The sequence below is a fragment of the Plasmodium brasilianum genome, chromosome 2, assembly GCF_023973825.1.
Source record: "Plasmodium brasilianum strain Bolivian I chromosome 2, whole genome shotgun sequence".
Classification (NCBI taxonomy): Eukaryota; Apicomplexa; class Aconoidasida; order Haemosporida; family Plasmodiidae; genus Plasmodium; species Plasmodium brasilianum.
Window position 1 is genome coordinate 1 of NC_090115.1, and position 72089 is coordinate 72089.

The 72089-nt window shown below is 18.8% G+C and overlaps 10 protein-coding genes across 10 annotated transcripts; 2 read left to right on the forward strand and 8 right to left on the reverse strand.

Moving 5' to 3' along the window:
- Positions 1-6592: 6592 nt before the first annotated feature.
- MKS88_000615 (uncharacterized protein) lies at positions 6593-9225 on the forward strand (the record flags this gene model as incomplete). The annotated part of the gene is made up of 4 exons (XM_067217339.1): positions 6593-6613; positions 6743-7823; positions 7904-7989; positions 8077-9225. The coding sequence occupies 4 exons, from the start codon at positions 6593-6595 to the stop codon at positions 9223-9225; spliced, it is 2337 nt and encodes a 778-aa protein (XP_067075401.1).
- An 11250-nt stretch (positions 9226-20475) lies between these two features.
- On the reverse strand, positions 20476-21273 carry MKS88_000616 (uncharacterized protein; the record flags this gene model as incomplete). The annotated part of the gene is made up of 2 exons (XM_067217350.1): positions 20476-21057; positions 21190-21273. The coding sequence occupies 2 exons, from the start codon at positions 21271-21273 to the stop codon at positions 20476-20478; spliced, it is 666 nt and encodes a 221-aa protein (XP_067075402.1).
- A 3834-nt stretch (positions 21274-25107) lies between these two features.
- On the reverse strand, positions 25108-27670 carry MKS88_000617 (uncharacterized protein; the record flags this gene model as incomplete). Its single annotated transcript, XM_067217360.1, has 3 exons — positions 25108-26198; positions 26463-27522; positions 27650-27670. 3 exons carry the CDS (start codon positions 27668-27670, stop codon positions 25108-25110), a joined length of 2172 nt encoding a protein of 723 aa, XP_067075403.1.
- Positions 27671-38898: 11228 nt separating this feature from the next.
- MKS88_000618 (uncharacterized protein) lies at positions 38899-39863 on the forward strand (the record flags this gene model as incomplete). The annotated part of the gene is made up of 2 exons (XM_067217371.1): positions 38899-38976; positions 39102-39863. 2 exons carry the CDS (start codon positions 38899-38901, stop codon positions 39861-39863), a joined length of 840 nt encoding a protein of 279 aa, XP_067075404.1.
- A 2620-nt stretch (positions 39864-42483) lies between these two features.
- Positions 42484-43475, reverse strand: MKS88_000619 (uncharacterized protein; the record flags this gene model as incomplete). Its single annotated transcript, XM_067217382.1, has 2 exons — positions 42484-43260; positions 43389-43475. The coding sequence occupies 2 exons, from the start codon at positions 43473-43475 to the stop codon at positions 42484-42486; spliced, it is 864 nt and encodes a 287-aa protein (XP_067075405.1).
- A 2530-nt stretch (positions 43476-46005) lies between these two features.
- On the reverse strand, positions 46006-46993 carry MKS88_000620 (uncharacterized protein; the record flags this gene model as incomplete). The annotated part of the gene is made up of 2 exons (XM_067217393.1): positions 46006-46779; positions 46907-46993. 2 exons carry the CDS (start codon positions 46991-46993, stop codon positions 46006-46008), a joined length of 861 nt encoding a protein of 286 aa, XP_067075406.1.
- Positions 46994-53019: 6026 nt separating this feature from the next.
- On the reverse strand, positions 53020-54003 carry MKS88_000621 (uncharacterized protein; the record flags this gene model as incomplete). Its single annotated transcript, XM_067217404.1, has 3 exons — positions 53020-53310; positions 53419-53790; positions 53917-54003. The coding sequence occupies 3 exons, from the start codon at positions 54001-54003 to the stop codon at positions 53020-53022; spliced, it is 750 nt and encodes a 249-aa protein (XP_067075407.1).
- A 5913-nt stretch (positions 54004-59916) lies between these two features.
- On the reverse strand, positions 59917-60905 carry MKS88_000622 (uncharacterized protein; the record flags this gene model as incomplete). The annotated part of the gene is made up of 2 exons (XM_067217415.1): positions 59917-60693; positions 60819-60905. 2 exons carry the CDS (start codon positions 60903-60905, stop codon positions 59917-59919), a joined length of 864 nt encoding a protein of 287 aa, XP_067075408.1.
- A 2526-nt stretch (positions 60906-63431) lies between these two features.
- Positions 63432-64344, reverse strand: MKS88_000623 (uncharacterized protein; the record flags this gene model as incomplete). The annotated part of the gene is made up of 2 exons (XM_067217425.1): positions 63432-64115; positions 64258-64344. The coding sequence occupies 2 exons, from the start codon at positions 64342-64344 to the stop codon at positions 63432-63434; spliced, it is 771 nt and encodes a 256-aa protein (XP_067075409.1).
- Positions 64345-67029: 2685 nt separating this feature from the next.
- MKS88_000624 (uncharacterized protein) lies at positions 67030-68017 on the reverse strand (the record flags this gene model as incomplete). The annotated part of the gene is made up of 2 exons (XM_067217436.1): positions 67030-67803; positions 67931-68017. The coding sequence occupies 2 exons, from the start codon at positions 68015-68017 to the stop codon at positions 67030-67032; spliced, it is 861 nt and encodes a 286-aa protein (XP_067075410.1).
- Between the last annotated feature and the right edge of the window lie 4072 nt (positions 68018-72089).

The following is a 72089-nucleotide window of genomic DNA, read 5'->3' on the forward strand; positions in this document are numbered from 1 at the left end:
TTTTGCTAGTAATCGATATATTCTGTCGTCTAATTTTATAGCAAGCGTGTACTTTTTGCCTAGGTATTTGTTAAACGTAATCTAAAAATCCAAAATAAATAATAGTTATTTAATGAATAAATAATATAATGATGAAAACAGTATTCATAAAAATATAAAATGAAAAATATAAATAACAAAAATATTCTTAAATAATTTTATCATACCACATGATTACTTAGATGCGGTATCCACGTTAAGAAGATAAGTACAACAATTTTAATAAATGAGAAAATCATAATGCTTTTTTTCATGTTCTGTTCTTTAAATATTTTAAAATATTTAGTAAAAATATATAAATAGTTATACTATAACCTCTTAAAGGCAAAGGACATTATATTAGTTATTTAATTCCAATTTTTTTTTCTTTTTTGTATCTACTTAATAAAATTTATATAAATATAGAGTATTTTATAACATCGATATACAAAAATAATATTAAAAAGGTATTATAAATATTTTAACTTTATAGTGCTTATTAAAAAAAAATAACTTTCATCTAAATAAAATAATTTTAATTTATATAAAAATATTCAAAATATATATTTTAATGATTTAGCAGAGTAGTTTAACTAAATGATTTTTATTATTAATTTCATTCAGAATATATTATGAAAAAAATAATATTTCCATATTATAAGGAAATACGGAATTTATATACCATATAGATCGTATAGTATACATATAAAATACATTATTTCATACTCCAAACCAATAAGTAATGTTATGAATATCTTGTCATTAAAAATTATAATTTTATTAACATGATATTTTCAAAGAAATTATTTGTAAAAAAATATTAATTATAACAACACAAAAACAGTAATAATAAATGAGGATTAACTATATTTTACATAATATTTTGTAATATGTTAATATATCAGCATAATATATTTATGCATAAAGAAATACGATCTTTTATATTCTAGACCATGCTTAAAGAATCGAGTATATATGGAAATACCTAATTTCTGAAAAAATATATAAAGTTAAATAAGTTCTAATTTTTCTGTTTTTTCGAAAAATTTTGAAAGTTATAGATTTAATTAAAATAAATATATATCATTATTTCTAAGTGAAAACTATTTATATCTAACTACTTAATTATTTTTAATTAATTGTAAACATTTAGAAGGAATATTAATATAATCAAAAAAAAAAAAAAAAAAAAGAAAGGAGATTAAAGATATAATAAGCATTGATATAGTACAAATAATTTGATTAATTTGGAAACATATATGAAATAAATTTACAAATAATATACAGAATAAAAATGATTTGTAACGAATCATTAAGAATAACAATATAATTTACTAAAAAGTATGGTATAATAATTTTTCTATGTATGATTTTCAAATAAATTTATTATTTTGTTTTTATTCATTTAAAAATACGCAATGCTTGTAATGTATTTTAACAGTAAATCATAATAAATCTATATAAATATATAAAAAAATAACATTTTATTAAAAATACTTTTAACGGAAGAAACATATTTTTTCCAAATAATTTATTTTTTTAACAGATAAAGTGAGGATTATATTTATAAAAATATCATATTCGTAAAAATTTATTGTAATAATCTAACATATAATTTCACATTTCTCTTATTAAAAAGTCTTAGCCTGCAAGTTAATAATTTGAAAATTGAAATAGAGAAAAAATTTCCTAAATTTAAAACGCCATTTTTAAATTATAAAAATTAAAGTTATTATATATTTATTCCTTTAATGTATATATTATTATAGTAACAACACTAAATAATTCTTTTATTTAGTCTATTTTAGGTTTTTTTCAAATTTTATTGTCCCATTTTTTTAATTTCATTTAATGTTTCTTTATATAATATAATTTTACCGATTTTAAAAATATATAATAATCCACGTATATATATTATAAAATAATTTTCGAAAAATAAGGATACTACATAATTATATCCTTTCAAGCAATTATTTAAAAATAGTATTTTTCTGTTCTAGAAATATTGGTGATTTTTAAACTTTCTTCTGGTTCTTCTTGGAAAATATATCTTTATTTTTCACAATTATTTATACCTCTCTTAAGTTAGAAAATAATGAACTAATAGTTTAATTTCCTTGTAAAATATTTATTTTTCTCCTTATTAAGTATATATATCATGGATAAATTGTTCTGTTATATATATATTACTCAATAAAGTTAGCGTAATTTTCGTATTATGTATTTTTTACATTTAATAAATAATATAATTAATATTTAATGCATACAAATTAAATAAGTTAAATATATAATAACATGAAATTTAATTATATTATTTACATTCCTGTGCAAAATATATAACACAATATCTACAAAAAACATGTTATCTTTTTTGAATGTTCAATAATTATAGAATTTAATCCACGGTTTATAAGGTTTCATCATAATTCACATAGAGTAGCTTAAGTTTTTTCTTTTATACAAAATAAAAATATTTGAAATGTTTACTATTTTATAATTTTACATTATAATTATATGTTCTACTAGGTCTAAAAAAATTTCATTCTAAAATTAATAAATACACTCTTAACATACAACCTAAAAATATGAACGTTTATATATTAATCATGTAAATGGATGTGTGATACAGAAAATATCTAATATTCCTATTTAAGTACAAAATTTTAAAAATTAGTGAAGAATTCATAAAAATTATATTATTAAGTGCATAATTGTACCATTCTTAAAATTTCTGATTATATTAAGTGAATCTATTCAATTATAATGAATCTCGATTATTATAAAATATTCACTAGAACAGTTATACAGGCAAGCACAATCTTCTTCTACTACTACCTTTTAAGAATTTATCTTATAATGTCCAATGGTTATATTATCATTTAATTCATTACTTTTCATATATTTTCTCTTTTATAGCACTATAAGTTATTTTAACTAAAAGAGAGAATACCATTCCACCACCCCTGTAATCTATGAGGACAGGAAATTTTTGGAGTAATAGTGTTTTAATTATATATATATACATATAATTTATATTAATACTAGTTTATTTGGATTCTGTTAATGTCCTCAATAAGAAAAAATAAAAATATTTTGAAATTTCTAGATGAACCATTGGATAATATAACGATAAATGATTCTTAAAATGCAAATATATATTCAGCCGATAGCATATATTACATAACATATTATAATGTAAGAAATAACTTTTATATATTAAATAATAATAGTTTTTCTTTATATAAATTAATGTCCTGGAAATTTTTTTTTGAAATTTATATAAAATAAATACAAAAAAAGGTTTCAAGATAATTCTTTTAATGATATTATTACAAAATTATAGATATATAAATTATTTTAAGTCTAATAGAACTATAAAAAATACTTATATAAAGTTGTACATAAACTACTTTAACAAAGTAAACTAAAAATATTAAATTATAGCATAAATATTTTATGTAAATTTACATATTATGTAGAAGAGATAGATATAATGTATAAATTCTTTATTATTAATATTATTACCCAAATATTTATTTAGAACATCGATTATTTATATTGAGAAATCAATTCCTATTATACGTATATAAGTGCAATTAAATAAATAATTTTTCATAACCTTATCATTATGTTTAATGAAAAGATAAAATTATCATTATATTTTTTAAAAAGTGGTTATAATAAAGATATTCCACACATGAATGTAATTTTATTACATCAATAATGATTTTTACTTTATTATAGATAATTTGTCCAAAATATGAAAAATTATGTAACTCGTTATTTCAAATATCAGTGCTAAAACCATAGAATATGATGTTAAATAAATTATATAAAGAAATACAACGAATAATAAAAATATCTTTAAATGATATTAATATATATATAACAATAATATCACATATTATACATTAAAATAATATGGATAAATGAAATTTATAACATTATACATGGAATTACTTAAAAAGTTATGTTTCTCCTATGAGACATTATGCCCCTATATTTCTGCGTACAAGTGAAAGGATTAAATAAATTTGCAACATATTCAAAATAAAATAGATTTATTTATTTCTATTTTTTTCATATATATTATTCTTTAAGACTGATATTATAATTAGAACGTATTGATAACTATAAATTCTAGTATAAATGTATGTGAACTATAAATTTATATTTGTATGTGCCTAGATATAGCAATATATATAACAGTTACCGTATTGAAAATTTATACATTATAAATGAAAAAAAATTTTCATATATTGTTTAAAGAAACATAAAAAAAAAAAGTATTAATTTTATCTATATTCTTAGATGCATTTTGCGATGTTTTATACATATAGCAATAAAGTTGTTGAATTATATGATAAAAGTTTAAATGTGCAATAAAGCTATTTCATTGTTAAATATTATTTCTTAAATTAATAAATACTATATTCATAATAGTATCATGAAATATTCAATAATAAATTCAAATTGCAATTAATTTTGAATTTATTTAAATTAATTGTTTTATATAAAATACAGTATCATAAAATTATTCTGATCTTAAAAAAACAAAAAATAGAATAATTATATCAAAAAAGAAAAATTTCTTTTTCACATATTTATAAAATAGTAAAAAAAAATAAAAATAAATAAATATTTTCATATAGATGTTTCAAATAAAATTACGCTCAATTTTATTCTTATTCTTACAAATATTTCAGAAAATAATATGGACTTTTTATTTTGTCATATATTCATTCACGATTATTAGTTCACTATATAATATTTTAATAATACATGTAATTAATATACTCACATTAAATTATAAATATATAAAATTTCCTAAAACATCAGAAATTATTTTTATATATATTTCCCCATATATTCTTACTAAGCAATACGATTTAAAATGGAATAGGAAGCAATATAAAGAATTAAAATTAAAACAAACAATAGAAGGCACAAAAACCTTGTAAGAGATTAAATTAAGAATTAAAAATAAAAGCAATAATTACATTATATATTAGATTAATTATTCATAAACATTATAACTTAATTGTTTATGTGAAATTATTATTTACAAATATATACTATCAATTAAAATTTTTTTTTTTTAATTTCCTCACCATTATCTCTTACTTATATACATGTTTCAAAGGAAAAAATCTAATTAGAAATAAATACTTACATTATAATATAATATCCTATATGGTTAGCAATACGGTTAGAAATTTCTGTAATTTCATTTACAAATTCATGTCTCAAATAATATTATAAAACTATATATAGGATTTTTTATTTTGCATGCTAAATACATATTTATTAATAATGTTAAAAAGTTATTATTTTTAGATGGTTATTAAATGTATAAAAAAGAAAACAAAAATATATAACAACGTTTTGATCTATTTATCCTAATATTTATACATATTATCAAAAAAAAAAATATAACTATGAGGCTTCAAAATAGTTTGTATTCTATAATGTAATACATTAATCTATTTACATGGAATTATAATATTATTAATTTTTATTTCAAACTTATAATATATTTTATTAATTCTTAACCATACATTATAAATAATTTTACCATACGTGTATCCTAATAATTTTTCATATTTTGTATAAAAAGCCAAATTTATTTTAATTAATTAATATACCTAAATGTACATTTAATTAATTAAAACTTAGTACATATGCAATCATTCCTATCTATAAGTACTAATAGGATAATAACGAAGAATATATGTATACAATAAATTATACTATTTAAAAATTATTCAATGGTAAAATATACACCATAAATATTTAATATTTAGGAAATTGATATATATATATATATATATTTATAATATTAAGAGTTATAAGTACATTTTTATCGTATATACTTTTTACAAAAAATATAACATATATTTATAATTTACATATTATTAATTCTAATCTCTATAATATAGTAGTAAATGTAAATAATAATTCTAAAACTATAAATGTTTGTAACAAAAGTAACAAACGTATAATAATATAAAGAAATAAAATATTAGTACTTTTAATTATATGGTTTATAAATTATTTATCTTCAAACAAAATGTGGATTAAAAAGATTTATTTACAATAGTACTGATAATAATATTCATATTTATAAGTTTGTATTAAGAAAAAAAATAAATAATAAAAAAAGAAATATTACTTATAATAATGCAAACTTTATACAATAACTTTTATATTACTTCTTAATGTTACTCATATAACTTTATATTATTATTTATTTGTCTTCTTTATAGGACCAATAAGAATTTTATATAAAAATATATATATAACTATGATTTAAAATAAAATTACTATGAATATATTGCCTGTGATATATTTATTGAAGGTTAAAAAATTTAGTAAGCGTATAAAATAAATAATAATGTATTCAATTATTTTATAGATCTCATATATATTTTTACATATTTGATAATTTTATATTCTCTTTTAATTAATATATATTAATTAAAAATAAACACGTTGATAAATAAAAAGATATTGATTTGTATTTTTACTACAGAATGTTGTATACAAAATTCTTGCGTAATAATAGAGTGTCACTATGGAAAAATGCTTTTCCTCGGTATTATTCGTTAATTTTTAATATGAATAAATTTGTACATATATTTTTATTAATGATAAAAAAAAATGATAATACAATAAACGTAAAAATTAATTCTTATATAATTCTTAATAATTTTCTTCAATTTAGCACTTAAGTGTTAGAGGAAGTAGTTTTTTCAGATTTGTTAACGATCATTATTTTAAAAATATTACTAAAAATATAATTGAGAAAACGAGTTCATTAAATAATGAGAATAATAAAGAAGAATTTAGGAAAAAATGCCTAGATTTGGCTAATTATGTAATTCATAATAAGAAAGCACCCTCATATCGTAATCAAGTAATTTGGGAAAGAGCAATAAAGAGTTGGGCAGAATCTCACTATGAAAAGCTAAATAAATATGGAGGATGTCCTTTCATTTTAGAGGAAAAAGATATAGAAATCTTAGAAATAAAATATAAAGAAGTAGATTTCTGTGAAAAAAAAAGTCAAGAATTGAAGGAAATAAAACGTTTAAAAACACAGCACTCACGAGGTTGTAATAATGAATACTTAAAGAAGTGTAGGGAATATAATGCGTGGATTAATGACATGAAAAATTATTTTGACGGAAAAAAGAGTCTTATTCAAAATTGTTACCAAAAAAATAATTCCAGAAAAAAAGGTTCCCAATCAATATGCAACATACTGAACCTAGAAACTTTTAAAGAGCCACCTGATTGTTTACTGGTAAAATCAGTTACAACTTGTTCCAATTTAGAGGAAAAAAAAAAGGAAATCCCATCAAAACAAGATCCAGAAAAACTCGAAGTTGAAGATAAATCCAAAGATATACCTGGAACAGGTGTGCAAACTCAACCTACAATGGATGATTTGACTCAAAAGAGAGCTCAAGAGGCAAACGATAATCCACAACAATCGAAAACTGAACAGGAAATGGAAGCTTCACCTTTAGTTCAAGCCAAAGCAGAGGATCAAATATCATTTCCTATATCTCCAAATTTAGAAACTGAAACTAATCCTGCAAAATCTACAGAATCTGAATTATCAAATGTTGACTCAAATTCTCAAAATTCTTACTCCCCAACAGCAAAAGCACCTGAATCAACATTTTTAACCCCTGATGTTACAGTATTAACCCAAGAAAGTAAAAATGCTCCTTTTTCTTCTGAAGAATCATTTAAAGAACTTACACTCCCCGACATTCCAAAAGCAAGATTAGTTAAAGGTATCGCTAATCCTACTTATATTTATATATTTTAAATAACTAAAATAACTAATATATATATATTTAATACTTTATTATAGATTCACCAGAAAACTCATATAATACATATATATCATCTATTCTAATAAGCTTTCTAATTATTATTGTATCCACTCTTTTCATTAATGTAAGATAAAAAATATGTATTAAATATATGATAATTATTTGATTATTTAATAAATTATTTAATAATTTGGTCTTTTTTATATTGCAGTATGCTTTAATTGGGCTGTTTAAAAAAAAGAAAAACATAAAAAGAAGACATGTTAAATTTCTCAAAATACTACTACCTTCACATGCTGACAAAAAAGACATATCTTTAAATGATGATCATTCAAAACACTCATTACAAAAAAATGAAGAAATCACAAAAAAAATAAAAATATATGAAAATGACATAATAAATAATACAAATGTGTTAAAGAGAAATAAAAACATGTCCAAAACTATTATTGAAGTACATTTGGAAGTACTCGAAAAATGCAGAAACGAAGAATGGGAATTACAAAAATGGGAGTTTTTAGAAATATGCCTACAGAAAATTACAAAAGAGGAATTTAAAACAAATGCTAACTTAACAAATGATGAATTAATAATAGAAAATATTATAAGTAACCACGATATTGAAAAAAAAAAGTTTCTATGGAATAAATGGATAGAAAAACACAAAAATATTTCTGCAAAATTGAAAAGAACACATTGGTTTAATAATTTGAAAAATGAATGGAAAAAAGAACAAGTGTACGCAATAAAAATAAAAGAAATAAAAAATGATATTTCAAATGATATTAAGAATGTTCCATTTTTAGAAAGAGAAAAAGATTTATGGAGAAAATGGATATCAAAAAAGTACATGATTATAGAGCACTATTTGGAACAGCACTGGTTAAAAGAATTGACAGACGAATTGACGTATACTTTAAATAACTATGAAAAACAAGAAACTAAAGATAATATATCATTATTAAATATACAAGAATTGCAAAACAAAAAAAGTTATAAAGAATTATATAAATATATAAAAAAAAAATTACTAATAAAACTGTGTATACTCGTACTTATGACTGTATTAGAAGAATGTAAAAAAGAAGAGTATCTAGATAATAGGCAATCATATTTTGATAGTTCCATAAATAAAATGAAAATAATAGAAAATTTAGATAAAAATAAAAAAATTAATGAAAACATAACTAAATTGAAGGAAGATGATTTTGAAAACGGGAATAATAAGCAAATTAATGGATATATAAAAGAAGATGCCCTTATACAGGATATAGAAGAAGAGATAAGAGAATATGATACATATGTAAATTGTAGAGAAAATGTAAATACATTAAAAGAGTATAATCATATAATGGAATAATACACCATACAAGATGGTAAAGATATATTCAAAAAATATTCTAACGATATTCTAGTAATATCATTTGTTCACAAAACATATGTCGCAAATTTTCTGATATCGGAGAGAGCAAATAAAAATAATACTATAAATTTAAGAGGAATCTAAAATAAAATGCATTAACAGAATATGAAATATTAAATATAGTAATTTAAAAAATCACATAAAAGTTAATAATAAGAAAAAAAAGGGATAAAAATTAAAGGAACAAATATAAATACATAGAATAATTCTGATGATTTCTGTATGTACAAACGATAAAACTTAAGATAAGGAAACATATTATATATATCAACCTATACCTTATTTATCATCTAAAATTAATTATTATATTTAAGAAAAACAACAAATAATCATAAAATTAAAACAATAATTCAAATTTTATCCTTATTCTATCCTAATTTATACTTCTTTATAATTTCGTTAAATGAAAAAATTATATCTTGTTATTTTATCACAGAGTATTTTAAAAGATAGGTTAGTATTTTTTTACATATATATTGCATATTATACAATGCAAATAAGTATAAGAAAATTAAAAAATTCATAATAAAGAATTAAATTCCTATATACTACTTTAGTAAATATATGTACATTATTTAATTATTTATACAATTATTTATTTTTTTATCTTTTTTTTTTTTTACTATATTAATATTTTTTCAAAATATATGTAGTTATTAAAATAAAAAAGTTACTTATATTAATACAAACATTTTTAATTTAGATATAATTGTATAAATTAAAATTAATTAAAAACTATAATTTCCAGAAATCATGGGACAATAATAAAAAATCATTCCATTCTTGTTTTTATATAGTATTTCATAAATTATGTTATACCATATAAATTATATTTTTTAAAAATAATATATACATTAAAAAAATGAAACACTTTAATTAGTAACTAAAACATATCCTACAACTAATATTATCCAAAATGTTATTTTTTCCATTTATTATTGTTATTATATTTTTATAATTTTTAATATTTTTTAATAAAAATAAAAATTTTTTATAATATATCATAGTTATTAAATTTGAAATATTATTAGGTAAACTTAAAATTCTTAGCATTTCTTTTATATGTATGATATATATTATATATGTATATGTTCAATACATACTATATTGTATATTAATTCAATAATTCCATAAAATTATAAATTGCATGTTTCTTTACTTTTTTTATTATGAAAAGGATTAATAAAATAATTTTTTAATTAGTTCACTATAGCGAATCATGAAATTATGTATTTTAAATAATTATGAAAAAATTGATATTGTTTTATTTTAATGGAAGATACTATTTTTATGGATAACATTAAGATAAAAATTATATAATATATTTTTAATACTATTTTTCTTAGTATATATTGTGAAAAAATAATATAGTTCTATATATTTTATCTTATGATTACGACACAATTACAAAAATAACATTATAAAATTAATTTATCAACCTTTATCAATAAAAGTATATTTTATTGATATTAATTTTTTCCTTTTTGAATATATTAGTATATTAAATGTTTATACCATGAAGCAAAAAAATTAATTTAAACATATTCATAAAATGCTATGTTTGCTCTTTAAATATAGATATATCATTTGAGTAATGATGTAGTATGATAGTAATATTATTTAAGAGCATTTGTAATATTCGTATTTTTTGTTTTTCTTTTTTTTAATGCTGCGCTTTTGAACGAGATTATTTAATATATCATAGAGCAAATATTTATATATTTTTTTTTTAGGAGCACAATTAAAAATACCTTTAATTAAAATTACAACACTGTTAGTAAAACAGATTAAAGAAGTTATTGATTATTATCAAAATATCAACAATATGTGATCTCAAATATTGTAAGGTTAAAATATGATATATAAAATAATGGAGAATACAAAAAAGAAATATATCTAATAATGAAAAGCGGAGGAAAGGAAAAATCAGAATATAAAATTTAAGTTTATTAATTTGCAATACCATACTAATGGAATATAAAAATGGGCTGTTTGATGGAAAGCATTTCCATTCTGAAATAGTATGGATAAAAAAAAAAGTTTATGGTGATATTCTTGAGAAAAAAAGAAGACTTTGAGATGTAGCTTTTAAAAAAAATATAATTTAGAAGTTACGGATATGCTTTTGCTATATTTTTTCTTTTTTTCATGTTCTCAATAGATTTTCCTGTACTAATAGTACTTGAGAAATTGGAAAAGATTGGATATATTGCACCATTAAAAGCGCGCTGGAAATTTATATATAAAAACTTAGATCTACAAACAAGTGGAGTAAAGCTAGCTATGGGTGTAACCTCATAAGTTTCAGGAGTATAATATTTTCATCTAATATCTTTTGACTTACTTATTCTTATAATAGATATTATACGTATAGTAACGATTCCTAAAATCTTAAGATATAATGAAAAATATAAAAAAGTTAAGTTGATGACTGCGTAAAATGAATAATTAGTAGTATCTATTTTTCTATAAAAAAACTGTTAATATGAAGTAAAATATTCAATATCTTTAGTCATATATTCTTAGTAAGAATAATTGTAATTGTTATAATTTTAAAATTCCACTCTTTTAAGTGATCTTTTTGAACTCAACAATAAAATATTATGTTCTTCTTTATATTGAAAATTTGAATATTAACATATTTTCGAATTTTTATTTTAAAATATTACTTAATATTAATTATGTATACCTGGTATAATATGTATATTTCTATATTTTAGATATATATCTATGAAAATATATATATTGTTACTTTAAAATTCATGTATATTAGCACTATTTCTATAATTTTATTGATATGTGATAATTGATATTTGAACTAAATAGTTCTGCTTTCTATATTTTAACTTGTTCTATTATAAAATTATTATTTTTTTCCTGCTATAAGTAAAATGTTCTATTATTTTTACATTAAAAAACATAGGTCTTTTTTTTGTATATGTTGAATCTAACTGAATGCATTATCCTGCAATGATATATATATATACGTTTTTCCTTTATTTTTCCATTTATGATTACGCTTAATATTTATTGTAAAAACTCATTTAAAGAATTTTTATTTTTCGTTGAACCGTATAATTGTTAAATAGTAAATACACAATAAAATGATATTCCAAGTAATTATAGATTATTTACAGTTGTATACCAACTTGTACTTCTAAATCATTATAATTATGTTAAATATTTAGAGCCTGTAATTATGTTGTTATTATTCCTAATTGTAAGGTTATTTTAATTTTGCTTATATTACTTATATATTAATTTGTATTTAAAATTTATAAATAAACATATAATATGCTGTTTTTATTTTCTATGCCACTCGCTGATAAAATAAATGAAATAAATTCGATAATTTTTAAGTATATTATATACCAATACTTTTTTTCTCCCATAATTTAAATTTCCAATAATGTGTTATATTTTTATAAAAATATAAATTATCTTTCGGCGTAGTCAAAATAAATATATATTATCTACAGTGTTTTCAACTTATGAATGTATTTTAGAGATATATATTTTGTTCTATTTTTAATAGATGCCCCTATATATATTATTTAAGTTTTTAATATTATTTAAAGGTCATATAAAAACATATGTCGTTTATAATTATGAATAATAATTCTTTCTTATTTCTAGCATTGACTCTTTAAGAATATGTAAAAAAAGAAGAAATAGTTTTTTATAGATATCTCATAAATACAGTCTTATGCTTCATTTTACGGATAAGAAATATTTAACTATTATAAGTGTACATTTTTAGTAATTAACTATAAGGAATTATTAAATTTGAGTATAACTATGCAGTTCCTAAATGTAAGGGCTTTTTAATTTTATTATTATTATATTTAATTAATTGTTTACTTAAATGTATTTTATAAATATTAGGTAAATATCTATCATAAAATATGTTTAACACCAAAAATGTTATGTATTTTTTGTATTATTCTTCTATAAATTAAACGAATAAATAAAATAAATATTTATATTAAATAAAAGAAAAAATAAATTTTTTTTTTTTTAAATAAATTATACAAAGAATTTTTAAGAATGAGAACAAATCAAAATATTATTTTCATTGTGTTAAATGAAATTTTTTCGTTTTTGTAATACATTTCATAATGCAAGATGTGTAATGCTTTTATTACGAATCTTTATTTGTTAATATATTTTGGATGTAAAAACTTGTTTTATTTGTTAAAATATGTACCTACGAAATGATAAAAGCGCGTAAAAGATACTAACCATGTGTCATTGCAAATGTTACTGTATGTTCATTTAATTTATTGGAATGAAAATATAATTTCGTCAGTTTTTACAACTTGATTTATAAATTTAAAAAAGTTATTTTAAATGTATTATTATTATTTTTTTTTAATTAATTAATTTTTTTCTTATAATTTTTAGCATACAGAGATAAAAGTACTACAAATTTTCCATTTTGTTAATTTTTTTTTTTTAATATAATTAATAACAATTTGTTAAATATGATAAATTTACAATCATTAACTATTGTATTATAATCTAAAAGGAGTAAAATTCATATGATATGAAATAATTTTCTTGTTATAAAGAGTTTTTGTATTTTATAAAAACATTCTTTGTTTATATTTCCTCTTAAATAAATGTTTTTAATAGTATGTATTTACGCAAAACAGCATGTAATTAATTTGTTGTATATATTTTCATAAAAAAATATATAAAATTTTTTATATTCTAAATTTTCCTTTTAAAACTTTTATATATCATATATATGTATATTCTCTGCTTTAATTTTATTTGTAATATTATGTGGCTATATATTTTTTCAAAATTGCGGAATTGCATACTATGGTTTTATACTAAATTTATTATGATCCTCTTTTTTTTTTTTTTTGTTATATTAGTATTTCTCTAAATATAAATTACATTATAATTTAGAAGGAATAAATATATGGAATTTATGAAATATTAGAATGTTAATTAAATAAAAATTAATTATTTTTGCAATTAGATACAAACTATATTATTTTAAAGACTTTTTACAGAAATACAGAGCTCACTATTAAAATATATTTAAGAATATATGAAGAATCATATAACTGTTTGATAAATCTAAATTTTGCTTTATTGATATATAATTGTTCATAAGTAAAAATGTATTTTTCTTACGTTAGTACTAATGTGTATTTTATCTAACAATAAATATTTTTCATGACTTCGTATTTATTTTTTATTATTCTTAGAATAATAATAAATAATATTACTTAGCTATAACACAAAAATAGAAAATACATCAGATACAAATTAAGAATTATTAATTTAAAATAACCTATAATTTCATATAGAGCTTTTTAATATAGATTATTATACATTTTCCACATATAATATATTTTTTAAAATAAAAAAAATTTTAGCAGTGGTTTAATTTTATATTTTATTTTAACTAATCTTCTTTTTCTATTATTTCTTTTTCTTTTTAAAAACGATTTATAAAGATAAAAAAGAATTTACATCCAATTACTATTAAATAATTTATCTTAATACTTTAAATATTTACCATTTATATTTATATAAATTATTTTCATAATTATTTTATTATATATATAATATCCCTATATAAAAATTATGCTAATTTTTAAACTTGTTTTATATTTGTAAAATTTAATATAAACTGTTACTACACAAATTAAATTTATTATATGTAAAATAAAATAAGTCAAAAATAATAACGTATACTATTTTTTCATAATTTGGAGAACTTAATATATAGTCAACTTTTTTTTTAGTCAACATATGATAGAATTAAAAATGTCAGCAATGAAAGAAAATTTTAAGTTCCCCATTTTTGTTAAAATCTCTAATATTTACCCTTTTAATTCGAATATGAAATTTTAACGATTATTTTGTATTTCAATAATATTTCATATTTTTTTTTTTTTTTTACACTCTATATTTTAAAACAGTATTTTCTTTGTTCTAAAATACATATATTTGCAAATAATAATTTTTTATGTTTCTTCTTTTTTAAAAACTGTTATAATTCATGATATAATAAGTATATATTACATGTACATTTAACTTTAACAACTAATAGACTATTAGAACAGAATTCGATAGATGTAAAATCTACTATATATATGTCAGGTGATAAGGGAAATAATAAATTACTGAATCAAAAGGAAGATATATTTAAAAATGACAAATAAGCTTCATAATTAAGCTTAAAGTTAAAAGAAAAATTATTAAATACAAAAGAAAGTGATAAAGTACCTAATAAAAAGAAGTCTTCTTTACTTAATTAAATGGATAATTTTTTTGAAAGTAAAAATATTCATTCTATTAGATTCCTTAGATGAAATTAAGAATAACGCAGAAATTAATAAACATCTACCAATACAATGATATGTGGAAAGAAAGATTTAAGAACTATTCCAATCCTTTTAATTTTTTTGAAATGAACATCATTTTCAATATTAGGTGTCGCATATGACATCAGTAGTAGTTCTAAATTTTATTATCCTGTAATAGCGAATTCAGTGTTTTTTGGAATTGTTCTATTCTTATTTGTAATAAGTATTATTTACACTTTTATAAAAGTTATAAAATTTGAAATAATAAAGGCAAATAATCCAAAAATTTAGTATAAGGAGTTAAGCTCTTTCATAAGAAAAAAGTTTTGTACCAAAAAATAAGATATATAATACCCTTAATAACAATACATTCATAAGGAATTTACTTACAATTACTTAATGTTTATAACAGTACCTATATATATAACCATATTGATATATAGTACAAAAATAACTATTCTTAACTCCTGTTAAATTTGATTGTTTTATTTTATTAATTTGTATTTTAAAGGATTTTTGCAAAGTCCTTTATTATTTTATCATAATATATGTCCATTTACTTATGCATACTTGTATATAAAATATGTATAAGTATTAAGGAATTCATGCAAAATAGTGAAGTTACTATTAATTTGTTAAACTATTAAGATAAATTAATGATGTTAAACTTAAAAGGTGCATTTACATTGTTTTCATTTTATTTACGTTCTTTTTGTAAAAATTATTTTTTTCGCTATATAACAAAAGTGTATGATAATTTTTATATTATTAGTAAATATCTCGTTTTATATGAAATAAAAAGAAAAGAACTTATATTTTTTTGCTTTTGTAAAAATAGAATTTAATACTTATTATAGATGGTGCTATAAAGAATGTACTATATTATATATTTAGTACAAATTTTTTTTTTTTTTTACATGTTTAAATTTTTGAATAATTCTAATATGAAAATATAAATATAAAATAAAATGACGTAGCAATTAAATATAAATTATTTATAGTTCATTATTAATTATGGATATTAAAAATTCTTGTAAATAAGTGAGAACTATGGATATTTATTACTTTACTTGAAATATGTTTTGATTCCAATTTTATAAGAATTATTTAAATGTATAATACAAAAAAGATATTATAAATATATATGCTACTATTTTTTTTCTTTTTTTTATTGCAAATGAGAGTGTATCAATGAACTAAGATTAATAGGTTATTAATATGTATTCTAGAAACAACTTCATTTCCGTTTTATAATAATAAAAATTGTCTGATAATATATTATTTATATACAAAGTTTCAATTAATAATAAGGATACAAAAATAAAAAAAAACTTTTGGCATATTATGATAAATATTCTTAAAAAATTAACTTAATATTTTCGCAGTTGTGTGCTATATTTTCTATATATGTTCTATAAATAGCGTTAATAGTGTTCTAGGTATATTTTAAAATAAGAAAAACATATGTCAAGAACTACCAATATATTGGTATTCATAGTACGTCTTTCTTTAATATAATAAAAATTAAAGAATACAAATCGTTGTTAACTGTATTTAATGCACAAACATATAACTTAATTTTTATTAGTATGATATTTTATAATATAACTGGAAGTATGCATTATCTTATATTAATGATATATTTAATTAAAAAAAAAAGTAAATATAACATTTTATATGTAATGTATATATGAAAAGTTTACACTATATCAGTTAATGCAACATCCTTTTCGCTACATAAATTTAAATAAAAGTGAAAATTATATTATATAATTATTTTAGTTATTGTAAATATTTTAGCACATAATCACATTTCGTTGGAAATAACCCGTTTATATGTGCGCTATTAATTTATATAAGAGTTCATATCCTACAGAAAGTAAAACATGGAAAAAGATAATTTTATCTGGAAACCTACAAACATTATGATAAAAATTTATAAAAAATATAAGAATTATGTCATTTAATTTTTAGTTAATATTATAATATTCTATTAAGATATTTAATTTTAACTAATTAATATATATATACATTTTTTAATGTAAAATATTATATATATAAATGGATGTTTGTAAAAAAAAACCATTATATTTTACACAGAACATTCTTTTCCATAAATAATATAGACGTTTGCAGTTACTATATATATTCATATTTAATGGGATAAAATATATATCTTAATAGAAAATTTATTATAATTTTTTTGCTTTATATAAGCTTAACTTTATATTTTGTATTTACATATATAATGGAATTCATAGAATAAAATGCATACTTGTATAAAAATATATATATTTTTTTAATTTCATTTGAATTATAGTTTTTATAAAAGATTTTTAAATATATATAAAACAATTTAAAAAATTTAATATATAATATATTTACTACTGGAAACAAATTTATTGCAATTTTTCAATTGTATATTAGACATTTTAGAAATTTATTTATGCATAAATAAACATGATTTTTTAAATAAGGGTAATTTAAAAACCATTTTAAATAATTATGTGGTATTATTTTTTAATAATACTTATCATAAATTATTTGAATGTTGTGTAACTGTAAGTTCTTACAAAAAGAAATATTTTTTTCCCTCTTTTTTTTTAACTATTTCGGGCATCCGAGATGTAATTAGGGAAAATACAATAAATTAAGTTCATTAACATATTTTTATGCATAATAATAATAAAAAAAGTAAAATAATATTATTTATGATTATAATTGTTATGCTTGAATTAATATATAGTAGTATATAATATAAAACCTTTTTTTTTATTATATTTTGAAATCGATGAAAATAATTAATATATCCAATGCAATTACTTTGATTACATCAAGTGCATTACACCTTTCCATAAAAATTATACATTAATATAAAACATTTTTGAAATTATAATGATATTATGTTATATATTTTTAAAAAAAAGTATTAATTGAAAATCTAAAAAAGAAAAAAAAATAATGTATAATTTATCAAATACGTTAAGAATATAATAAAAAAATAAATGGAGAAATTAATAAAATAAATGTTTTTTTTTATTAGTGAACAATAATATATTTAACAAAAAAAAAAAAAAATTATAATAGTAAAGCAAATATATAATTCTAAAATTATTTACAAAAAAATAATACTTATATAGTTAATTCATATTTAATAAACTCGTACTGAGAATATGGTATCAAATTTAAGTTTATAATAAAAAAAAAGAAGATATAAAGGCTACTAATGCATTTATTAATATAATATGTTATAAACTAATAAAATATAATTTTCTTATTTATGAAAAAAATGAACCTTCATTAATTATAAAAAATTAAGTAATACTTTTGAAGGATAGTTTTAATATAATAGTTATTATTCAATTTTATTTTTTATATGTATTATATTTTTAATATAGTCATTGTAAATTAAAAATTTCGCATAAATAAACTATATATTGAAATTACAGACTTTAACGTTTTTGGTGAAGGAACATTTTTAAAGAGACATTCTTAATTATTATTATAATTTTGTACATTAATGTTTTATTATATAGTATTTTACTTGTTCAAGAGTAAAAATTTTTTTGTTTTACTTTTATAGAGAATTTTTGGAGAATTTTAATTTGTATAATTTATGTAAAAAACTTAAGTTAATTGTAAGGATTATTAAATATATTTTTTCTTGTTTTAATAGATACATAGAAAAATGATGATTCTGATACTATGTAGAACCATTTTGGACGAGTTGAGAAGAATTTCTATGCATTATATATACCTGAACATAATAAATTTTTGATAAAAATGCTTATAGACACTTTATATTTTGTTTTAATGATTAAACAATAAATGACCTGCTAATAACTTTTGACTTATTAAATAAAAATTGGGTTAATATTAATGAGAATAAAAAGAAAAATATTATAAATAATATTTATACACTTTATCCGATTAATTTACGCTAAATTAGTATTATGTATTTAGTGGAACATATGGAAAAGATGGAACAACGACATTATGATTTAACAAAATATATATAAAAAAAAATTATTACTTTAATTTCATAATGTAGAAGCTACAAAAAATAAAACAATGAATAACTTCATTTAAAAGTGGCTATGAAATAAATGGATATGAAATATGATTTTTATTTATAATATAAAAGATGTAATTCTAAAATGTATTCATTTTTTACTCAAATTATATCATCTGAAAAAATTAAAATTTACACACAAATAGTAGTTCTTTTGAGTAAGAGAAAATTATAGAATTGATCTAAAGTTTAATAAAAACACTTCGATCATTAGATTACCGTTTTTCTCAAATAATATTGTTGTAATTAAAATGTAATGTACATCTATAAATATTCACTAAGCATATTCACATTAAGAAGACAATTATAAAACTTCATAATAATATATGTTTATATATAGACAAATATATTAAAATACACGATAACATATAAAAAGAAATGGAATAAATTACTAACTCATTCAAAAAAATAGACAATACATGACTATTCCATTATAATTATAACATAGATCTTTATTGGTTTTTTTACATATATAAATGAATAAATTTTATAATTAAAAAATGTATATTTTCTCATAGAATATATAAAAAAATAAATACGTAAACAATCAAATGATAAATGATCTATTTATATTATTGTAAATAAGTATAGTAATAGAACTTTTATAAAATTTGAAAAGAAACAATTATTGTATCACATAGATAATACATATTTGCATAAATATATATATTTTTACACATATAAAATTTCTTGTGTACTAAAATTGCAACACTATATTTAAAAATTTCCAAGTAACATTCTTTCATATTATCCTAATAAAAATTAAAAAAATCTCTTATCCTTGTTTTATTCTTGATGATTACTCAAAATACTATGTTTCCAAAACTTATAGGAAATATAAAAATATATTAATATGAACATTGGCATTAATGCACAAAGGATATGTGCCACATACTCAGAAATGCTATCTACAGAATGAAGGGCTATTAAACCAAATGTGATAACAAAACATGTTATAAATGGATTAAATACCCAAAGGAACCTTAGAATCTTTTCTTTATATTTAACATTAGAATTCTCTGATCTTTTGTACACTAAAATAAATGGTTTTATTACTTCCATCTCGTATACAGAATCTAATTTTTTTAAAGGTCCAAATATGAATGATAATATATTTTTTTTTCTGGGGATATTTTTTTCCTTTCGAGACGATTTTTCTTTTAATTTTCCAAATTTTCTTTCTTGATGATCATAACTTTTTATTGACATATGTTCTTTTTGAAATTTCTTTTGAAGTCTTTCCTCTGAAGGTAAGCCTATATTTTTTTGATTTCGACCTCGTTCTCCATATAACAATCTACATATCCTTAAATCTAATATGTTTTTTAGGTTAATTCTATTATTCCATGTTTTATCTGAGGAAGCTGACTAAAAATTAGGGTAAAAATATATTATTTAAAAAATTATCTGCATTTCCATTTTCATGAAATATTCATTTTACTATGAAAAAGTAATATTAAAAAAAAGCATAAAAATTATTGGATATAATAATTATTGTACCTCATAAGAATTATGGCATATCCATATTAAGATGGAAAATGCGCAAATTTTAATGAAAAAAAATTTATTTTTATGTAACATCATGTTGAATTTATTTTTGTTTGCTAAATCTTTTTAATAATTGAGTTTTTAGCAATATATTTTTTTCTACGATATTCAATAGAATATTTATTATAATTTTTCTTTACTGTTTTTGACCACATTAAAATTAAAAATTTTTTAGATTTCTATAGTTAATGATAAATATATCATATGTTAAAATGAGGAAAGAAGATATGTATATTAAACAAAAATATTATAGTATATTTTTTTATAAAATTATTATTATTTAATATTATATCAATATGATATATTCAAAGAAAAAATTAAAAGATATATAATTATAATAAAACAACAGCAACTATATAATCCTAATATAACCTTTATCAAAAAAATTTTATTTTTCATATACATATTCTATATAAGAATAATAATAAAATAATTTGTTAATTTATTGTTATGAAAATGTATAAATGCAATAAAATTACATAATGTAATATAAGTAAGATAGCTTTTGAGAACATATCTTTTTAAAATTATATGCTACAATTAAGTTAATGAAAAATATTTTGAAAATAAATTATTGCTTGTTAAATTTTTCTTTCTAATAATTTTCAAAAATAATAATGTAAGTAGAACAAAAAAAAAAAAAAAACATATATATATATATATATAATTAGCAGTTTAATAGATTTATATATATATTATATAGTATGTCTTGGTCTTATATATTTTAAGCAAAAATGATTAATAGATATCCAGCTATATAATAAATATTATTTAAATGATATTACTTTCGAAGTTATAAAAGATAAATTAAGATTTTATTTTTATAAATAATATATAACAGAATATTCTTATGTAATGATGACATACATATTTTTTAATATTAATTCAGAATTTAAATAATACAACAGTTTAAGAAATAGTATTAACAAGATTTTGAAGTAAAAAATGCCTTTTTCTAATATTATTAGGAAAAAAAAAGAAAATGTAATTAAAAAAAAAAAAAAATTTGATAAAAATTATAAAATTTACATAGTTAAAATTGTTTTAAATATTACATATACCTAATTAATTAATACATTAATGATGCCCTAAAATGCAATTATTATGCATTTCACATTAATAAGAAAATACATATATCAAAAAATAAAAATTGTTGCACTAAAAAACAATAAAGAAACGAACCTAAAAATATAATATAAAAAAAATTTAATAACAATTATTTGAAGTAAATTATTGTTACAATTATATGCACTATTTTTTGAATATAATGTTAAAATTAATTTAATCTATATTATGTAATATTTTCTTATAATGTAGCATTATATTTATTGAAACAGTATAAATATATTATCTATTTATTAAATATATTTGCTATGCAAAAAATTGATAATGAATAAGTTATTTCTGATATTTATGTGTTATTGTGTTTTTAACAAAACATACATAACTATATATAGTTATTTTCTTTATTTATATATATATTTGCATATTTTTGAAAAAAATTATTTTTATATTTTAACGATTAATTATATATCAAACAATATGTGCAATGGAATTTCCATTATTTTATTATTTATAACTATTCTTTATCTAATAAATGTTATAATAATATTAACATAATTCTAATGTATATAAAAATTTAGCATACAATATAAGAAAAAAAATATAAATATTTAATGGAAGTAATATTTATATGTGATACTGAACATTAAATACTTTCACATTATTTCTATTTAAAAATTACAAATTTGTTGCTAAGTGTCTTACAAGTAACCATTGTTTTCATGTATGAATAAAGAATTATTATTTTTAAAAAATATTTAGAAATAATAGTATGAAAATTTTTTTTTAAGAATTTTTCTGATACTAGTATTGTTATTTCTTAAAAATATATTTATATTTATATTTATAACTATTTGTACTATATATTAGGAGTTTACAATTTATTCTACTAGTTCTAAAAAATTAGTATAAACGTGGATTGTAATATAGAAGCTATTATCATGGGTTTAATGTAATAATTTGTCAATGTGAATAAAAAATAGTTTAAGCAAATTAAGTAATACATGAAGTATATATATCTAATATGAAATGATATAATAAATAACATGATAAAAATTATTTATGTAGAATTAACTATAATAGTGATCTTCATTTTTTATTGATAATAAAATGTTTGTATTTCTTCTATAATTAGTTAATAAAAAATTTGAGAGAAATTACCATTAAGTTTTTTTCTAATATCTCGTATAATAAAAATAATTATTATAAAAAGTAATTTAGGGATATTTTTTATTTCTTCCTATATAGTTATATTACTTGACAAATAAAATATAATAAAACAAAATGAAATGAAAGTAATAAAATTTATTAATGTATCCCATAGAACTAAAATAAACTCATTCGAAGAATAAAGATAAAAATAAAGTAGATATTTAAATATAACGATTATCATATATTTAATTTTTTAATATTTATTCTAATTTAATAATATATTACAGGAAATTAGAAATATTATATATATATAACAATATTCTAATATCTCATATAGTTCTCTTCGAATAATAAAATTCCTGTATATATATATATTTATTTATAATTACTTGATTATAATAATTAAAGCCATATCATTTTTTATAAGAGAATTTTAGAATTAATTTAACAACAGTGATATTATTTTTTAAATACATAAATAAATTTTCTATATTTCATTTTAGGTATCATACGTAGGTATAGGAAACAATATGTCTTAGGTATGCAAAACGTAGAAAGCAACTACGGATGAGGTATTTTTTTTTTTTCAAATTTATAGAATCTAAATTAAGAAATATAAAAAACTATTATTAATTAATTGTATGGTAAATCTACATTAAAATTTTTTTTACTATATGCATATTATTATCATATTTCTTAATAATCAAAAAATAATGATATTATATTTGTTGATTTTCAAATTCATACAATAACAGATTCATTAAACATTATATTAAATTATAAATAATTAAAAGTGCTATTCTACATATCATTTAACTTTATATCTTAATATGAAAGCAAAATAAATTATCAAAAAATGTAGAAATTTTTTTTTCTCTATGATGCATTAAAAACGACCCTATTATTAAAAAAATTAAAATTAATTATTCTTAGGATAAAAAAGAATATTAAGCTGTTATAAGATTTCAATATTAAATTAAATGAAATATTTACAGACAAATTATTTATTTAAAAACAAAACATAAATAGATGAACGAATAATTTAATATATGTATGTAATTATAAGAATTCTTATGCAAGGTCTTAATTTTCCCTTTAATATCCTTATTTTGTTACTCTAATTCCCATTATTAGATGTTATGTATTAAACTAACGTATAAGTACATAAATACAAATGTACTATAAAATTATAAGTTATGAATATAATATATATTATTATTTTATTTAAAAAAAAATTTAATTAGGAAATAATAAAAAAAGGAATTGCTTGAAATTTCATAAATTAATATGATAATATTTAATATATAATAGTTTATTTTTATATATATACATATTAAAACTTACTATTTTTATTAAATCAAGCACTAATGAAATATTCTACTAGAAATAAAACAAGTTATGTATAATTGGAATATTTTTTAAATAAATTCATTTATGTCTTTGTATTTAAAGCCTGTTTTTTCTTTTTAAATTACTCATTAATATATAATTTTCTTTTTAATTGTTCCCTTTTTGTATGATATCATTTAAGAAATTTATTTCATCGATATCATCTGATTTTACTTGAATATCACTCTATTATATTTTGATTATGCTATCTTTAAATTTCAGTAAGTATAATTCTATTATTTAATCGTAGTTCACTACATTATTTTCTTAATTCGTAAAATTTATATGTGCGTCATTTTCTTTTATCCAATCTTCTAGCTCTAGCCTAAAACAGTTCTGTTCTTTATAAGCAGGAATTTCCTCATTAACTATATACTCCAAAACATCATTTTTGAATTCCGTTGTGTCTTCTAAGATTTCTGCTTTTCTATTTGAGTTTTCTAATGTAATAGATTCATTTATGGAACTATCTAAATATGATTCGTAATTTTCTACATTTTTCTCATTTTTGCATTCTTCTAATATTGTCATAAATACAAGTATACACAATTTTGATAATAATTTTTTTTTAATATATTTATATAATTCTTCACAACTTTTGTTATGTTCCATTTCTTCTGTATTTATTAGTGACACACTATTTTTAGTTTCTTCATTTTCATATTCATCTAACATATTATCAAATTCATCTGTTAATCCCTTAAACCAGTCCTGTTCCAGATAGTGTTCTACAATTTTACCCATGTTTGATATCCACTGTCTCCATATATCTTTTTCTCCTTCTAAAAATGAAACTTTTTGATTTTCGTTTGAAGATTTATTTTTTAATTCTTCCATTTTTTTTACCTTAGATTTTTCTTTTTTCCATTCATTTTTCAAATTATTAAACCAATGTTCTTTTTTCAATTTTTCAGAAAGATTTCTATGCTTTTCTATCCATTTATTCCACAGAATATTTGTTTCTTCATTATCACTTCTGCATTGAATATTTTCTATTTGATAGTCATTTATCAAATTAGGATAGGATCTACCTTCCTCATTTTTGAATATTTCTAGACATATTGCTAAAAATTCTCCTTTATTTAATTCCCATTCTTCATTTCTGAATTCCTCGAGTACTTCCATATGTACTTCTATAATAGTTTTGGATCTTTCTTTTGTTCTCTTTAACATATTTGTATTTTTTATATTGTTATGTTCATATATTTTTAATTTTTTTATGATTTCCTCATCATCATATATTGGCTGATCTAAATGATAATCTGATAAAAACTTGTCTTTCTTGTCAGAATGTGAAGGTAGTAGTATTCTGAGAAATTTAATTTGTCTTCTTATATTTTTCTTTTTTTTAAACTTCCCTATTAATGCGTACTACAATACAAAAGAAATATAATTAAAAATTAATTTATTACAATAATCTAATGTTTACAATATTTTTAATACTTAATTTTATATTACTTTAATAAAAAGAGTAAATACAATAATAATTAGAAATGTTGTTAAAAATGATGATACATATGGGTTATGTGAATTTGCTACTGGACCTGCATTAACTTTATATATATATGCAATAATTTTTTTAGTTATTACAAAAATAGGAAAGAAAGTAGAATTAATGTTACCTTGAATTTTAGAGTCTACAGGGGTAGCAGGAAGAGGTTTAGGATGTAATACTTCAGCAGATGCAGTAATAGTTCCAGTATCACTGTCTGTGTTTGATTCTTGTCCAGTTGAATGTTGTAATGAAGAACTGCCAAATATTTTCTCTGGAGATAAAGAAAGTGTATGTGCATCTGGTTTTTGAATAAGTGAACCTTGTGTAGGGGCACCTAAAGTATCTGAATTTTCCATCGAAGTGCCTTCAGATGTTGTCTGAAGATCAGATTGATCTGAAGGCGGTTCTTCAGATGAACTATCTGGTTGTCTTTCAATTGGACTATGAGGTGGGCCGTCAGTTGAGCCTTCCACTTGTGATAGACTTTGATCTTGAGATACTGGCGAATCTTTACAATTAACTTGATCTAATTTGGATCTGCTTATTTCTTCTTGTTCTTTAGGTGCAGGTTCAGTAGGTTTCTCTGGTTTCCTATGTAGGCATTTAGGAACATTATTTAACATTCTAGAATTCAATATGTTGCATTGTTTTGTAGGAAATTGTGATGACGAGCTTTTAAATATGCAACTTTCATGAATGAGATTTCTCTTATTCTGGAAATGTTCCTTCTTACTTACAAACCACTCGTCATATTCCTTACAATTCTGTATACACTCAGCGTTACTATTACAATCATATTTATTACCTCCTTTTTTGAATTTACTTAGTTTTTTCTCATAGGTATTATTTAATTCACAGAAATCTAATGCATTATATTTTAATTCTAAAATATCTCGTTCTTTCTGTTCAAAAATCATAGGACAACCTCCATGTTGAGTAATCTTGTCAAATTTATGTTTAAAATAATTCCTAAGTACCGATACCCAACGTTCTGGATTAGTATAATCTGGAGGTTCATCCTTTTTCTTAATTAGAAAATTAACCAAATCTAAGCATTCATTCCTAAATTTTGTTTTATCCCTCTCTTTCTCTAAAGAAGAAAGACGAGATAAAATTTGACTTCGAGTCTGTTTAAATTTTGGCTTGACAATATAGTGTCCTGCGTTAGAACCTAATCCACTGTAGTCCTGTATTTGAAAAAATTATTAGGAATTATATAAGCATTAATTTTTTGTGTTTTATTATCACTTATTGTATCATTAGCAAATAATTTATCAATAATTATATGCAAATTAAAAACACAGTAAATATTACTCGGGTAAAACAATTATCCATATTGACTCTACATGATTACTCTATTTCGTTGTAAATAACAAACTGAAAAAAAAAATACTGATTTATATCTTTCTATTTATTAATATCTTAATTTTAAACTAATAAATATTAATAGAAATTACAAAATTATAAACTAAAGAATTTATATGTGAACTAAAAAATAATTTAATGGATTAATGTTCATTTTATTTGCTTACAATATTTTTTACCTTAAATAAATATATTACAACTGAAGATATATTTTAATAGTATTCTTACTTTAAAGCACAGTTGAGTAATTATATTTATGTAAAATCTGTACAAACGTTATTAAAAGAAGCTGAATATCTGACTTTAAAAAATTACATATAAGTAATAATAATAGTATATGATATAAAAGTTTTTGTGCAAAAATTATCATTAATATATGTACTATATCTTTTTTTTTTATTATTACAGGCATATATATATAAATAATACTATCCGAATTAATATGATTGATTGATTTTATTCTTTTCTTTATTTTGAAGATAAATAATCTATAGAACAAGTTGTTATTAGCTTGTTAGTGAGATACTTTTTTATTGTGTCATGTTTGTTATTTATTTTTGATATAAATCACTATGATTTTGTTATTATTATTTTAGTGGTATTATATATTTAGTATGATATTATAGAGAGAAGAATGAAGATTATATAAACTACATTAAATTTATACTATAGTTGTGGAAAGTACATACCACTGAAATATATATATAATTTTTTTTATTATATATATATATATATATATTACCTAAAAGTTAATTATTTATGGTATTTATTAGATCATTGAGTAATTTTAAATAGTGCAGATTATTAGATATATATGTTGTTATGTATATATCTATTGCAACTTTTGAATATGATTAATTTCGGACTTAATTTTAATTATTAAAATACATATTAAGATATATTAATCAATAAGTATAAATTTGGCCCCTTCTTTAAAATATGAAAAATTATTAGGATATACTTATAGCAAAATTAATTATATTATACGGTTTTAAAAAAATAATGTAATGTATAACATTTAATAAAAAAAAATAATGATACTATAACTCCATATAACTGGAATAATATGCAACATTAAGTAATATAAGAAACATTTAAACTTTATAATTTTTATTCGGTGGTTATTCGTAGATATATCTGAATATATAAATTAAGAATATATTATTTTTTTTTTCTAATTTTTCTGTATTAGATAATTATATGAAATTATCTTTTTATCGCTATACATACATATTTATTTAGAAATAAAAATAAAAGAGTTTATGTACAATATTATTATAACATTTTAAGAAATGAACTTGTGAATATAATAGAAGAACAACTTAAATGTATTACTAACAGCAAAGGTTATTAGGTTATAATGTAGGTATATTATTTCTGATTTTAATGCTTCATTTGAAAAAATTACATAAGCGATAGTAAATGGTGAGAAAAAAAAAAACAAAAAAAAAATATATATATATATTAAGAAATTTTTGTAAATAATTGCTTGACATAAATCATTATGTTATTGTAGTTATATTTAAACGAATTACACTTAAAATATTTAGGCTTCACATATTTTTATACAATTATTTTGTTTTTTGATCGTCGCTTTCATTTTATGTTAATTCCATATAATACTGTCCGATTGTTTTAAACGTATTTTGCTTAAAAATAATACACTGGAGAATGTACGTAAAAATAATTTATTATGTTCTGTAATTTTTTTTACTTAAATAGTTGTATTTGAATATATAATATGTATATATATATGGTACACAATATATATAATATTCTTATATTAGTTCGTGAATATGTGGAAATATAAGGGGAAATATTTTTTTCTCAAGTATCGGAAGGCATACGATAGGAACTATGTAAAATTAATTTTCAAATATTTATATAACAATATTTATTTTATTATTATTATTATATTTTTTTATTTTTTTACTATATTGGAAATAAAAAAAACATTTCCTTATCTTTGTTGATGTATTTTACATTATTTTTTTTAAATATGATTAAAACTATTTTATAATACTGCATCTTATACGTAAAATTTAATTTAAAGTAATTCAAAAATAATAACAATTCAAAATTTTGTATATTTCTTCATAGCATTATGAATATATAATTCATATATTTAAAAAAAAATATTTAACAATAAAATTGCTATGTTTAACACGTAAAATGTTAAAATAAAATGGACTAATATAATTGCTGTATGTATATACGTATAAAAATGCAGAATACATATGATAATATACATAAAAGTAATCTTTCTTAGAATTATTTAATACTTTAAATAACATATAAAATTTTTTTTTTTATTTAATATACAATATGTACATAATGTAAAAACTGGGCTAAAAAATATTATAAAAAGGCACTTATGTATTTAAATTTACATTTCATTTTATATCGTACTACAATTTATAATTATAGATATGCTCTAAGAGTTCATGAAATTTTAAATTATAATAAGTACGGATATATTATAAAAAAAAAATTTTTTATGGTAAAATATATTTTAATTTGTCGTGTATTCTTTTAGTCATATAAATAAATGTAAAGTCTCGTCATACTATACGGTATTTTTTTTTTATATGTCATATCAAGAATAATGCAATAAATTATTTTTACTCTCATTATCTTAATATAAAATATGTGACACTAATGTTAATTTTTAATCAATGTCATTTTACTCTTTATGATTATTTATTAAGCTTCTATGTATAATTTACATAATATTATATTGTACTTTTTGAGTATTGATATATTAGAAATTGTTACATAATGTTTCACATACTTTATAATTTAATTATCATAGTATGAAAATTATAATTTATGTGTTAATTTAACATTAGTATATCATATATCTTTATTATAACCAGTTTTTATCATATACAGTGAAAAATTTTTTATTCCAATACAACTAGTGATAAAGTCATGAGCATTTCATTATATAATTGTCCTTATATATGTATTAAATGGACGAATTTTTCACAATAAATATTACATATATCTTAACTATGTTATTCTTAGTAATAATATTAATACTGGTAATGTAATCGATATTAGGGTTCTTTTATATCTTCTCTATTTCTTTTTCATAACATGTAAATTTGAATTAAATAATTATCGTTTAATTTCATATGTTTTTATATTTTTATCTAACCAAGCTCATTTGGTCTGTTATTTTTATATGAACTTTTTTTTCTTCTGGAATAATTCTCACATGTATATTATTACTTTTGCTGTATTATTACTGAAAAACTTTATTCTAACATTTTTTCTTTTTCAATATTTTTTTAAAACATCCTTCAATTAACCCGTTAAGGACTTTAATTTATAAGCATAAATATATCCATTATTGGGAACTTGTAAATTATAAATTTGTGCATTATGATATTCTATATAATACCTAATTTTTCCTTAATATGTTTAATCATTTTAAGAAGTATTTGTTCGTCTTTGATCATTTTGAGCACTTTTGCATTTGAACTTATTTTTATTTTTTCTTATTAAAGGAAAACACATAGCATAAAATAGAGCTAATAAATATGATGAAACTTACATAAATGCAGATACAACACTTATACGACAACAATTTCTCATTAAAATATATCAAGGGTATTATAGAAGAACAGCCACATTTTCAAGTAGCATAATTTATTGTGTTATTAAAAAAAAATGAATACGAAAGCAATTGCAGGAATTTTTAATATAATTATTGGAAATATAGAAACAAATCGAGATCCAATAACATAACAAGGTGCATCTTCTTGTGATAGTGAATACTGGACTGATGACTTTTTGGAACTTAATATAATTATGTTTTAGTAGCTTCATATAAGTTCATTATCATATTTTAAGAATGGTATACATTTAATTTAATCATATGATTTTTAGTAATAACATGCTCATAAATGAAGTTTTCCAAATGCGTAAAATAATTATTGCATTTTGTGAAGGACACCTATTTATATAACTATTATATAGTGCATAACAATTTTTTTAGCGTATATATAAGAACATAGTGTTATAACTGTAATATGAGAACGTGCCATTTATAACAAAGAAAATAAGTTATTATAAGTTTATGTATTGCGTTCTTGATAAAGTTTTTAAATTTTTATAGTTTAACTTGGAGGAAAGCATATGTATATACGTATGAGAATGGAATCTCCATTTATTTTATATACTTCTAGAGTTATGTAAATATGTAATATACATAATTTAAATCTATAATGAATATTTTTAAGTAAAAAAATCAGGTCAAAAGGTAAAAACTATGTGTTCTTTACGTGTAAACAAATATGTGAAGTAGAGACTTCTAAAAATATAATATGAGTAGGAACTAAATGATTCCTTATAAGTAATGAAATTAATATATTTTAAAAAAATTCAGTAAAACTGTAAATTTGAATGATAGTTCTTTATCTGCATTAATAATATTGTCAAGTCTAATAAAAAGCAATAAGATAATATTATATAAGTAGGCCTGAAATTGTAAGATAATAAAAGCACATACAATATAGTATTAATAAATGTTGATAACAACATTTTGTTTATATTTATCAAAATAGTACTGATCTTTAAATAATGCCTAAAATATGTTTCTATAAGTAAAATACAAAAAGAATAATTTATTTTATGAAAGCAAATAATAAAATTTATTTTAAGTGCATGAATAGTATTTTCTTATTATAAATATAAATAATAAAAATATGAATATTTTTGTTATATATGCAAATATAAAATAGACAAACAAACAAAAAAAATTGTTAAGAACTGCATTTTCTTATAAAAATTTCAAAAGTTGATTAATTGTATAAGAATGAAAACAAAAGATCCTATATTTATAGGGAAATATAAAATTATACCAGAAAAATTTTTAAAAATAAAAAATAAATTAAAGCAAAACTGAAATATCACATATATATATATTATGAATTTATATATTCATACTATTAAGCACTCATATAATTTTACAAGTATTCAAGTTCATAAATTAAATATATTTTATTGCTGCAGAATCTTTTTTATCAACATCAATAACTTCATTTTCTTCATTATCAGAATTTTTTTTTACTAAAAAAAAAAAGGCTTTTTTTTTTCTTTATTCGGTTCAAAACAAATATATTTTAATTGTTGATTCTTGGCATCTGCAGCTTTATCATTTTTAATACGTTTTATTTGTAAATAAAATAAAATTCCTTTAAAGTGGCTATCGCAAGAGATATAATTGGATGTATTAGGTATTTCTATCTTTATCCTAAATTGTACACAAATGATATCGATAATGACAAAATTGCAGAAATAAAGATAAAATGTTTAAAAAAAAGGCTCACCAGTCATTTAATAGTTCTTTTTTCTTAATCATGGTACTGGTTAAAAAAATAAGGTTTTAATAACTTTATTAGATATTCTTTATATATTTTTTTTTTTTTTTTTAAATTATACTACAGATAAAAGATTTAATGGAAAAATTGTATATATTAAGTTGAAACATCATCTCTTCCATATCTTCAACATTAGATAAAATATTTAATGATTTATATTTTTTATCATTTCATTACCTACATAATCTGATTTTTCACAATTATCAATAAATTCTGGTGTACTACCTGTTTTTTTAGACTTGCGCTATGATCAAATTTGTTAGATTTTTCATATTTGTTGTCATTTTTTAATGCATGTAAACGTTGTGATAAATTATTTTCACCTTTTTTAATTTTATTTTTTATTTTTATATCGGTTCTTACTGGTTTTGAATATTATAGTTCTATATCTATCCTCAATAATTGTTTGCTAGTACTAACATTTAATAAAGTATTATTCTCTTTCTGATATTCCATAATTATCTAGAGGTATTGAACTAAAAATTTAGATAAGAATTCATTAATAATGAAATACATATTTATTCACGTATTAATGAATGTTCAAATTAAAATGAAAATATAATGAGATAACTGCTAAAGGGTATGTACTATTCATAAATTTTATTTTTATATTATAGCTCATAATAATATTTCAAGCTATGTATTAAAAGGAAAAGTAATAAATTTAATAAAAAAACAACTCTTTTTTGTCTCACATAGAGAATATATTTATTCGAAGTTCTTTTATATTCAATATAGAGTAAAAAATTTTGTTGTATATGTAACTTTTTTAATAATAATAAATAGAAATTGGAATATTATATTTTTTCGCATTTTTTTCTCTCTAAAATATAAATTTATTTTATCTCTTTTATTTGAATATAATTACATTTAATGTATGCTAGTTTAAAAGAAGAAAACCAAAAAAAAAACATAAATGTTTTAGTAAATATTATGTATGAACATATTTAAAGAACTTTACTAATTAAAATAAATTAAATTGAATAAAATCTAGTAAGCATTAAAAAAGTAATATTAATGAATAATTTTAAATGTAGCAAGCAAATTTATACATAAAATTGTTTCAAGTATGCTATATATTTGTATTTAATATATATACATCACTCAAACCTGTGTAATTGAATATAACTAGGAAAAATAAAAAATAATTTATGTTAATATGACTATAATGTTGGATAAAATTTAAAAAAAATAAAGTTCTTTTTTATTATACATATATTATTTTATAGAAAAGTAGTATTTTAAAATATGTAGCTAACAATAAAGTAAAGAAAACATTTAAAAATAAATTTTTGCAAATCCTTATATGGTTGTTAACGTTTTTCCCATGATAGAAACAAAAACAAGAAAATATAATAGAACAGAATAATATAACTAACTTATACTCATAAAAATATCTGATCAAAATAATAATAATAAAGCTTCAAAGTAAAAAAAAATTAAAAATATAGTGAATAAAACGACCATCTATTTAATTTATGTTTGCGTATTTTTATGTTATGTTTACTAATAATTGATGTTATATTTTTATCAATAATTTAAAAAGGTGTAGTTACTCATTTTTTATTAAGTTTAACTTTTATATGTATATACTTAAAAATTCATAAATTCGAGTGTTATAATAAGGAATAATATTAAAACTAAGAAATATAATATATATGAGCTATATATTATCATTTTCCTTGTTAATGCAATAAGAGAAAATGTAAATAAATAATTAAATTAAATAAAATCGACATAATGGAATAAGGAATTTTTATGTTTTCCTATTATGTTATAAAGAAGTAGAGATTATTTTTTATAATAAAAAAAAAAATTAAAATTAAATTAATAAACATAAGGCAATTGAAATTCTTACCCTGTGTTGTAATATTGTATATTATTAAATTTATTAGAAAAGTAAAAAAGATTTTACAATTTTTTTCAAATATATTATTAACTATTGCACTTTTGTATATTATTAATTAAAATGCTAACAATAAATTATCAGATGTTTTACTAAAAATATAGAAGTAGAAATAGTATTAATTTTATATATGAAGTAGGTCAGAAACGTTTATTAAAAATCTTTTTTAATTTTACAAATTTTAAGGCTCATGGTGTATAGATCATATAATGAGTAATTTAACAAATGTATTTTTTTTATTTTTTTTATGAAAATTGTATGTAGAAGGAATAGTACCAAATATTTCTTATAATTATGCAGCATATATTTTAAATATACTAATGTTATAATTTTTGTTATAAACGAATACAACATTATGGAATAATTGTTAAAAGATAATTATATTTTGATAGTTTGGCCTTTTTGTTATTCGAAACGAAGATTTGATAAACAGTTTATAATTTCATAAAATTATTTCCATTTTTTCTTGTAGCTTAAAAGAAAAGTAGTGTTATATAAATAACATTAGTGAAAATAATAAAAATAGAAATTAAACAAAACAACAACAAAAAAAAAAATAGTATATTATTTATTTCTATTGAGAAAAATTAAAAATATTATTCTTATGTAGTATAGTTAACTAGTAAACACCTTGAATTAGTAGTTTATACCTTGTTTATTTATTGAAAAAGGATATATTAATTAAATATAAATTTAGCTATTTTGTTAAATGTTGTATATGATAAGAATTCACGTAGAACATGGGTTATTTTGAATATTTATATTAAAATAACAATATACCATTTAAATGATTCTCAAAAAATAATATTTTTCATAAAAATAAAAATTTTATTTGAAATATTTATTAATAATGCACAACAATGAAATATTTTAAACAGTTCTATGATCCGATGTAAAATTAAATTTAAAAATTTATTTTTATGTATTGTATTTCTTTATTATGATTATTTTATTATTTTGTTATTCGTTTTTTTCTTTTTATTAAGTGCATTCTATATTTTATATTATGCGCTTATTGCATAATTATGAAGTAAATATTAAATATAATTTGTAAATTAAAGATAAAAATGAAAGAATATAATACGATTTAGTTATTAGTACAAGAAAAGCATTTGGACAAAAAATTCGTTGCATATTTAATAAGGATTTATTTTGAAAGTAGGTGCGTTAAATAAAGACAAAATAAATAAAAAAAAAAAAGAAATATAAAGAATATGCATGTATGTAGCAATGTTTAGAATAAATTAACAAAGAGAAAAAAATTTGACATACTGATATATATGAAACTACCCCGTATAATGTGATAATATTTTAATATATTCAAATAAGTAATATTTCAGTAAAAGAAATAATGCACAGATATATGTACGACATCATTAAAACTAAAGATGTGTTAGTGCCTGATGGAAGAACTATTAGACTTTAATTACAAGAAATTATAAGATGCCAAATATAATATAAGCCATGAATAGAACAAAAAATATGTTAAAACATAAGTATGATGTAAATTAAAAGAACAAAAATATATAAATGAACATTTGTAGCATAAATAGACGCTAATAGGCATGTACTGGAAGAAATATTAAAGAATTATTGAATATTCAAATAGTAAGGAAAAATGGGTTTATATTGAAACAAAGGATAAATAAATAAAAGTTAAATTTTTAGAATAGTAAATGAAATATGCTTCTAGAAAAAAAAAGAACCTTAGGAAAAATTTTCATAAATTTTTTTAAATGGTAATTTACATTTAAAGGTAGTTTCATTATCATGGTTGCCAGAAGAGCAATATAATGGGTTTGACTTTATACTTAAAAGATGAAGTGAAAAATAAAATAGTAAAATGAAAAAATGTTAAGATTTTAAATAATGAAAATGAGCGTTATAAAAAAAAAATTAATAATATAAATTAAGATATATGTATAGATAACTGCGTAGTAGAAGCGTAATTCACGATTACTCACAAATTATTTGATGATGAAAAATATCATTTATGATAATTTTGTGCACCAAATTATAAAAAAACTTAACGTAAAAATAAATTATTAAATATTAGTAATATCATTTGAAGGAAATTGATAATGAATTTTCAATAGACCAATAATATGTAGAATGATAAATGATATATGTTTATATAAAGAAAAAAAAAAGTTTAAGTAAATTGAATATTCCTAAATATTTTAAGGTAAAGAACACTTAATTCTTGAGGAAGGTTTTATTACTTTGAATGTACATTAATTTATTATATATTTTATAATGTATTATTATATAAGGTTTTATATTAATTATTAAAATTTTTTAAGGATTATTTTTATATAAATTAACTTAGTGAATTATCCAAAATACGAGAGTGTCAAATAATGAAACTTGAAAAGTGCACTAAGTAATAATTTTCCTAAATGTAATATTAAGTTACATATATGCATATCTATGAAGCAGTGCATTAATTACATTATGATAATTCCTATTTTATTACTTTTGTAATTAAAATGTTGTATCTTAGGCGTAGTAATTTTTTTCCCTTTCTTATTTTTATTTATTTTTTTTGTTGTAAATTTTATGCAGTTTTTCATACATTATTACAACAAAGTTTTGTGCATCTGATAATTTTAAATTATTAATCTCATTATATTGTAAACACAAAAAATAGTAATATCAGGATAGATAATATTATTTTTGCTAAGTGTATTTTTTATATAATCTTTTTAATTTAAGTTAATTTCGAATTTTTGTTTTTTTTAAATATGTTATTCATAGTAAATATTTATAAAATAATAAAGAATTAAATATAAAATAGTTCAAGATTTTTCATCTTAATAAGTAACTAGTAAATCATTTTCATGAAACTTATAATTAAACTAATGTATTTATCTACGTAAATATTCTATATATAATTTTTAGATGTAAATATATATGGATAGAGATATTCTTGAAATTTTTCATAATACATGCAATGGTTATTAGTGTATCTTAATTTTAATTTTAAAGCTTATCTGTTTTTATATTAATAAATGTAAACATTAATACAATTATGTGCTTGAGATATGAGGAAAGAATTATTTTATGAATTAATAAATGTAGTATTTATAAATTTTATAATGCATTCCAATGCATGAACAATAAATAATACTATAAATTTATGATGCAGAAATAGAATGCTAATGTTGATCGGATTTTTTCAAATATAGAAATTTTCATAAATTATGTAATATCATAAAAATAATATTTACAACAATATATTTATTTTATTCACAAATTTGTGTTAATTTATTCATTATTGAATATCTTATAATTTGCTCAGTGGACATATTTATTTTATAGATATTAACTCTTGTTTCATTTTCATAATTAGTAGCATTAAGCTATAAGAACAAATGTTTATAAAATACATTGTGTATATATTAGATCTATTAATAAGAAAAAACTATTGACATTCATAACTACACTCTTAATACATGGTAGCATATATTATATACATTCTCTATATTCTATATGAATTCAATATTTCGAAATATTAGGAAATTATGTATCTTTTTTTTTTTTTTTTTGAAAATTATGAATTAAAAAATTATTTTATTATATAAGTGTATCATATAATTATTTTATATATTTTTAATGTTTATTAATAATTGAATTTACATTATTTTAATGAAAGTTATTTTTTTTTTAAATAATTTTAAAGGAAAGATTTGATGTATTATATTTTTTTAAGTTACATCATTTCTGATATAAGAGATATTATAGTTATATATATTTTATTTGGTTTTTTTGAAAAAACAAAAAATTATAAAAAAACTAAATAAATAAACATAGTATCCTTTATTACTAAAAGAATGTTATATAATTATTACTTTTTCATTTCTGAATTTATTATAATATTAAAAACCTAACCAGTAGAACAAAAAATGAAGATTCTATTTATAATTAAAATTTATACGTTTATACTTTTAAAAGGGATATATCATATTTACAATTATATGGTAGTATAATTTTATTAGAGGAAATTTATTTTATTCAAAAATTACTAGATTTAATTTTAGTAGTACTGTTTTTTTATCATCACATTTTATTTTCTTTAAAATGACATATATCCACTTCTTATTTTTAGATTAATTTTAACAAATCTATGGATAAGTATTACAATCTTGATATAAATGTAGATACAAAAATATGTCGTTTATTAGCAAAATGTGAACAGATTAAGGATTCATATGTTGCAGGGTTAAAACAGAAGATACCAAATTATGGAGAGAATGAAAAATATAATATATCTAATTATGAAAAGACGCTAAAAGTAAAGAACAAACAATCAAATGGAAGTTCATCAAAAAGCACGAGAAGACAAAATCAAGCAATTAAAAATAAATCGTGCATGTTTGAAACAAAAAAATATTCTCGTCTTGAAAAAAAAATATTTAAGGAACTTGATTATTTCGATTTTCTTAAAAACAACAAAAATATTAGTGATAAGCTTTACAAAAAGATTATACGTAAAAAATGTGGCTTGCGAATTGCTTTACCTTTATTATTGTTCTTGTTTTTATCAATATCACTAATATTTGATTTGTTTTGTGGTTATGGTCTTATAGGGAATTTGTTTGTTGTACTGAAGATGTTCTCATTAACTGAATGGATGAATCCTTTTAATAAATGGTTGTTTGCTTCCCCTTTTAGCTGGATGGGCGTAAAAAAAATACAAGTGACGATGGGGGAAGTGATAAGCTACAAGTCTAGTATTATTACTAGTTTTTTTAGTTTTCTAATTTATTTCCTACCTCTCCTCATATTAGGTGTCACCATTATAGTAGCGATATTTTATTATCATACAAAAGTAAAAAAATTTGAAAATATTAAGTACAGGAAAAAGTAAAATATACAGTAAGGAATATGATTTTTTATCTAGAGAAGTCATTAGTATAATGAAATAATCGTAGTATCATTAATGATATACTTAATAAATGCTTCCTAAACTTCTTAAACTTTATGAATGCACATTCATAATCCAAATAATTTTTGTGTACAACTGTAGAATATTATATTCTTAGTTTTTTTGTAAATTTCAAAGTTTTAATATTTTTCAATTTGTATTATAAAGTATCATTTTAACTTTATATGTTATAGCTTAAAGCATATATTTGTATCTCTAAATAAATTTTTAGCAAAAATATATATGTGTAATTTATAATTAATATATAATAGGATAATTCATATAATTTTGTTGAATTCGTGTGATAATTTATATCAAATATATATAAAAGAGTACTTTTCACTTTTTCACCTTTTCTATTGAAAAATAATCATTTGTTAAAATAATTAAAAAAATGTATTATTAGTTTCAAATTAACAATAATTTTGTCTTTTTCTGCTTGCATTGAAATAGAGTATATTTCTCTGTATTGATATATATATAAGCATATTTTATTTTTTACTTAAATAAAATTTAATATTTATTCTATAAAATAGGTCTTATAACGAACATGTAATAAAATATATTTTTTGTAGAATTTTATTTAATGAGTATATAGTTTTTTTTTACATGATATAAATGTGAAGCTATATATATATAGAAAAATAATATTCTTTATATATATATATATGGATTATTTATAATTGTTTGCTGTTGTAGGAACTATGAATATTTACAACATAAGAATTAAACAATTTATCATAGTTCATAATTGCAACTTTACTTAAATTTTTTGTAAAATAATTTTATATATGTCAAATTGAAAATTAATAAATGCACATATTATATGTTGTTTTTATTTTATACCTCATTTAAGAACTAATTTAATGAATTAAATTTGATCGCACATTAATAAATAATAAATTCAAAAAAAAAATTTATACTTTTTAAATGTAAATTTCTAAAAATATGATATACATATCTGCGAAAATTTTAATTTTAATTTTGAGTAGTTAAAAAATATGTATATTTTATAAAATCATATAAAAATATGTATGTATTTATTTTTGTTTATAAATGTACCAAGGAACAAATACTTCTTTAATGGTGCATAAACATTTAGATAATCTATATTGATAATTTCTAACTCATTTACATCTATAGAGTTCATTTTGTTAATAAAATAAAATTAAAAAAAATGTATTATTTTTTTATAGGTGATTTATAAATACAAGATAGTATTTTCTTTGGTTAGATACATTTTATTAATGTATATTTAACAATCTATTAAATTATTTTATTTTATTTTTTTACATTTATTTTGTTTGAAAAATGAAAGTTATAGCTATAAAAGAATTACTAACGGTAAATATAAACTATAGGTTTTTTTGTATATGCTTATATTAATATTAAATTTTTAGATAATATATTTATATACGTCCATAAATAGTAGACATAAATATGTAAATAATTACGAAAAAGTGATGAATATTTTGTAGAAAATATAGATCTATTTTAATTATTTTTAATGATAATTTGTGGTTCTACCGACAAATAACATATTTAAGAAATTTACAATTTTGGGAGCGTGAAAAAAAGGATTCATACATATTATAAATTAATATATGAATACATTTAATTAAAGCATTAAATCATTTAATGGCACAAAACATATAAATAGCATATAATATATTTATGTATGAATTCCCAATAAAATAAATATTTAACTAATTTTTGTAAAATTGAATTATTGCTAGAATTATAAGCAATAATAATGTAATACTTGGTTTTTACATTTCACATAATTGTAATGGTTTAGAGTACCTAAGTTATTAAATAAATATAAATAAGCAACATTACATAAAGATATTATTTATTATATATTTATGAATTTACAAATTTAGGATATACAAAAAAATCAAATTAAAATAACAAAATTAAATGCATATTAAAAAACTTTTTACAATAAATATTTTTTCTACAATATTTTTCATAAAATTATTTAATAGAATAAAAATTGAGTTTTTTCCCTTAAATAATATACATGTATGTGCAAATAAATAAAAGGAAATACATCCGATTTCTATCATTAAATGTAATACAAGACATAATTATTGCTAATTTAAAACAAATATTATGTTTTCAAAATATAATGAAAAAATAATAATTTGAGACTAAGAACAATGTAAAAAACGAAGAGAAACGATTTTTATATCATGTTTAAATTATCACAATCCAATAATATTAGATAAATAGTGGTAATATATATTCATTTTAAAGCATATGCATATATTGTTCATGAAAATGTATTCAAATACAAAAATATATATATGAAACCATAATTCTTAAATCATGGACACACAAATAGTAAAAAATTGATAGAATTAAAAATTTCACACTAACAAAATAACTAAAAATATCCATATTTACTTCTTTTTATCAAAGAGACCATATATATGTTGGGACATTTATGAGATATAAGCAATGTGAATATGTCTATAAAGTATATCACTAGTTATTTAACAAATATTGCTTCACATTAATGAATAATTTACAGAATAAATTATATTTCCTACTATTCATTTTATCTTTTCCTATAATTAATTTTTTTGTATTTTTTAACTATTTTATGGTAATAAAAAAAGACAAAAATAACTATGACGCCTAATATAAGAAAAGGTAGGCAATATATAGGAATACCAAATAAACTCCCTAATAAACTCTTTTGCTTCATAGTTTCATCTAATATATCTCCGGCCTCCGAAAATGGAATTTTCCAAAACCATTCTTTTTCCTTTACCATCTCAAAAATTTTTGTAAACCAATTGGACTTAAAAACGTCAGTAGGGACCGAATTAACTAGTGATATAAGTAAACACTTTTTAATTGAAATACCTAGTGAATAATCTACTATGAATAATATTAAGAACAAAAAGAATAATAATACTAGTGTAGCAATTCGTAATCCGTATTTTTTACCTATGACTTTTTTGTAAAGCTTATTACTAATTGTCCTGTTATTTTTAAGAAAATTTATGTAATCTAGTTCCTTGAATACTTTTTTTTCATTATTGGAATATTTTTTTGTTGTATATGTACAATTTTTATTCTTCTTATCTTGTTTTTGTCCTCTAGGATTCTTTGAAGAACATTCATTTGATTGTTTGTTTTTTCCTGTGTTTCCCTTTTCATTATTAGTTATATCACATTCCTCGTTAACTCTGTTATATGGTGTTTTTTGTTTTAATTCTGATACATATGAAACATTATCCTGTTTATATTTTGCTAGTAATCTATACGATATTGTATCTAATTTCTTACAATGGATGTAGTTTTCTTCCGAGGATTTGTTAAATGTACTCTAAAAAAAAAAAAATCAATATTTGTTATTTAAAATTTAAAATAACTTCATGCTAAAATATACCATTAATATAAATAAAATATAATAAATATGAATAATGTAAATATTCTTAAATAATTTTTCCATACCATATCATTGTTAAAATGGCATATCCATAATAAAAGGATAAATGTATAAATTTTTATGTAAAAGAGAAACTTAACCTTTTGTTCCATAATATATATATTTAATACTGCAATATATCCAGTATGCAAATAATTAACAGAAATGCAATATTCTCTCAATGATAAATCATGCTATATCTGTTAAGTTAGTTTTTTATTTTTAGTAATATCTTAGCAAAATATATAAAACTTCAATATATCTCACAGCAAAAATGAAAAGTAAATTTTAAAATATATTTTAAAATTTTTATATTAATTTTATTGTTAAAAAAAGGATTTTACATTATAATTACATAATTTGAATTCGTTCGTAAAATATTTAAAATATGTTATTTAGCAATTTATTTTACTAGGTAATTAAATAATTTTTTTTATTGATACATTTAAAAGAAAAGAAATTATGATTACTTAATATTTATAAATATTAAGTTTATGTAAAATGGGGAATATATAGAATATATACAACATATATAATACATTGTTGTGTATGTTAAGATAATAATAGCTAATTATAACTATATTTTTTTTATTAATTTTTTGTTATTTTACAAAAAATATATTTTGTAAATCTAGTTAATGTTAATGAAATATTAATTATTATAATAAAATAATAATATCAATAATAAATGAAGATAGTATAATTATATATAACATACTGTGCTACGTTATTAGTTCTAATTGCATTAGTGACTGAGGAAATATATGCATTCTTATACAGTATGTAACGTATTTAAAATGTTGTATTAATAATATGATACGTAATTTATAAAAAAAAATATATTTTTTTAAAGTTAATTAAAGTCTAGTCATTTTGTTTTTATATTTTAGCGTTTAACCGTTATAATATTTAATTAAATATTATATATACCATTTTTTGTAACTAATAAATTTGTAAATCCGTATATTTAATTTTTTTTTTTTTTTTTTTTTTAATTAAATATATATATTTAATATACATTTAGTAAAAAAGCAAAAAAATAGAGTAAATGTTATGTAAAATATACAGATATAATAACACCTAATTAATATTGTATACGTTTTTATATATAAAGAACAAGAATTCGTATTCATTTTTGCTGGAAATTTATTTTATTGGAGACATTTATGTTATTTTAACCTAATAAAACTAAATAAATTATTATGCAATGGAAATAATAAAATAGCAATAGAATATACTTTATTATTTTCATAAGATATCACAAATATCCCCAATTTATAATAATACATGTAAAAGTCGTTGTAAAACAAAAAATAACCAAACAAATGTAACATATTTCTTAGCAAGAATCTGAACAGGACTCTTAAATTCTATTCAAAAACACAAAACTAGTATTTATAAATTATATGTAAAAAAAGAATTCGTCTTTTTTTAACTTTTATTTTATTTGAAAAATGAATATTATAAATGTAGATGATTTATTATATTTCGATATAAACTATATGTGTTTTATATATTCAGAAAACAACATTAGATCTTTACCTAATATATATATAGAGAACCATAAAAGACAGAAAAATATATATAAATTCATACATGCAACTTATGGAAATATTGTAGAAAATACATATTTATTTTAATTATTTTTAATGATAATTTAGATTTTTTCGGTTAATAACATATTTTTGGAGATTTATAATTACGAGAGAAAGAGAAAAAAAATATTAGTATATATAATATCTATTAAAGTGTAATTAAATTTAATTCATTAATTTAATAAATTAATTGCACAATACATAAAAAACACGTAGAATGTATATATTTATTATCTTTTACAAAATCGTATTATCACTACAATTAGGAGTAAAAATAGTATAATAATTGGTATTAATTCTTCCATTAATTGAAGTTACTTAAATCCATAAGTTAGAAATTACATATAATACGTAATTAAAAAGTATATTATTTTATTGTTTATTTACAATTTCACATTTTTACAATTCAAGAAAAATTAAATATACATTAAAATAGTTTTTACAATATTTATAATATATTTTACATAAAATATATATTATAGAATAAATATTTCGTTTTTTTTATGTAATAAGAATATATACATAAATTTAACCAAATATGATAACTTATTATCATTAAGAGCAAAGGAATACAGATTTATTCTTCATTAAATAATAGTAAGTTAATTAATAGCCTGAATAAATAATACTTTTAGGTTAGAACAACATGTAATATTTAAAGAAACACTTTTATCTATAAATGTAAACTATCACCCTTCTATAAAATTATATTAATTGTGATGCTATATATTCAAATAAACGAAGAAATATATGTTTTTCATGGAAATCTATTGAAATGCAAAAATCTAAAAATGAAGAAATAGAATTTAGTCAAGATGAAATTACAATTTATAATATATACTGAAAAACTTTAAAAATTTCACATTAAAAAAATAACTAAAAGAAGACATATTTACAATTTTTTATCAAAAAGTCCATATACATGTTTGTACATTTATAAAATATAATGAAATATTAGTATATGTATAACATATCTAATTAATGATAGTACAAATATTATTTCGTATTAAATTTTTACAGAAAGAATTATATTTTGTTGTTATTAATTTTACCTTTTCTTGAATTTAATTTTTTCATATTTTTTAACTTTCTTATGGTAATAAATGAGCGCTATTATAAGTGTAACACCTAATATAAGGAAAGGAAGGAAATATAATGGAACACCAATTAAACGCCCTAACAATCCATTTTGCTTGTCTACATCCTTCAAATTTTCAATCGTTGGCCATAATGGAGATTTCCACAACCAATCTGCGTCTTTCACCCAGCCATAAATTTGTTTGAACCAATCTGATGATAGTACTGATTGATTCCAATTAACCAATGATATCAGCAAACTCTTTTCAAATGATAAACCTAATGATATATCTATTACCATTAATATTAACAGCAACAAGAAAAATAATACAGGTGTAGCAATTCGTAATCCGTATTTTTTACGTATTACTTTTTTGTAAGTATTATTACTAATTGTTCTGTTATTTTTAAGAAAATCTATAAAATCAATTTCTTTGAATATTTTTTTTTCGAAATAGGAACATTTTTTTTTTTCAAATATACAAGAATTATTTTTAATATCTTGTTTGTGGCCTACAACATTATTTAATGAACTTCTATTTGATTGCTCCCTTTTTCCTATTCCCCCCTCTACATTATTATATATGGCATTCTCCTTGATAACTCCATTATAAGGTATCTTTTGTTTTAACCATGTAGCATTCGAAACTTTATTTTGTTTACATTTTTCTAGTAATCGATAAGATCTTGTAACTAATTTTCTATTATTGATGTATATCTCATCCAGAATTTTGTTAATCTTACTCTAAAAAAAGCAATTAAATATTCATTATTTAAAAAACACATTATTCTGAAGATAAAATGTAGTATTAATAAAAATAATGCACAAAACGTATGAATAGTTCAAATACACTTTAGTAATATTAACGTACTATATCATTGTTAAAACTGAATATCCAAGTTAAAAAGATGAACGCAGTAATTTTAATTTTTAAAAGTGATATAATTTTTTGTTTCATTATATAGATTACTAATATTTTAAGGCATAGATTAGCAATAATATAATATTTTTTTAATAACAAAAAATATAATGATTATTTATTTAATATCATTTTTTTTATTATTTTTTATTTTTTAGTAAAAACTTAAAATATATATATCTTTATATTTTTTAATAGAAAGATAAGGAATAATAACAATAGCAATATATCATAAATTTTTTTTGTTAATTTTATTTATAATAAGATAAATTTCCTTGGAATAATAAAATTTTAATTCATTATTAAATATTATAAATATATAAATTAATTTTTTATTATATTATAGTAATTATTTAATTTTTTTTTTATTGATAATTTTAAAAATAAAATAATAAATATATTATTTCCTATAAGTTCGAAATATTGAGATTTTATGAAATATAGAGAATAGAGATAATACATTATTCTCTATATTAAGAGAATAGTTACTAATTTTACTTTTTTTTTTCCTATTAACAATTCAAATTTTATAAGCAATGTATTTTGGAAAAGCTATTATTATTAATAAATTATTAATTAAAATAATAATAATGATTATGAAGAAAGATATATTTTCATTAATATTTCTTATTATAATAATTATAATACTTTCATTCTTTAATGTTCTATAATATTTTGTTAAATAGGAATATATAGCATGCTACAATATACATAAAACAAAATATATTTTAAATATACATATATTATAATTTTTTATTTTCTTTTATTAACATATGAAAGTTGAAATATACACTTAAAATGGTTCACACCTTAATACTATGTGAAATTTTTTTATATTTTTCAAGTTTCATTTTTCTATATTTTTGAATTAAAAAATATATATTTCGTAAAATTTATTGACATGATAAAGAAAAAAATGGTAATTATTGTGTATAATATGCTCATATTAGCATAATATAGGTTAAATATTTTATTTTTTGATAAATCCAATAATAGAATTGATTTTCTTTTTTACTTATAAATATATTAAAAAAGACATTCAAGCAATGGTTATAAAATATAATCTAATCAAAAATTGAGAAATAGTAACAATCAAATGATAAATACTGTATGCTCTTTTTTATTGAAACAAATTACGAATACCAAAAGTTAATAATTCCAGATGTACAATTGCCACTAAAAATAAACATTACAGTAATAATTTTTTAATAATTCATAGGAATATCTTGATTCATAATACTTAAATTACAATATTTAAACTGAATGTAAGAATTATATGTAGGGAAAAAAACAAAAATTTTCTTTTTTTTTGTTTTTGTTTAAAAAATGAGAATTCTATATATGAAAGCAATAGTAAGGTAAATATAAACTATATGTATTTTTATATATATTTACAATAACATTTATAATAATTTACTTAATATCCTTATAAAAAACCATAAAGAATAGCTTAAAATTATAAATAGATACCTAAACATGATGAATTGGACATAGAAAATACATTTTTGCTTCAATTACTCCAAATGATAATACTGATTTTTACAAAGACATATATTTTTTAAAAAATTTATTATGATTGGATAAAAGTAAGAGGAGAAACGTATATTATTTATTAATATTAGATTAATAGTAATTATATAATTTTATTATTTAAAGGTATACAAAATAAATAAAACAAATAATATATTTATTTATAATTTTTCAATTTGATGTTTAATTAATTAATTTTTATAAAATTGCATTATCACTACAATCAAGAACAGTCATAATATAATTATTAGTTTTAACATTTAACATAATTTTGATCATTAATAGTTTCTTAGTTAATTAATAATTATAAATAAGGAATAATTTATAAATATAATATTTTATTATATATGGAATCACATATTTAGTCCATGCAAGAAACAAATAATAATAAATTAAGTATATATTACTAGCCCTTTTGCAATAACAATTTTTTCTATAATGTTTCTCACAAAGCTTATTTTATAAAATAAATATTAATTTTTTTCCTTAAAAGAAAAAATGTATATGCACATATCAATACAATGAAATACATTCGATAACTATTATTATATAAAAAAAAGGCACATTAATTGTTAAGTTATTCATAATAAAAAGTTCTCTTAATATCATGAAAAAATAATAATTTTAGAATAGGCTAACACGTAAAATAAAAAGAAGCACTTCTTAATACAAGTATAAATTATCTCCGCTCTATAAAATTATGTGATGTGCGCTATCATATATTCATTTTAACCAGGATACATATATTTTACATGAGCATCTATGTAAATACTACAATGATAAGAAGAAACCTTCATTTTAGAAGACCTAAATCTATAATTTGATATATGAATTCGAAAATATTAAAATATTCAAATTCGAAAAAAATGAAGAACATAATTTTTTATTATGCATCAAAGATTCAATGTATACATATATTTAATAATATAATTATAGCTATAATAGATATGTTTATTAAAAATGTATAACTAAATATATTATTTAATATTAACAACAAAAAAATGCATACTTTTATTGTTAATATTGCACAGTTATGAACTTAATTTTTTTTATATTTTTCATTATTTCTTAAGATCTTAAGAATAGCTAATATAAGTATGGCAGCTAATGTAATAAGTACGCAAAAAAAAATATTATATAATAATAATCTTTTGCTGCTATGTTTTCGAAGATCTTATATATATACTTCCAGAATTTTTACAAAAGGCTTAATTGTTATGGACGATTTTCGAATGACGCTAATCCTTTTAATATAGCTAATCGTATTCTCAACAAGTAAAAAATAAATAAATACAACGCAAATTCCTAATTTCTAAATTTTACTTTTTTAAAGCTAAATCACGAATTCTTAATATTTTTCCAAATTATTCATTATAATCTTTTTTTGTGATCCATTTTTTATTAAAATGGGAAGGTTTTTAATCAAGCATTCCATTACTATAATCCAAAAATTCTGTATAGTATTGAGCAATATTTAACAAACTTCTATAAGACTGTTTTTTTTTTTTTTCCTTTGATACCCTTTTCAATAATATATTTATTCTTTTTTTGGTTTACTCTATTATATGATATATATTTTTGTAACCCCACTATAATTGAATTCTCATCGTTTTTATATTTTAATAGTTATAGACAATTTCTTCTATCTGATTTTTTATCAGAACGAGAGTTATAATCCAAATATTTCTTAAACATTCTCTACAATATAGAAGTAATTATTTGTTATTTAAAAGAATAGTCTAAACTTATATATGTATTAATAAAAGTAAAACACGAAAAATGTGAATAATGCAAATATGCTTAAATAGTATTATCTTACTACATCATTGTTAAAATAGCATTACCATATTAAAAGGATAAACACAGATAATTTAATAAATGTTTTTGATTCAATTTTTTGTTCTATGGAATAAATACTTAATATTCTTATATATTCAATAAAGAAAAAATTAATAATTATTAAATATATCTCTAATAATAGGGCTGCTATATATAATTAAAAAATTTTCTTATTAACGCATCATAATTATTTAATAAAATATATATAAGTATAATGCTATTTACAAAGAATATAAAGAAAACTATCATTAAAAATGCATTATATAGTTTTTATAATAATTTTATTTAGAATAAGAAAAAGTTCATTGAAAACAACGAATTTCAATGTTTTCAAAAATATTTAGAATACATAATTTAATTATTCTATATAATGCACTAATGAAAAAATTCTGCGTTAAACTTTTTCATAGTGAATTAAAAAAATATATATGTGCTTACTTATATGGCTATTGAATTTATATACACTATAATATGTATAGAGTATACATATATTACATTGCTAAACATATCGAAGCAATTATTAATAATTTTTAAAGTGTAATCATATTAATAATTCAATGTTTATAAACAATATATTTTAGAAGAACTAATTATTTCTAAAAAAATATTAATTATTTTAACAAAATAGTAATAATAAATGAAAAGATAACATTTTAAGTCATCTTAAGTATAACACATGCTTTAGTTACTCCTTTAGGACGTACAACCTGTTATAGCTTATAATATATATAAAAAGTTGAATTTTTAACTAACTACCTAATATATTAGGAAATATATATTTTAAGTACAGAATAAGCACTAATTTTTTATTTTCCTAGCATAATTTTTAATTGGATTTAATTTGCCTCATATTTTTAAATAAAAAATTGTTATGTTTATCTAATTTATTTTTATTGTTTTTTTTTTTAATTTAGTGTATATACTTTAAAGAAATATTAATATATAAAAAAAGAAAATTATCGCAGTATAATTATTCAATATATATATATATTATTTTAATAAGTGCAGATATTATAATAAAATATAATGATATTGAATATTTAAAAAAATAATATATATGTATACTTTTTGTTAAATTCTTATTAGAAATGAATCAACTCCTAAAGTACTGAATTGTACACTTGTGGTAGTATCACTTTGCATAGACTATAAGTATAATTTTACAAAGAAAATAATATGCATGGGTATTTGCATTGATTATATAACACTTTTTAAATTGTGTACAAATGTGATGAATAAAACATACATTAATATTACATTGTAATTTGCACTAGAATCTAAGAGATATAAAATTTAAGATATGAAAATTAGTCCAAAAACTATTAGTGCGGATACATTGCACTGTACATATTTAAATAAATATTTTTATAAAAATAATATAGGGTAACTCTTTAAATATATTTTATTAAATCTTACGTAACAAATAAAAAAATGTAATGTATTTATAAATAATCCATGAAGAATGAGTTATACTTTATTAAATTTATTATATTTAATTAACTATCAATATTAATTTGAAGAAAATACTAATCGTTAATAAAAGCTATATATTTTTTTATACAACCTAAATTTATATTAATTCTTTACTTGATACATTTATGAACACAAAAAATACGAAATATATATAAAAACAATAAACATTTATGTTTAATTGTGGAAAATATATATTTATTTTCGCTGCCACTAATTATAATTTATCCTTTTACAAACATTCAGATATATTTAAAATATTAATTTAATGGAAATGAGAAAAAAGAGAATTATATATATCTGTTAAAATATGATTACATCTAGTTCATTTATTTGATATTTTATTAATATAAAAAATATATAGCTCACTTATTTATAAATTTTCAATATAATGTATGTTTAGTCAATTTATTCTAAATTGGATTAATTCCATTATTAAGTTGAATAATAAAATAGAGAATGTTATTAACTCATCATTTCAATGTGAACAGTATAATCCAGTAAATTCTTAAACAATTATAAATAATTGAAGTTCAAGAAGGATACTTTTTTATTATATATTTATAAACTTAAATATGTATAGTGGGAAAAAATCTAAAAGTACATTTAAACTTTTTCACAATAGTTTTGTTTTATGATATATTTCTTATAAAATATATAAAATAAACATTAGTTTTTTTTCTGTAATAAACAAAATATATACATATCAAAGGAATAAAATATATTCAATCCTTTTCTTTAAATACTAAATAAATACATTAATTTCTAATTTAAACCTAATAATATATTTTCTAAGTAAGCTGATAAAATAGTCATTTTATACAAGAGTATGCAAAAAATAGAAAAACATTAATTTCTTTATCAAATAGTAATTAACAAATCTCAATAAAATCAGATGAATGTTGCTATTTTATATTCATTTTAAAGCATATATGTTTATGTTTCACGAAAGTAAAATGAAATATAAAAATGTGTATATGAACGCATAATATATAAGCTATCTGAAATATTATAGAACTAATTGAAAAAATTAAAAATTTTCAAATTTAGAAAATAATTAAAAGTATACATCTTTATAGATTATCGAAAATGCCACATACATGGTGGTGTATTTATAAAATATAATCATCTATGCTTATTTCTATAAAGTACACCACTAATGGTTTTGCAAATGTTAATATTAATGACTTATTTTCAGAAGGAATTATATTAATTTGTTATTCATTTTACCTTTTTTTGAATTTAATATTTTCATATTTTTTAACTTTCTTATGGTAATAAATGAGTGCTATTATAAGTGTAACACCTAATATAAGGAAAGGAAGGAAATATAATGGAACACCAATTAAACGCCCTAACAATCCATTTTTCTTCATTTCATCCGTCACATTTTCAATCGTCGGCCATAATGGAGACTTCCACAACCAATCTGCGTCTTTCACCAATTCATAAATTTTTGTGAACCATTCTGATGATAGTACTGATTTATTCCATTTAACCAGTGATATCAGCAAACTCTTTTCAAATCATAAACCTAATGATATATCTATTATCATTAATATTAACAGCAACAAGAAAAATAATACAGGTGTAGCAATTCGTAATCTGTATTTTTTACGTATTACTTTTTTGTAAGTATTATTACTAATTGTTCTGTTATTTTTAAGAAAATCTATAAAATCAATTTCTTTGAAAATTTTTTTTTCAAAAAAGGAACATTTTTTTCTTTCAAATATACAAGAATTATTTTTAATATCTTGTTTGTAGCCTTCCTTGCCCCTTGATAAACTTTCATTTGATGGTTTATTCTTTGCTTTTGAGTGTTTTTCAGAATAAGATATATAATTTTTTTCATTAATTTCGTTTCTTGGTATATCTTTTAATTGTGCAATACTTGAATCCCTTTCTGTTTTACACTTTGCTAATAATCGATAGTATTTTGTGCAAAATTTATTATCAATGATGTAGTTTTCATCCAAGATCTTGTTAATCGTATCCTAGAAAACATAATATGTATTCATTTGCTAGAGGGAATAAGTTGTATCAGTACAAAAACAGCTATTTTTAAGAATAAAGCACAAACATATAAAAAAGAAAAATAAGCTTAAATGATATTATCATACTGCATCATCCTTAAAATGGTAAATCCAAAATGAAAGGATAAATGGGGAAATTTTAATAAAAAAGAGCATGTTCATTTTTTGTTTCATTATATAGATTATTAATACGGTAATAAATAAACTACAAAATAATTTAACAATTATACTATAATTTTTTATTTTAATTATAAAGAATACAATGATTATTTATTTTGATTCCTTTTTTTTTTATTATTTTTTATTTTTGTGTATAAAATGAAATTTATATAACTATAATATTTTTTACAATAAAGACAATGATATATAAGTTTAAAATTTTGTTATAATTTTTTTTTTTTAAATTTATTTATAAAGAACTAACTTTCATTAGAACTATAAAATTTCAATTCATTATTAATAATTTCTAATGTATAACTAAATTATTTAATATATTGAAATAATGAAGTATTTCTATTAATACTTTTAAAAATATAAAAATAAATATATTAATTCCTAATATTTTGATATATTAAATTTTTACGGAATATAGAACATAGAGAATAGGGATAATTCATTTTTCCTTTAGTGAGATAATAATTATATTTTTTTTTTTTTTTCCTATTAATTATAATTTTATAAGAACTATATTTTGGAAAAAATTATTATTAAGATATTAATAATTATAACAACGTAATAATATACGAAAAATGCAACACTTTGAAGAATATTTCTTGTTTTAATAATTATAAAATACTCGCTCCCTAATTTTCTATAATATATTTAATAAACTGAAGATATAGCATATAACCAAATCAATAGAACAATACATATTTTTGAAAAAGATAAATTATAATTTTTTTTTTTTGTAAAATAACCTTTGAAAGTTGTGAATTTTAGTTAATATTCATTTATACCTTACTTCTAAATGAAATACTTTTAATGAAACAAGTTATATTATTTTATTTTTTTTATTAGGACATATTCATTTTATATAAAATATTAAAAAAAAGAAAAACAAGAGTTGATTATATAAAATATATACATAATAGCATAAACTTGGTTCGATAATTTATTCGTCAGTTAATTTAAGAATAAAGATAAGTATCATTTTTTTTAATTATTTTATTGTATCGTAGGTGTTCATGAAATATTTATAATATCGAATTTAATCAAAAATCACGTAATTGTTATGATATAATAGTCAAAATAAGTATCCATTATTTATTGTAAAATCATATTTTAAATCAAAAATAATAATTTCTACATAAAATGCATACTAAAAAGAAAAATTACACTAATGAATGTTAAATAATTCTTAGATATAATCTGAACCTAAACACTGAACTATAAACTTGTATCTATAAATTATATATAAAAAAAATAATTCGTTCTTTTTTGTACTTTTATATTATTTGAAAAATATATATTATAAATATAGAAAAAATAGTCGTGAATAAAAACTATATATATATTTGTATATTCTTAATAAATTAATAAATCACTACTTTATATATTAATGAAAAACCATGAAAAATAGAAGTAAGAATAGATATATGCTTAAAAGTGATGGACTGTAGAAAGTACGCATTTATTTTAATTACGTCTAATGATAGCATTTATTTTTATAGAGATATAATTTTTTTAGAAATTTTATAAGTATGAAATAGAAAGAAAAACATTTATATAAATATATATTAATATATGATTAAATTAATTCATTAATTTAATCATTTAATGACATATGAAATAAAAATAAAGTGTTATATATATATTTATAATTTTTCGATATAATTTACATTTAAGTAGTTTATACAAAATTGAAATAACAGTAAAATTACGAATAATAAAAACATAGTAACTGGATATAAACATCTATCTAAATTATAATGATTTAAAACTCATAAGTAAGTAAACAATTATACTTAATCCATAATTACATAGCATATTATTTTACAATATATTTATAATATTATAATATTTATGCGATTCAGAAAAAAACTAAAGAACCTTTAAATAGGTTTCACAATAAATATTGCGAGCATATATAAAAAAAAAAAAATATATTTGTATATATATAAGTGAAACATAATACCCTCAATTAATTTCATTAAATACAAAAAAAGACACTTTTTTTGTTAATTTAAAAATAATAAAATATTTTCTTGATAACGTAAACAAATAATAATTTTAAATTAATAGAGACCTAAAATAGGAAGAAGCACTTTTTAGTTCAAATATTAATTATTTTATTTCAAGAAAATTACATGAATAATATATTTTATGTTCTTCTAAAACTACATATATATATATTCATAGATATATTTATTAATGCAGAAATATATATATTATTGCAAATATACATGACTAAGCTTAAATAATAATTTAAAATACAAATTAGAAAACACTGGAACGTTCATATTTCAAAATAAGTGGAAAACATAATTTTATACTCTTGTATAATAAAAAGACCTGGTAAACACATATGCATTCATAAAGTTACAGCTGTTATAAGTGAGTTTATTAAGAATATATCACTAAAAATATTAATGATATTACTTCACATATACTCACCATATAAAAATACATATTAAAAATTATACGTTTTACGAAGTCATCAGTTTAATTTTTTAATATTTTTCATTATTTCTAAAGATATTCGGAATAGCTATTATAAGTATGAGAGTCAATATAATGAAAATTAACTTAAAAAATATTAGAAAATAACGCTGTACTTATAAACTCTTTATAAATATTATTTTTTCCTTTAAGTTTTCTAAACAATATTTTAACAGTGAATTAGTTATAATAAAAAATTTTTCCAATCCATATGGTATATATAAACCTATTACCCACAAAAAAATAAAGAAAAAATATAAAAACTTCAAATCCATAACTTCTAAATTTTATTTTTTTTAAAGTAACATATCTAATTTTCCTAATTTTTTCTAAAAAATCATCATAATATTTTCATTTACCAATTATTCTTTAAAATGGAAATGTTTCCATCAACTATTGCATTATCATAAATTATAACTTCTGTATAATATTGAACCTTATTTAATAAACTTATACTAATTGTTCGATTTTTTCCTTGGTCTGTTTTTTATTACTATAATTATCTCTTTTTTTATTCATTCTATTGTATAGTATATCTTCTTATAATCCTACTATATATAAATTCTGATCTTGTTTAAAATTTGCTAATAATTTATATGTTCCTATATCTGAAGTTACCTTCAAATTGTGCTTCTTATACAAGGATTTCTTAAAATTACTCAAAAAAAAAAGAAATGTATATATTTGTTATTTAATAGGATAAAAATTCTAAAGGTAAGAAACAATATTAATAAATATAAAACACTAATAATATGAACAATACAAATATCCTTGAATAATGTTATCACACTACATCACTGTTAAAATATAATATCCCTGTTAAAAGGATAAGTGCAGCAATTTTAGTAAATATGATTTACTTAATTTTTTGTTCCCTGATATAAATACTTAATATTCTTATATATCCAGTAAGCAGAGTATTAAAGATAATGAAATATACTTCTAATAATTAAGTTGCTATATTTATATAAAATTCTTTTTTTATTATTGCATCCTAGATGCTTAATTAATTATATATAACTGTAGTGTTATTTACAACAATTATAAAGAAAACTATCTTTCAAAATTTATTATATAATTTTTATCATAATAATATTTAAAAAAAAAAAAATTTACTGATATGAAAAAATTTCAATTATTTCATAAGTATTCAAAATATGTAATTTATCTATTAATTGTGATACGGCGAGAAAATAATTTTTCACTAGTTTCATAATAAATTAAGAAAAAATATTAGTTACTTATATGGAATATTGAATTTATATACCATATAGAATGTATATATAATATATTGCTATTCATATATAAGCAATAAAAAGAATTTTAAGAATATTATCCTATTAATAATTTCAATTCTATAAATTTTATATATTTGTAGAAATTCTTATATTTCGTAAAAAATATCGATTATTTTAAAAATATAACAATAGTAATAATGAATGAAAAAAACAACATTATTTGTTATAATAGTTATAACACATTATTTAGATAAACCTTGAGCCCATACAATATTTTATAAGTAATGTAAATTTAAAAGGTTGAATTCGTAGCTGACGATCTAATATATGAGGAAATATATATTTTAATTGTATATAGGAAATAATTTTTTATTTTTCTCCTACAGTTTTTAATTAAGCCTAATTTATTCCATTATTCTTAATAACAAATCATTATGCTGAACTATAAAAAATTAATATTTGCTTTTTTCTTAATTAAATATATATATTTAGAAGTATTAAAAAAAAAAAAAATTATATCAGTAGAATTTTTCCACACATATGGATGAATTTATATATATTTTTCATAAAACATAGTATTTTAATAAAATATGATAGTACTTAACATTAGAAAAATATATATATATATATATATATATATATTATTATATTCTTATTAGAAATGTTTTCATTCTACCTATAAAAAATTATCCATATATTCTAGTCTCATTTTCTCTAAATCCTAACTATATTCATATAGAGCAAGTAATGTGTCTGGGTAATTTCGTTGACTAAACAATACTTTATAAGTGTGATAAAATATTATAAATAAATAATATATCAATGGTGCATTATAACTGATACTTGAATGTATGAGAAACAAAATTTAAAAAATAGGAATTGTTCAAAAAAAGTTTGAATAGGGATACTTATGCATAATATTTATTTAATCATATAATGGAAAAAAAAAAATACCGCAACTTTTTAAATATATTTCATTAAAGTATATATAACAAATAAAAACAATATTATGTATTTATAGATTATATTAAAAGAATGAGCTCTTTTATTTTAATTTTTTTTTATTTATCAAAATATTATTATTAATTTGAAGAAGTTATGAATTATCAATATAAGCTATATATATTTTTATATATTATTAAAATAATATTAATTCTTTACTTAATATTTTTATACATATGAAAATAGGAAATATATATAAAAAGAGATTCATATATTATTATATTATAGTGGAAGATATTTATTTTTTTTTTTTTACCTCTTATTATAAAGTATTATTTTAATAATGTAAAAAATAAATAAAATACATAGTTTATTTATTTTTTAATTGTCATTTTTCTATATAAACAGTTAACGTATCCTAAATTTTGTTATTTCATTAATTAAGCTGAATTATAAAATAGTGAATACTATTGACTCTTCGTTTAAGTGTAATGATATATAATCCATTTGTTAGTAAGCAATTATAAATAATCAATACTTAATGAGGATATATTTTTTATTATATAGTTATAAATTCAAACTTGTATCATGAGAAAAAAATTAAAAGTATATTCAGGAGGTTTTTAGGATAATTATGTTTTATAAAATATATCTCATAACACATAATTTATAGAATAAATAATAAAAAAATTTTAAAAAGGAATAAAACATATACATTTAAATGAAACAAAATATATTAACTCCTTTTCTTTAAATACTGAAACAGATATAATTACAACTAATATAAAACTAATAATACATTTTCTAAATAAACTCAAAAAATAATCATAGTAAACAGTGACAAAATAAGAAACGAGGAAAAACCATTTTTATATTAAATAAAAATTAACTCAATTCACTAGTTTCAAATAAATAGTACTATTATATGTTTACTCTAAAGCATATAAATACATTTTTTACCAAAATTTATAGAAATATGAAAATATATATAAGAAAACATAATTTATTCTAGCTGAAAAAATACATTATAATAAATAATAAAAAACCTTAAAATTTTAAAATCTTAAAACAACAAAAAACTAAATTCTTAATGTTGTATATAAAAAAATCTATATATATGTTGGTGCATTTATAAGATATAATTAATTATGTGTATGTATATTAAATATATATCTAACTATAGTACTAATATTATTTCATATCTAAAAATTCTTTACAGAAAGAATTATATTAATTTGTTATTATTCATTTACCTTTTCTTAAATTTAATATTTTCATATTTTTTAACTTTTTTGTGGTAATATAAAATCGCAAATATAAATGTAACACCTAATATAAGAAAGGGTAGAAAATACATTGGAACACCAATTAAACGCCCTAATAATCCATTTTTCTTAGCAACTTCCGTTGATGACGTAGCTACTTCCCAAAATGGAGACTTCCAGAACCAATCTGAATTTTGTACCTTTTGAAAAATAGACAAAAACCATGTTGCTTTCAAAACTTCTAAGGGATCCCATTCAACCAAGGCTATTAGCAAACTCTTTTTAATTGATAAACCTAATGATATATCCACTATCATTAATATTAACAGCAACAAGAAAAATAATACAGGTGTAGCAATTCGTAATCCGTATTTTTTACGCATTGCTTTTTTGTACATTCTATTACTAATTGTTTTATTATTTTTAAGAAAATTTTCAAAATCTAGTTCTTTGAATATTTTTTTTTCAATATAGGAACATTTTTTTTTTTCAAGTATATAAGAATTATTTTTAATATCTTGTTTTTGACATGTTAAACTCCTTAGCGAATTTACGTTTGATGGTTTATTCTTTGTTGTAAAGCTTTTTGCAGAATTAGATATACATTTTTTTTCATTAACTATATTATTTGGTATCTTTTCTATTAAATTTACAATACTTGAATCCCTATCTTTTTTACATTTTGATAATAATCTATAGGATATTTCTTTTAATTTTCCAATAATGATGTAATTTTCATCCAAGGATTTGTTAAACGTATTCTAAAAAACAGTGTATATATTTACATTCAAAAACTCATTAATCGGATGATGAAAAATAGTATTAGTAAAAATAAAAAAATAAATAGTATGAACAATACAAATATACATTAGCAATATTTTCTTACAATATCTATGAAAAAATGGCATATCCAAAATGAACGGATAAATATAGCAATTTTAATAAAAATGAGAAAGTAAATTTTTTGTTTCATGATATAGATTATTAATACTGCAACACAAATACTAAAGAATAAATTAACAATAATATAATATCTTTAAAATTAAAAAGTGTAGAATGATTATTTATTTAATTTTTTTTTTTTTTATTATTTTTTATGATTTAGTAGAAAATTAATAAAATATATATAACATTTTTTACGAGAACAATGAGAAGTTTAAATACATATTACAATATGTTTATCTTAATTATATTTATAAAAATATAACCTTCGGTAGAATAATAAAATCTTAATTTATTATTAAATATTAAATTTATGTAAATTAATTAGTCTAATATTAAACTAATTAATTAATTTTGTTAATACTTTTCAAAATAAAAAAACATATATATTATTTCTTAATATTTCGAAATACTAAGATTTTATATAATATAGAAAGTAGAGAATATAGATAATCAACTTTTCTCCATTTTAAGAAAATAAATACTAATTTTAATGGCATTTTTCTATTAATTTTTTTAATTTTATAAGCTCTATATTTTGGAAAAACGGTTATTATTAATAAATAATCAATTATAATAACAACATAATAATATTAATGATATATGGAAAAAGTTATATATTTTACAACACTTCATGTTATATTAATTATAAAAATTTCATTCCTTAATGTTCTATAATATTTTTTCTAATATGGAATACACGGTGTGTTAACATATTTATAAAACTATATATTTATAATACATAAATTTTAATTTTTTATTTCTTATGATAATATTTGAATATTGTAAATTTTAGTTTAAGATTGATTCATAAATTTTTTGCAAAAAGAAATGATTTTAAATTATACAAGTTATATTATTTTCTTTTTTTTTTTTTTTAATTAAAGTATTTATGTTTCGTAAGTAATATTAATATAATAAAAAATAAAAATGAAATGTAATTTTTCTATAAAATATATGTATATAGAAGAATATTAGTTAAATATTTTAATTGTTATTAAAATCAATAGTAAAAACGATTATTCTTTTTACTTATCAATTTATTATAATAGAGATATACATGCAATTTATATAAAATAGAATTGAATCAAAAATTGAAAAGTAGTAACAATAAATAATATATCTTCATATTTCCTTGAACAAATAATAAAGGCACAAATTTAATAATCCCACAGATACAATTTCTACAAAAAAATAAACGAATTACACTTAAAAATTTTGACTCTTAGGAATTTCCTAATTTCTTATTCTTAAACCACAAAGAGAAATATGTATTTGTGAGTTATAAGTAAAAAATAAAATTCTTTTTTTTTTTTTTTTACATTCGTTTTATTTAAAAAATGTGTTTTTATTAATATGAAGAAATTAGTAAGATAGATTTAAATCATACATATTTTTATATATATTTAAAAAAATATTTTTAATTCTTTAGTTGTTATACTTATAAAAAAGCATAACGAATAGCTCAATAATATAAATAGATACCTAAATATGGTGAAGAAACAGCATATAATACATCTTTGTCTTAATTATATCTAATGATAATATTGAAATTTACAGAGATAAAAAATTATCTAGAAATTTACAATTAAGTGAAAAAAAAAAGAGGACTTTTGTATACTATCTATTAGTAAATTATTAAATTTAATTATTTAAATTAATCATTAAATGGCATTGAAAATAAGAAGAACATATAATTAATTTGTTTATAAATTTTATATTTAATATATATTTAATTATTTTCTGCAGAGTTTAATAATCACTACACTTAGGAACAATAATAAAATAATAATTATTTTTAAATTTTCTCAGAGTTATAATGATTTATAGTGCCTAAGTTATTAAATAATTATAAAAAATACATATTTAATGAAGATACTGTTCTATTATATATGGCTTCATGTATTTATGTCATGTGAAAAAAATCAATAATAAGCTAAAAGTATATTAAAAATATTTTTACATTTAATATTTTCTCTTGAATATTTCTTATAAAAATTAAATTATTTTTATAAATAAATAAAAATATATATATATATCAATGCAAAGGCATACATTTGTTTTCTATCATTAAATACATATGAAGACACATTAATTTTTAATATATATATAATAAAACTTTTTCATAATTACAAAAAAAAATAGTGTTTTCAGACTATAAAAAGATATATAATAGAAAGGAGCACATTTTATTTCAAGAATGAAGTACTACATTTCAATAAATTTATACGAAATGTGTTATCATATATTCATTTAAAAGTACAAATATATATAATTTATAGGTATCTATATAAATACAGAAATATATATATTATATTATATATACATATTTGAGCTTAAATAATGCTTTTAAATACAAATTTAAAAACAACAAAACGTTTGCATTATCAGAAAAAAAGAAAATATAATTTTTTACCATTATGTAGTGAAAAGACTAAGCATAAACTTGTGCATTCACAAAATTATGTCTCGTATGTATGTGTTTATTAAGAATACATAATTAACGATATTGAAAATATAAATTCATATCTATATATTTGATAAAAATACATATTACTTATTCATTTAATTGAGATATCAACTTAATTTTTTTATATTTCTCATTATTGCTTAATATCTTAGGAATCGCTATTAGAAGTATGATTGTTAATATAATAATAATCACGCTAAAAAATATTAAATAAATATATATATCATCTAAGTTTGTGAGACCAGGTATATTCTTTATAAGTTTACAAACTTCATCAATTGGTTTTACCTGTAAAAGATTCTTCACTGATTCTAGACCTTTTAATATGGGTATTCCTATTCCTAACACGAAAAAAAGGAAAAATGTAGTAACTCCGAATCCATAACTTCTAAATTTTATTTTTTTTAAAGCCATGTTACAAATTCTCCTATTCTTTTCCAAGAAATCGTCATAATGTTTTTTTTTGATCAATTTTTTTTCAAAATGGAAATGTTTCCCATCAAACATCCCATTATTATAATCCATAACTTCTGTGTAGTATTGTGCCTTGTTTAATGAACTTTGAATAGATTGTCTGTTTTTTTTTTTGGCTCCTTTTTCGTAATTAGATACATCTCTATTTTTGTAATCTTTATTATATGGTATATCTTCTCTTAGTTCCGTATAATCTGAATTCTTATGTTGTTTGTATTTTGCTAGTAAACGATAACTTCGTGCACCTATTTTTTTACTAATGCTATAGTTTTCATTAGAGAGTTTGTTAAACGTGATCTAAAAAAAAAAAAATATAAATTTACATATTTATTATTTAATATAATAAAAAATATTATATAATGTTAAAAAATAAGTATTTATAAAAATAAAACAGTAAGAATATAAACTATACAAATATCCTTAGATAATATTATTATACTATATCATCGTTAAAATGAGATATCCAAGTTAAAAAAATAAACGCAGAAATTTTAATAAATGAGCTTGGCTTAATTTTTTGTTCCATGTTATAAATCAATAATATATTAATATACTCAAAAAAAAAAAAAAAATCAATAATAATAAAATATACTTCTAATGACAAGGGATGCTATATTTGTTTTAAAATATTTTTTTTATAATTGTTTTTTAAGCATTTAATAAAATATATATAACTGTATTGTTTTTTCATTACATATACAAATAAAAATATTTTTAAAATTATATTATATAATTTTTATCTTAATTTTACTTAAAAAAGTAGTATCTTCCATTAAAAATAATAATATGTACTTATTTATAACTATTCAAAATTATAATTTAATTATTTAATGTAGTACACTAATTAAATGTTTATTTTATTAATCCTTTTTATAATAAACTAAGGGGAAATATATGTGATTTCTTATATGGAAATACTGAATTAATATACAATATAGAATATATAGAATATATATATAACATATTGCTATATATATTCAATCCATGCTTTCTAATTTTGAGAATATTATCCTATTAATAGTTCAATTCAATAAACATTATATTTTGGAAAAACTTATAACTTATAAAATAATATAAATAATTATAATAATATAATAGTAATAAATGAAGAATTCAACATATTTCGTTAAGTTAATTATAACATATTATTTAGTTACTACGTAATTACATATAATTTTTTATATACTATAATATATTTAAAAAATCGCATTAATTTGTTGTTATATAATATATGAGGAAATATATAATTTAAGGTTAAATAAAAGCTAATTTTTTACTTTTATAGAATAATTTTTGAAAACAGTAATTTTTAATTAAGTTTTATTTATACCATTATTCTAAATGAAAATTAGTCATGTTCATTTACTTAATTTTTATTATTATTTTTTTTTTTAATTATATATATTTGAAAGAAACATTAATATAGTAAAAAAAAAAAAACAAAAAATTAGCGTAGTAGAATTATTTCACATATATACATATGAATATATATTATTTTCATATAAGAATATATTTAATAAAATATAATTATATTGAATACAAACAAAAAATATATATATATATAGGTATATATATTTTTATTAAATTCATATTAGAAATGTTCTTATTCTTTCCCTGCAGAACTGTTCGTATGTGTCAGATTTATCTTCTTTAGTTCATAAGTATACATTTACGCAGAAAATAAAATGCAAGAGTTTTTTAACTTACTAAACAATACATAAAATGTGAGTGTAATATGTAAATCATATACTAATATTACATTATAATTGTCTATATGTTCTATGTGATAGAAAATTTAAGAAATGAAAACTGCTAGCAAATCTGTTATGTGGGAATATTTATGCATTATATATTTTTAATTAAACATTATAAGAATAAAAAATAGAGCAATTCATGAAGCATACTTTATTAAAACTTTTCCGACAAATAGAAACAATGTTTCGGATTTATAAGTAATTTATAAATAATGAGTAATTTTTTTTTAAATTTTATTCTATATAATAATTTATAATTATTAATATGGAGAAATTAGTGACTGTTAACATAAAATATACATATTTTTATACCTTATTAAAATAATATTAATTCTTTACTCTATATATTTATGGGCATAACCATAGAATTTATATATAAATAAAATTATGTTCATTATCATCTGGCTGTAGAATATATATATTTATTTTGATTTCCCGTAATTATAGTTTATCCTCTTACAGAAATATATATATATTTAAAATTTTACTATAAAGGAAATGAAAAGTTAAGAATATATATATATCTATAAAAATATTATTAGATCTAATTCATATATGTATTGTTTTGATTATGTAAAAAATAAAAAAAATTATATAGTTTATTTGTAAATTTTCGATTTCATAAGTATGTAGCTAATTTAATATAAATTGTGTAAATATTACTATTAAGGTAAACAGTAATATACTGAATATTATAAACATCTCATTTAGTTGTAAATATAAAGAACACATAATTTCTTAAATAGTTATAAATAATAAATATTTAATGAAGCTATTTTTCATTGTATATTTATAAATTCGAATTTATATCATTCGTAAAAAGATTAAAGTACAATATAGATATTTTTACAATAATATTATATGAACTATATACCACAAAGAATATTTTACAAAAATAATAATAAATTTTTCCTTAAATAAATGTATATTTAAATATCAATATAATAAAATACATTCGATTCCTTTCATTAAATATTAAACCAGCCAGAATTATTGCTAATTTAAAATTAGTACAACATTTTCTATATAAGCTGAAAAATCATAATTTTATACAAAAAGAATACAAAAAACAAAAAAAGCAATTTTTATATCAAATAGAAATTATTATATTTAAATAAAATTAAATAAACAATGCTATTATATATTTATTTCAATACATATACAAACATTTTTCATCAAAAATTTAATAAAATTCAAAAATATATATTTGGAACAACAATATTTAATTAAACTAAAATAATGCAATAAATATGGTACACAATTAAATATTTCAAATTAAAAAATAATTAAAAGCATATATTTTTACTTATGTTTATAAAAATAACTATATATATGTAACTCCATTTTTTAGATATAAGCAATTATGTATATGTCTATCAAGTATATCACTAATATTACATATGTTACTTCATAATAATTACTTATTTGTAGAAAGAATTATATTTCTTATATTTATTTCACCTCTTTTTGAATTTAATTTTTTCATATTTTTTAACTTTTTTATGGTAGTAAACAAGCGCTAATATAAATACTACACATAATATAAGAAAAGGTAGGAAATATATTAGAATACCACAAAAACGGCCTAACAATTCAGCTTTATTGATACTTTGAGAAGCTGCTTCACTCGTTGTCCATAATGGAGACTTCCAAAACCAATCTAATTTTTTGACCTCTTCAAAAATATTCACAAACCATTGAGCATTCGAAACTCCTAATGGATCCCAGGACGCCAGTGATATCGGCAAGCTCTTTTCAATTGAAATACCCAATGAAAAATCTACTATAACCAATATTAACAACAAACAGAATAATAATGCAGGTGTAGCAATTCGTAATCCGTATTTTTTACTTATTACTTTTTTGTAAGTCTTGTTACTAATTGTGCTGTTCTTCTTAAGAAAATCTATGAAATCAAGTTCTTTGAATATTTTTTTTTCAATAGACGAACATTTTTTTGCAAATACACAAGAATTATTTTTTATGTTTTGTTTGTGGCATGCAGAACTCCTTGACAAACTTCCATTTAATTGTTTACTTCTTCCATTTAACATCTTTTCATTATTAGACATATAATTTGTTTTATTCATTCCTTTGCTTGTTACTTCTTCTTTTAAACATACAATACGTGGGTCCATATCTTTTTTACATTTTTCCAGTAATCGATAAGATCTTGTATTTGATTTTCCAAAAATAATGTTAGTTTCATGAAAATATTTGTTAATTGTACTCTAAAAAAATAAAGTATATATTCATTTTTTAAAAATCTAATTAATCTCATTATAAAAAATTCTATTAATATATATAAAACACTGAAAATATGAATAACATGAATATACTTTAGTAATATTTTCATACTGTGAGATTGTTAAAATGGTATATCGAACTTAAAAGGATAAAATAAGCAATATCAATGAATAAGATTGACTTTATATTTTGTCTCATGATATAAATATTTTATATTATAATATATTAAGGAAAATAGTAACAATAATATAATATACGTCTAATGATACAGGAAAATATATTATTCATTTGTTCTTTTTTTTTTTGGTTATTTTTTATTTTTCTGTAAATATAAAATTTATATAACTATAACGCATTTTACAATATAGAAATAGAAAAATACCCTTAAGAAAGTATTGTATAATTTTTAATTTAATGTTATTTAAAAATAAATCTAGCATAACTTAAAATAAAAAAATTTGGATTTCTTAATAAATATTTAAAAATAAATAATTTAATTATTTAATTTGGTGCACTAATTAAGCAGTATTTTTATAAATACATTTCAGAATAATCTAAGAAAAGTATATGTGAGTTAATATTTTAAGGATATGTGGAGTTCATATACAATATAGAATGTATAGAATATATATATAATACATTAATTCATGTTTTGAAAAGAGATCTAATATAATAGATGTTTTTTCAATAAAAATTCAAAATTTATAAGCATCATTTATTAGTAGGACTTATTATTTTTAAAATAGTAATATTTATTACATTAATGCAATAAAAATAATAATAAATGAAGAAAAACATATTATATACAATTTAATGTATTATATTAATCATAACACGTTCTTTATTTACTCCTTGAGATTATGTATCCTTCTATATTCATATATATATATATATCATATCATATGTATAGTATAATTTTTTGAAGATATATATAAAATTAAATAAGTGCTGGATTTTTTTTTTTTTTTATCTAATAATTTTTGAAAATTATAATTTTGAATAAAGTTTAATTTATGTCAGTATTACCAACTGAAAAATATTTATACCCATCTACTTATTTTATTTTATTTTATTTTTTTAATTAATTATATATATTTTGAAGAAATATGAATATGGAAAAAAAAAACACAAAAAAGAGAGATTATAGATATAAATAATATGAAAATATTGCGTAAATTATCATTAATTTAAAAATATATCAAATGAAATAAATTTACAAATAAAATACAGTAAAAAGTACGTAAATAGCAAATGAGAAAGGATAACAGCATAATATACTGAAATTTGTGATTCAGTAATTTTAGAACGAATATATTATCTTTTATGTATTATTTTAAAAATACAAAGTGTTGGGAATATATTTTAGAGATACGCCATAAAAAAACGATCTAAATATCTAAATATATAAATAAATAATATTTATTTAAAATACTTTTAACAAAAAAAAGTGTATTATTCCCCAATGTTCCTATTACTATGTATTATAAACCACAGAATAACAATTATAAAAATAATGCTTATTCAAAATATTATTATAATAATCTCTAATAAAAATTTGTATTAAATTTTATAAAAAATTACTATAGTACAAGTAAAAACTTAAAAAAGAAAGAAAAAAACAGTTAAATTAATAAAACTATTGTTAAATTACAAAAAAAAAAAAATAATAAATTAAACGAAAGTTAGCATTATTATATTTTTATTGTTTTGATATATTTATTATTTTTAACACAACAATTATGAGAACTAATATTTAGTTTCTTCTAGGATTTTGTGCAATTATATAATCTCATTTTTTTTTCTCACTTAATATTTACATATAATACAACTCATTTAGAAAATTTATAGTAATCCTTATATAGCTTACTAAAAAGAATAAGTAAAATGAGTTCATTACATAATAAAACCTTGTTAAATATTTACATATAGGTAACCCTTTTAACTATTAGAAATATTCATTGTAAACATATTTATAAAGTATTGTTTTAAAAAATAAATCTATATTTATCTAAATTATGTATGTTTTACTTAAATTAAGAAATCATATAAAAATACTTTAATTTTTTAGTAATGCATTTAATTTTTTCATTTCTAATTATATATGCTACAAGTAAATTGTTTAGCTAAGTATATACATATATGTATCAATAAATTTTACATGCGTCTCATGTCTTTTTTATATTTAATAAATAATGTTATTATTATATAATACATATAAATAAATAAAGATAAATATATAATAATATTGAATATCAATTTTAAAAACATTACTTCTTAATTAAAATAATTATATATTTCAATAACTAAAAAAATTGGAATGCTCATTCAGAAGTTCAATTTTTACAGAAGGAAATGTATAGTTTACATGATTTCGTGTATAATTATCTAAAATATATATGTGCTTTTGTTTTCCTACAAAGAAATATTTGCTTGGGAATTTTTTTTTATATATATTTCTAATATATTTTATTTGTATTCCTATTCCTTAAAATTAACCATATTTAAAATAATTCATATAGTCTTTGCATGTATTGTTAAAGTTAACGTTTATAATATAATAATCTTATATAATGATGTGTTGAACACAATGGAAATAATTGTTGTACGAATTGCAATATTTTTAAAAGAATTTTAATACTAACAAATAAATTATGTTAAATGCAATGTTGGATCATTCGTAAAATTTATTCATTATGTATATAAGGCTTCTCATACTAAGTAAATCCCATTTTCCTTAAAATTTTAACTGAGGCAATCAGAATTTCGAGAAAAATTCTTATCATGTTAATGAATATGAATTTATCAATTTATTCTTAATAATTACAATAAAATTTATCGCAATATTTTTCATATTTTTTATTGAGGAAAACTACATTATGTTCCATTTAGTAATATGAATCTTCTTGTACAACCTTATAATCCATTAGAACAAGAAATTATTGTTGTAAAAGTGTTGTTTTAACAAATATGTAATTTTTATAATAATGGTTTATTCTATTTGGACTTTGGTTTAATCTTGAATAATAAAAAATAAAAATATATTAAATGATCTAGACGAACATAATAATCATTTAGCGCTAGAAGGTTCTGAAAATTATCATGAAAACTACCGTGATATCAGATATTATATATCATGTCATACTATACGCAATTATAATATATAAATGTTCAAAAAAAGATATTTATATTAATAACAATTATAGTTGTGAATAAGTTAAATGAATATTATTTTAAAAAATACAAAAAATAAAAGTGTTAGTATAAATTGTTATTTATAAGTATATTGCATGTACAATATATGTATAGGCACAATAATAGGATAACTATAAAAAGATCATACATAAAGACCCACGTGATATATTTTAACAAAGTAAAAAAGAATATATATATCAAATTAAAAGATAAATATCTTACTCAAAATTATAAGTAATTAAAACAAAGAAAATATAAAAATGCATTAATTTTTTTATTGAATAAACATTATCGATATAACTCTTCAATAGTGATATAGTTAGGATACACAGTATTTATTATAGGTAACGCATTAATATAATATATATAAATGGACATGTATAAAAAAAAAAAATTTTATAATTTAATATGAGCAATATGAACAGTGTTTGTAAATGAAGAAAGAATTATTATTACATTTGCTAAAAATTTGTAATAATAAAGGTATGTCATATATTATTGTAATATTACTACATATATAATAATTATTATACTATTATAATTACATTATTAAAAATATGATATATTTTAGAGCTATAATTTTAAAAAATAAGAGATAGAACTATATAACTTTATATTAAGTAAATTATACATAGAACAAAGATATGTATTTTAATAGGATTGAATAATATTAATTAAAATAACGATAATATTACATATTTTACATTGAGAAAATATGAATTAATATAACTTATTGTAATTTTAATGAAATGACTTGTATATGTACGTTCGTTATAGAGAGTGTTTCCATTTTGCATTTATGTGTATATCTAAAGGTGTATATGTAAAACTAGAATATATTTATCATAAAATAATTTTTTTTATTATATTTTAATAAATAATATTCTTTAAAATTACATTAATTCTAAGAATATATCAACAATTATAAATTCTTGTGTGAAATAATATGAATTGTAAATTTAATTACATAAGTGGATTTTTATAATAATTTATATAACAATTAATACATATTAAATAAGACATAATTATATTGTCTAAAGTGAATAAAAAATGTTAAATAGGACGGTTTTAATATAAA